Genomic DNA, 72,089 nt, shown 5'->3' with positions numbered 1-72,089 from the left:
CGATGATCCCGCTTCAAAAGCTTAGCAATTTCCAAACTGCTGCACCCCTCTGAAACACTTCTGAAAATTTTTGACTTTTCAGAGTCTGTCAAATCTCTTTTCTGACCCATTTTGCCAAAGGAAAGGAAGTTGCCTAATAATTAAGCACACCTTTTGTAGGGTGTTGATGTCGTTTGGCCACACCCCTTCTCATTACAGAGATGCACATCACCTGATTTACTTCATTGGTAGTTGGCTTTCAAGCCTATACAGCATGGAGTAGGACAAAGTGTATAAAATGGAGGATGTGGTCAAAATACTCATTTGCCTAATAATTCTGCACACAGTGTATGTAACAAGTCCTCTGCTGAGTCTGCTGAGTGAAGTGAACAAAGGGGAACATAAACTGCAGTCACACCGAGACTCAAGTGTAAGCTTTAAGACATCAGAAAGGGAGGTGCGGCTGTGGTGACCTTTGACCCCTGACCTCCCAGTGGTGCAATAACCTTTGAACCCTGCAAGAAGGAAACTGCAGAGAGCTGCAGATGTGACAACAGAGCTCCATTCTGCTGTCCAACAACTTCACACCGCACCGTGTGTTTGTGTGTGTGTTAGCCTCCTCCTCATTAATACAGTTAGCTTTGTCAGATCTGGGACAAAACAGAACAATAGAGCTGAAACACCAACAACACACACACACTGTTCTGTATATTTTACTGTTTAGTGTAGGAAAATAAAAAAAGATCCTGTTTCCTGTCCTGTTTCTCTCAGATCCAACCAGAATATGTGTTTCTGCTCCTCTCCTGCTGCAGCACGGGACCGTTATTAATAACAAAAGTTGGACAAATGTAAGCATAAGTCTAATTTGAGATCATGCAGGAACAGATTTATACACTTTATGAATATATTTACAGCAAAGAGGTTTAGAAAATGTTCCGCTGGCCTCCCTAAAAGGTGAAAAAACTGCAGTCAGATCTCAAAGACTTGAAGACAAGACCATGTATGTGTTAAACACTGCAGGCAGAAAGATCCAGAATGAAGTTTAGTAGGCAATGATGGAGAGAATGCAGATTCTTTACTTGTAGCAGAGGTCGTACTTAAAGGAACAGTGTGTAGCATTCAGGGGGATATATTGGCAGAAATGGAATAGGTCATTCATAGGTTGGTTTTCGTTATATATAATCACCTGAAAATAAGTATCGTTTGGTTTTCATAACTTAGAATGAGCCGTTGATGTCTGGCGCACAGAGCAGGCCTCTACCTCCATGTTTCTACAGTAGCCCTGAGTGGACAAACCAAACACTGCTCTAGATAGCTACATTTCTGCGTATTCCCGTCAGCCACCGCAGTTTTCTTGCATGCTTGGCACTCGGGAGTAGTTTAAGTTGGGTGCACCTGCAGCCTCACCGCTAGATGACGCCAACTCCTACACACTAGACCTTGAAGTAAAAGTAAAAAAGAATTGTCACGGAAATATACTTAAAGGAACAGTGTGTAGGATTGATGGGGATTTATTGGCAAAAAAAGAATATAATGTCCATAACCATGTTTTAATTAGTGTATAATGACTTGAAACTAAGGATACCTGTACACCAACAGCTGCACCTCCAGTCACCAGTCCGTCAAGCTCCTGAAGTTCGCGGGTGACACCACCCTCATTGGACTCATCTCTGGTGGGGATGAGTCCGTCTACAGGTGGGAGACTGACCATCTGGTGACCTGGTGCAGTCTGAACAACCTAGAGCTCAACGCTCTAAAGACAGTGGAGATGGTTGTGGATTTCCAGAAGAACGTAGCCCCATCAGCCCCTATCACCCTGTGTGACTCCCCCTATCACCCTGTGTGACTCCCCCGTTGACGCGGTGAAGTCGTTCCGCTTCCTGGGCTCCAACATAACCCAGGACCTCAAGTGGGAGCTGAACATGTTTTTTTTTGGACCGATTAAGTGAAATTGGACATTTTCCCACAGCACATCTGACGATCTCTCACGGCACACCAGTAGTTGAAAATCACTGCTTTAAAGTACCAGCAATCCTTGAATCATATTCTACAAACTCTTCATATGTTCTGTATGAAAAATATAAATGCTCAAAGTGACAAGTAAGTCAGTAAAAGTGCATTGAACCTTACATTATGTATGCGTTATTTTACCCACAGCATAAACTTACTTCTCAACTGCTAAATATTACAGAATAAAACAATTCAGGGTCCTGCTTTTTCTCTGCTCATTGTGTGAATGTGCAGTGTGTGTGTGTGTGTGTGTGTTTGTGAGAGTGTGTGTGTGTGTATGTGTGTGTGTGTAACTGTGGCTAGACAATCAAACAACCCCCCCAGTCTCTCCCACGGTCACCATGAGAACTGTGGACAGGAAGGACGAATTTAAACGTTAATTAGACATGGTATTCATACACAAACACAAACAATGTGTACGTCCTGATTCATATTTCACATCATGACTTCATCACTCAGCTGATTCAGTGGAACTAGTTTAGCCAGAAGTGCGTATTGATACGTTCCTACAGGCGGCGAGGAAGTCTTATCTCTCTGCACGAGAACTATTTGTAATACGTTTCAGTCCATGTTTCAGCTGTGAATATTTGAGCTCAGTTATTATGAGGGTCTTGCTTATTTTCTGGCTGCCTTTTTCCCTAAATGTTTTGTTTTTAAGTATTTCTTTCATTATTTTCTTTACACATTTGTTTTGTGATCCTACAGATCCTACAATATGTATGTGCTTATTTTATGCTTTAATTAATAATCATGTAAAGCACCTTGTAACGTGTGTCTTTAAAGTACCATAAAAAGTGAGCTCAATATTTGTATGATTTTGAAAATAAAATCATATTATCATTATTGTTCCTCTCCAGGTGCAGTCACACCTGACCAGACCTGATCCATCTCTGATTGGCCCATTTGAAACCCGGTAGTCCAATCACAGAACCCCACACATAGAAGAACAGGTCGGCTTCAGCAAGCGGAGCTTCTCTGTCAGTGTGTGTTTGTGTTTCTCTGTCTGAACTCTGCATTTGTGTCTCATCAAGTAGTGAAAATCAAACTTCAGCCAGAGCTCTGAATGTCAGTAGGTTTCCTCTCTTAAACCCGAGGCCAAGGCCTTTGACTTTGGCCCCTGCTTGAAAATGACATGCCCACATTGAATTGAGTCTATCACTGGAACTTTCAAGGTCTAGTTGAATAATCTTGGTATCATAATAAAGCTAACACATCTTTTTCTGCATAGGTGTAAGCATCGTTTATATGTTGCTGGGTATCTGTAAATGAAGATGAAACCCAGCATAAACTGTTTTAGAGTGAGTGTCCTTAGGGATGCTGCAGCTGCAAACCATATTACAGCATGAGAACATTTCCTTTTTTCAAAAACTGATGCTAATAAAGTGAAGCAGAGCAAAGTTTGAGAGGTTTCAATAGAGGCATGTTTAGGCGGAATCTTCTAATTGGCAAATTACTCATTCATTTATTAATGTGCAATAGCAGTATCAATATCAATGTGTATGAGCAATATAAATAATCTGTGCAATATAAACACTATATTTCCTACCTCATATGTGCAATAATGTGTATCCAACCACTCAATCTGATTATTTTGTATTTTTAGCTTTTGTTGTTTTTTACGATTTACTTATTTATTATACCTTTACTGTTTGATATATATATATATATATATATATATATATATATATATATATATATATATATATATATATATATATATATATTGTACTTGTTTTTTTGTGTTGATTTAGTTTTGTCTCTTGTTGCACTTTCCACTTTGTTGCTGTAATCCTGCAAATGTCCCCGCTGTGGCACTAATAAAGGATTATCTCTTGTCTTATATTAACTTATCTTATCTTACACATTTTCTCAGGTAAACTCATTCAATTCAATGAATTTTTTTCAAATCCATCTTAATACGGCTGTGTTTGGCTTTGTTTGGAAAAATCAATCGATCAGGCTCGCTCCACATGTTTCCATTCAAAGGAAACCGTAATGGTCTATTTGACAAGCTCATATCTGTATTGAAGGCCGTTGTCTTTAGGATAAGTGCAGTATCTAATTTCCACCTACTCCCATGGGAAATTCCTGTCTATTCAGCAGCTAAACGCTCCGAACATCTTCACCAGCTGGCTGACTGCTGCTACTGAAAACAAGGTTCATAAGAGCATTGAGCGTAAAGTTGGGTGACAGAAAACCAAAACAATCGACTGAAAGCTGCCAGGAAGCTCTGAGGGCAACTGCAGAATCAGGTGATAATACGCTGTTAGGTTCATCACTATTCAATATATTTTATTTAATCCATGGTGCAGAATCCGCTTCATTTGCCAAAAATGTGTGCACATAGAAGGAATTTGACTCTGATCTAAGATGCTCTCAATACTTTCACACAAAACATTTACAAGTAATGTTATCTGCCAATTTTAAATACTGATGATAGCTGCTTTTATAAATGTGTGCTTACTCAGCTGGACTAAGATGACCCGCCTGACCTGAGACTAAGCAGTGTTGTGGTGTTCTGTGTACTGCAGTGTCTGCATCGGTATACAATGGGAACTTGGAGGAGGTCAACAAGGGCCTCGCTTTCAGCCGCCACGTTACCTCAAGAGACTGTCGCTCGCTCTTTTTCTAGGTCTCTCGCCCCTGGTCAGAACAGCTGTTTTACTCCAGAGGCATTTTGGGTCTGTGTTGCTGTGGCAACGCCTCCAGTTACGCCAGCTGCTGTTGATGTCAACATCGCTACTGGCTACCACGATGAAAACAACATCCCTTTCATCATCACAGTCTCTGAAACGGTCCGGAGTAAAACCTTCATTTGCATAGATGCAGGATATTGTGTGTGTGTGTGTGTGTGTGTGTGTGTGTGTGTGTGTGTGTGTGTGTGTGTGTGTGTGTGTGTGTGTGTGTGTTGCTTCCGTCATCACAAACCAAAATGTCTCTTTGTCTCCTCCACTTGCTGCTGCGTTCACACACTGAAGACGTTTTTGTTCTGAAGAGAAAACAGCTGCAGCTTTTTCTCAGTTTCCCTCCGATGGCGTTTAGCTGACAGGAAGTGACCTCACTGCTGCTCTAGTCTCTGATTGGCTGGAGGTCATTGCTGCGGCTCTCTGCTTACAGGATGTCCCATTCCTGCCATTCTGTCTCACTTCCTGTTTGTTTATTTTAACCAGGAAAATAAACATCTGAATGGGAAATTCTGGAAACTGATTACGATAGAGATTGATTCCACACACCCGCGCACACACAGGCACACACACACACACACACACACACACACCTGTGTGCAGCTATCAGATGGTTGAAAAGACTCCCTCATTGTTTGTTTGGGAGAGATTTGATATGAAAGGACTGTAGAGATGTTGTCAGGAAAACATTCAGCAGATATCATGTTAAAATATTCGAGATGATCCGCTCTGATCTGTGAGGTTTTAAACAATAACACACTTAAATTGAGTAAATGTTTAGCCACATGTATGTTGTGGTTCAAGAGTGTGGCATTTTTCTATATAAATAATACTTTTTAAATGAAATGAAAAATGCCTTTTTGTGTGTGTGTGTGTGTGTGTGTGTGTGTGTGTGTGTGTGTGCGTGCGTGCGTGCGTGCGTGCGTGCGTGCGTGCGTGCGTGCGTGTGTGTGTGTGTGTGTGTGGATTCGTAGTCATGCAAAGGATTTTATTCAAATCCTTCTTGTAACTGTACGCCACTCAAATACTCTGTTTCACGGGGGCATACGTCACAGTAAAGAGGCTAAAGATGCTCTAACTTCCGTTTCACTGGGACTTTAAGTAGTCTTCTTTTTTAAGCCCTTCCAAAACTACAACAGCAAAAGTGTGAGGAACGGATGCGTCGATGTGTTTTTCATCGGCTCTGAGATGTAAGCTGCAAACATTAGCATGTCAGGCTAATTAGCTAACTACATGCAATAGTATCAGTGTTACTTCCATGGCCAAAGAGCATCTCATTAGCTAAGAATCAAGAATAGTCCAACATATATCCCCCGTTATAAAACCATAAGTTGCTGCTTTTAAATGTTTGTGTTAAGATTAAGATCAAACAGATGACAATACATGCTTCATGCTGCATGTTAGAGACCAAAGGTTCCCGCAGGTACTATTCCTGGGAAATGCCTGGTTCTCAATTATCTATATTCAGACCAGAGGACAAGTGCAGCCAACCATTAACAAAACATCTCATATATCCAGGAGAATCTTGAGTTTTATTTTTAGTTATTGAGGACTTTCCGTTATCCAATCAGGAGGAAGCAGAGGCGGGGCTTCCCTCAGCAACCACTGCTTTAAAGCGGGTAGACGGAGAAACAGTTGGTGGCTGTATAAGAAAGATTGAGCAACGCAGGAAGAGAGAGCAGTGTGTGTGTGTGTGTGTGTGTGTGTGTGTGTGTGTGTGTGTGTGTGTGTGTGTGTGCGTGTGTGTGCGTGTGTGTGTGTGTGTGTGTGTGTCCAGGATGTTATTTTTTTCTCTGACAGGGGTGAAGGACCTAAACTCTTATTTTGACAGAAGGTCAGTGTTCAGGGCTTTTATTTTGACGTCCTTTAAACAGGAGAGGCCTTGACAGAGGGGAACTTCCTGTTACGACAGGAAGAGGGAGCAACGGAAACGCAGGATGAGCCAACATCTGTTGCCGGGGGCAACGGGTGCCAAAACCTCCCCAGCAACGCCCAATCCAAACTAGAGAGCATGTTGCTATGGTCACCAAAGTATTTACAGGCAAAACCAGCTGTAAGGAAGTGGCATGCATTGTGGTGACCTTTGACCTATCTGACACATACAATGTTTCCAACCACTGACAGATTCACTCAAACTTTCTTAGAAAAGCTTCTCCAAGTTCAAATCCAAAGTTCAACTACTTTCTTGCAGCTTTCCAATCACAGCGTGAAGTGGATGTTAATGTCAGATTGTCTGTTTTGGAAAGTTACCAACATTAACATCTTTAAGGTGCTGGCTGACATCAGCTCTGTGGGTGTATAGTGGCCCTTTAATGTCTTCATCCAGGCTAACAGCTCTATGAGGCTGTAATAAGACTCTCAGGCTCATGACGAGGCTAAGTAATGCTGATGTCTAGCAGGTACAACATTTACATGTTTTTGTTTTGTTTGTTGTTTTTTTACAACATATTAGCTCATCTTATGCTGTCTTCAAATGGCCCCCTCTTGTGGTATTCGCAACCTCCTCAGTGGAAATCTTCTGAAAGCTCAGAGTTCATGAGTTGTGACGTGTTTGCTGACGTTGAGTTTTTTGGTGGATGGAAAGTTAATGTACTGTACTTTTAGTCGTATAAACGTTTTCTTCGTAATTCCATCATATTCCTGAAGAAAATGTTGATTTTCCCAACAGCCTCATCTTTTTCCTCTGTCATTATGCCTTTGCATTTCCTGCATTACATACATCCCTCACATCCACTCGCTAGCTTGCTAAATTATTAGCAAAAAAAGAACATGAGGAGTCTTTTGGCGTCCATGTTGTCGTTGCATAGCAGCAGTGTTTTCATGACTTAACCACTTGAAGGGTAAGCATATTGTGTACACACTTCCCACGTCTTAACCACGTGCTCACCGGTCCGTTGAAGGCAGCATATGTTTAACATGTTAGCATGCTAAGATTAGCTAATTAGCACTAAGCACAAAGTACAGCTGAGCTTATTTGGTGTATTGGAATACAATTTTGAATAAAATTTGAACCTAATGATGGCGCTAGATGCAAAGTCAGAGGATCAACAATGATTATTAGAATTTATCAAGAGGTGGATGTAAATGTCTGAACCACACGTCATGGCAGTCCAGGAGAGAGTCCTCTGGAGAGCACGAATGTGATCGGCAAATTTCATGACATCTTAATCAGTAGACGCTCTGGACTGAAGTGTTTTGACGCACTGTCATCACCATCCTGAGGCTATTCGTGTGTGTGTGCGTGTGTGTGTGTGTGTGTGTGTGTGTGTGTGTGTGTGTGTGTGTGTGTGCACGCGCCATGTGAGCGACTTGCATTCAGGTCACCATGTGATTCTGTGATTCCAGAAGGACCAACAGGAGAAAGAGGTCATTTCGCTGATGAAATACGGTCTGTCTTCAGTCATGGGTTGAACGTCCTGGAGATATGTAGGGTCACATGACAGGAAGTCATGTAAGAATGAAACCACACACAAACACATCAACAATCTGTCTGATCTCTGTATACTGATTTAGACGTCAAGATTATCAAAACAAAGTGACTTACGCTATTTCATGCCGTCTTACATGCATGATAGTAAGAAGCAACTGTCCTGCTGACGGGCATCAGATGAGAAAACGCTCCTTTGTGTCGATCTGCAGGGCATTTAGTTACAAAGAGGTATTTTGTCATTTTAATTTGGAGGACTTGTAAAGGTTTTGAGCTTCATAGCACAAACAAACCCACAACGGTTCAAAGGTGAGCTCATGTGGCCAGAGGCCTGGACTGGACCGTGGTGTCACCCACCAGGGACACACCAGTTATGTCACTTCCTTTTGTGTAGATCGGTTTTCATGATGAACTACATCTGCATGCGTCCGATGACGCCCTGTGTCAAAGCATAACGAGACACATTTTAGAGGACCGACATAAGAAAACAGCCGTAACACAAAGCGTCCCGTCAGGAGAAAAAAGACTTTGCTTCCGACAGCCTGTTAATGAATCATTAACAGTTGGAAACCATGAGAGCTGTGGGAGACAACACAGCTGCTAAAGGGAGTGTGTGTGTGTTTTGCAGTTAAAGACACTGCAGTCTCTGTGTTAATGCTGACATCATCATTTTCCATACCAAATAAGGGTTTAGGATGACTGAATAGAAGAAGCTCCCAGTAGATGAAGGGAACCTCCGATTCATCAAAGTGAAGGTCAGATTTGTCTTAATTGCTCCTTCATAGTTTTTCACAGTGTGTCATTTCATGCACGTTCGTTCCGCTCTTCACTTCACTGAACTACATACTGTGTAATGATGCTGACAGTGCACTATTCTGTCACTTTAATTAACTTCCTGTACTGCTCTGTGTTACCAGATTGTACAAGATGTCGATCAAACTGTGATCCTCGTAAACCGCAGGTCTAGAAGGTTCTGCATACAAAGTCAATGGACAATTCCAATGGGCACAAAAAGACCTAAATTCAAGTTGAAGGAAGGAAGAATGATTAAATGATTGTGGGTATGACCTAAGTGTTGATGGTATAGAACAGAAGGTCAGAGGTTCAAACCCCAATCCGGCAGATTAAATCTGGGTGGCGAAAGTGAGAGAGTAGTAGTAGTTTTATGTAATATCGTATGTTCCTTATACAGCCCTGATGCTATTCGATGGTCGTAGATCAAACTTCATTGCTGATGACCAGAGACCAAGTGTCCTTCATATTAAACTAAAAGTATGTTGTTTGTCCATACCATCTAGAACACACTAGTGTTTTCGGTAACCCTTCATAACACACTATAATATATATTATAATGTAAGTACAGAGAAGGAAAATAAGACTGCATTTGAGTTACAGTACTGGGAAACAAAACAGCTAGCTTACTGTACCCCCCACAGTTTTTTATTGGTAATCGGTGTTGGCACCATTTTCCCCGATGCTCAGTTGTGTTTCTCATTACTGTACTTTGTGAGTAACCAGTATTTACAAAAATTCTGGTACCATTTATTTCTCCTCCCCTACAAAGTGCCCAGTTTCTCCCTTGATCCCCATAGTCTTGATTTTAAAGGAGCAGTGTATTAAATGGCATCTTGCAGTGAGGTTGCACATTGTAACCAACTGAATACCTAAGCGTGTAGAGACCCTTCGGTCTTTGGTTTGTCCATTCTGGGCTACTGCAGAAAGATTGCAGTGCAACATGGTGGACTCCATGAAAGAGGACCTGGTCCCTATAGATATGAAAGGCTCATTTTACAGTAATGACAACACAACAAGCGTTAGTTTCAGGAGATTAGACACCAATTTAAACATAGTTGTGAATACTATATTCCTTTCTGCCAATAGATCCCCCTGAATACTACACACTGGCCTTTTAAGTACTTTATTGATACCTGATTCATACAACAACATTACACTGTAAATCTCAGGATGTCTGATAGTCTAATCATTAGGATGATTGTGTCACTTGAACGTAAATCGTCTTGTGGCATCGCCTGAAATAACTGACGCTGTTGGTTTTCTATGGAGGACAGTCTGAGACAACTATAGTCTTACTTCTAAACTGTTGAATTTCTAATCTGCTGTAATCTTCATCAAAATGCTAGTCTCCTCTTCTGATCAGAGAATAATAAACATCGAACTGGTTTATAATGTTTTCTAGCTTTGATGCTTTAAAATGTGCATTCGTCAACACAAACCTGACTTTGTTCCACTTAAATGGACGATGTCCTCCATCTGCCTGTCTCTCTCTGAGCTCATGCTGACACACACACATGCACACACACACACACACACACACACACACACACACACACACACAGGAGCTTCATTAGATATTAGTGTGAGCCCGATAGCTTCCTTCCCCCCAACACACCCACACAGCGACCACAGGAGGTCACAGATATGAGGCAAACAGCTGGATCCAACACACACACACACACACAGATCCTTTCCTGTCTGGCAGGAGACCAGAGTGGGACAAGGTCTAGAATATGTGTGTGTGTGTAGTTGTCAGAGATAAGCATGTCATGGCCACAGAGACACAAAATTCACGATGAAGCCCCCCTCCACACACACACACACACACACACACACACACACACACACACTGTCTCTAACTGCCGTTTGAGCCAATCAGATTGTCTCTCACCCGTCAGCTCGTTAACAGACTATCAGTTTCCCCCCAGGGGAGATTTTAACTGCAGCTCATTAGCATAATTAATTGGTGCTCGTTAGCTTAATGAAGCTGCAGGTTAACAGACAGAACAAAGTCCTCAGTGTTCATGAAAGAGTCTGATGCAGCAGAAGATTTCACACCAGCTCTATGAATAACTAAACAAACGTGTAAACAATCAGTGACAAATTAACTCTCATTAGCAGTGTGTTCAAGACCATTTAACAACAGGAACTGACAGCATATCAGTCATGTGAGCGACATCGCCTGTGACTGTGGAAAAATCCAACAAAACCTCAATGATACAATACATGACAAATATAAAGTACACACTAAACTATGGAGAAGGTTTTCATCAATGGTGGAATGACAATGAGTACATTTACTCAAGTATTGTACAAATTTGATTTACTTTATACTATATGTCTTTTCATGGTACTCGCTACTTCAACTCCACTTAATATTTATTCTGCTTTTTACTTATTATTATTTCACAGCTTGAGTTAGCTACGAGTTCATTTGCAAATTAAGTACAGCTGAAACAATTAGCCAATTGACATAAGTTGATTTGGCCAATATGATAATTGCTTTATGGCATTTTTGATGTTTCCTGCTTTACAAGCTGTTTTTCCTTTTTAATTGTTGAAGGGGTCACCACAGGCTCTGGGTAATTGTGATGGCATTTCTACTTTTAGAATTTCCACAAACCAAACAATCAATCGATTTAATGATGACAATAATCAGCAGAGTAACCCGTAACGTATATGTAAAAGAATCATTAGTTGCAGTACTTGCAGTATATTTAGCTGATTATGCTTACATACTTCTGCTTAACTAACAATGTCAGTGCAGGACTTTCACTCGTAAAAGAGTATTTTAGCATTGTGGTATGATCGGAGCACTGTTTTTCATTGAACTGATTTGACCCGTATTGACTAATAATAGTCTGGGGATTGTTTTGTCTATTAGACAGCGAGCGATGGCCGCCTCTCCCTCCATTGTTTCTGATGTAAACACGACGGCAGCGGCGAGGTGAGAGAGGACGGCCGCCGCTATTTATTGGCTCTGCCTGAGTAAACGACAATTGAAGTTTTTTAACCTTTTCCAGAAATATATCAATGAGAAGAAGATGGTCTTGGAGCAACGTAAGCTTCAAATTCTGATTATCTTGGACAACGAACAACTTCTGATATTAGTTAACTAAATTTGGCTGTATAAACCACGTTTTGTGATGTGTCACATAATGCTAAACATTTCCTCTGGTTTAACACAACAACACGCTGACTCTGTGGTAACACGATGAGGTTAGAGTCCGTGGATATCACCAACTTGCATTGTGTGGTAAAGGTCCTTAATAGGATCGGATGTAGCAGGTAGCCACAGCGGTTGCAGCCTGTTCTCAACACCGACGCTTTGTCACGTCCCTCAAGCAAAAACAAATGCTTTTGCGTCTTTACTCAATGAGATTTTCAATGAGGTTTTCAAGTACCTCCAATGTCAGTCCATCCACAACATTATTAGACGCTCCTGGAGTGTTATGACGTAGTATACTGAACCAAAGAAGCCAGGCGTTGGAGCCGAAGTTAAATGACGGTCTTTCTTTAGTCTTTAAGTCTTTAATAAGGGTATAAAGATGAACTGATACATACAGGATTTGGAGATACGCCGCATCGATCACAACCACAGATACGAAGCAACTGCTGTGTGAAATGTGTCAAAGTCTAAACAGCTGTCAAACCCACTTGCTTTGTCAGTAAGTGAAAAAACGTACCAGCCACTAAAAAAGCTGGGCAACATGGGAGGTGTGAACCGCATCGTCACTAACTTAACGTGTTCGGACCGTATCGTGGATCATGTTACATGTTCATGGAAGAAGAGAGGCACGCCTCTTAATGACCTGTGCTGGTGTGAACATACAGTTAAAAATGCTGTCAGTGTCCCGGTGACGGATCGTCATAATGACTCTTCCTGTTGAACAGCAGTTATCGGCGTCAGACCACACTGACTGACCCTCGGCGGGAAGAACGAACCGTCCGCGGGAAGCTCCCTTCCTGGCGAGCACAATGGCTGTTGTTCCAGACGGGATGTGACATCATCGTGAAGGACTCAGGGACAGGAAGGAGCTCTCGTGGGTGGAACTCGGCGTCTCCTACTGTTTAAGTGGAGCACGGAGCGTTGTGTCTCTCCACGCATCTTCTGATCAACTTCCACATCATCGGGTCGTGTTGTGTATTCAAACTAATCCTGTCGACATTCTTTCATCCTCTGTGTGGATAAGAGGAACGACCACAATAAGAGAGGAAGGTTTATAGAAATAGTCTAGTTATGGGGCCAAAATGGCCAACTCTAAATAAATAAATGACATTCAGAAATAAAGAACCATGAATGCATTTAAAATAGATATAGATAATCAAAAACTGTACATTCATTTCATAAATTACCAAAACAAATCTCAGTATTATTAGATGTTCTCACCTTTTATTGTCTTTATAATGCAGAGAATTTTGGAATTTATTACTTGAGGATTTTGTTGCATTTTCCATTTTTGTAAGTTATTCAGTTTTGGTCAAAATGAAATACCATTTATTTTTTTGGACTGCTCTGTGGGCCTCACAGTCTAATCATTCAATATCAGGAATATGGAGCAGAAAGCACTAGCAGCTGACCAATCACAGCCCTCCTGCTCTCCGTGGGGCGTCACTGCAGCGCTGAGGTGTTGTTTCAGGTTTGAGCTGTCTCCACACCAGTCTGACACGGGAGGATAAATCCAGCTGTGTTTGCTTCAAAGTGTGAAGGCTCAGGCATCACTCTGTGCTCGTCCTAACCATCAAAGCCTGAATACAAACGTGAACACACCAGACCCGAGCTCTTCAGACTGAGAAAAGACAAAATAGTCAATATGTCAGATAAAAAAAATGACCTGCTCATCTTTACGCTTATGTGATGATACTTTTAAATGTGGGTCTCATGTTCTCTCTTACATAAAAGCCATGACTCAAATCTCAAGCCGTCTGCAGACGAGGAACACGTAACATGGATTCATCTATCCTTCAATGTGATGGCTTCTTGTCATCCAGGCAAAGGAGACTTTGATGTTACTGTTCCTTTCGGCTTCATTTAGACATGACAGCACATTTATAGAAAGAGCTCAAGCAATATTTGGCACCTGGTGCATGAGATGGATCAGAGAGAGAGAGAGAGAGAGCAAAGCAGCGTGGGTTGAAAATGTTATGCATCAATGTCAGCATGTAGTGTTATTAGCAGGCCTATGCAGCCTGTCTTATAATACACATATTTGTACTCCTGCTGATAGGGGCATCGGATTAGATGTTTATTTTGTTGAGAACTTTTTAACTCTCGGCTGTTGTTACCGATCCTTCTTGTGCTCCGGGTGCCAAATAATGTGCCTCTTTCTGTAAATGTCCTGTGGTGTCTGGATAACATTTACGAAAAGCCAACACTTTAGATGTGTTTAGATGAACAATGTTACAGATTCCAGGTCTGTAAATGTGCTTTAGTCTGGAGCATCATTAGTTGAACTCCTCAGATGTTCCTCTTGTTGCAAGAAGCACTATTTCTCTTCTAAACTAAGACGAGCTTGTTGGTTGACTTGAATAAACACAAACATGCTGTTATTATTCAGTAGCTAAATCTTTTTTACATTTCTTTCCCCAGGACATGAAGGAGGACAGTGTTTAGAAAAGAAAGAGCTTCTAAAGAGTCTCACTGTGTGTAGTAGAGCCATTTCCTCAGTTACTGTGTGTGTGTGTGTGTGTGTGTGTGTGTGTGTGTGTGTGTGTGTGTGTGTGTGTGTGTGTGTGTGTGTGTGTGTGTGTGTGTGTGTGTGTCCGAAGGCATCTTCTTCAGTAACAGCTTGTGTTGCCTGTGGGACAACACACACACAGAGAGTCTAACTGCTGCAGGCCTATAGCTCATTACTGATTCAACATATGGCCACACACACACACACACACACACACACACACACACACACACACCCACACACACACAGTAAACAGTCTCTTTCCTATAATTTTGGCATTCATTACTGTTGTATTTGAAATAAGACAGACTGACAATATGAACTCTGACCCAGTTCACTGGGGGGAGTTTATTTATGTTGAGTTGCACGGTCGGGACTCCTGCATCGTTCTGTGATCAGTTTTCTGTCTTCAGTAAACAGTCGCTTTTTTTAATTGGTCTTGCTCAACTCATAGAAAACCTAAAATCATTGAGTCCAAAGGCAGCTGGGTCTGAAGATGTTTCTTTTCTCATCTGAGAGGCTTCCCTGGTTCTCCTGACTGGTTAGAAGTCACCTACCCTTGTTTTTTTTATTCTGTCTATTTCTGGCATGTTTTCCGGTCATTCTGTAACATCCAGTCCTCTCACACTGCAGCCCTTGTCTCCCTCTGAAGGCCCTGATACACTCCAAACGGCTCTGTTTATGCTGCCGCACAGGCACACATGTGCTGTCGGTTTGTACGGTCGTAAAGTTTGCGAACATCCAGACCTGGGCAGATGACAGAATTTATCATGTGGAGCCTCACTGCTCTGCGCTTTTTTTCTTTCTCTGCTGAGAGTTAGATGAGAAGATTGGTACCACACTCTTAATTGACTGTTAAATATGAAGCAACAGCCAGTAGCCTGTTAGCTTAGCTTGGTACAAACACTGGTCGGATTATTTCTTGGTGTAGGATCAGTGACGTTGTCTCCACTGGCTGTCCGCATGAAAGCAAATAACCACATATCCCAAAATGTTGAACCACTCCTTTAACTCAACCGTTGTTCTGAGGCTGCAGACAGATCTGTTCCACCTCTGTGATGCACGTCACCAGTAGTGGAAAGAAAGTACATTCAAGTACTTTACTCAAGTCCGGTTTTGTTGTGCTTGTGCTTTATTTGAGTTTTTAGAATTTCTGCTATACTTCTATGAAAATATTGTACTTTTTACTTTCCATTAATTTGACAACTTTAGTTGCGAGGTACTTTGCAGTTTCCGATTAATAATACTTAATATATATTATGATGCAATATTTCAAATTAAGCTACCTAGCATTATTTATTATTACAAGGGGATTCTGCAGGTTCTCCCTCTGGAAAAGTTGACCCACACCCTCCATGACAATGTCAAGGGATTTGTCAAGATATGGAAACCGGTCTTAGACAAGGTGGACCTCTCCGGGCTGGACTTTGCCAGATTAAAAACACTGGTACCGATGCTGACTTGACCTGATGATAAAACCAAGATGTACTTATGTCAGACTGGTGATGTGCAAATGTGTTATTATTTGCTGTGGTTGTCTTTTTTTATTTTGTTTATATATTATTTAATTTGTTGTTGTTCTCTCCCTTTTTCTTTCTCCTTTCCCTCTGTATTGTATCCTTAACGTTCTGGAGCTCTGTCTTGTTAAGCTGTAAAATTAAAATAAATATATTTTAAAAAAAAATAGGCCATCTGAATAATGAGTAGTTTAGTTTTTTACTTGGGTAAAACTTTGAATGACTTTTACTTGTCACGTGTATTTCTCAACTGTGGTATTCTACTTAAGTAAAAGATCAGAGTACTTCTTCCACTATTGGTGTACTCTAGGTCGGTGCCACTACCTGGAATTCAACCCCTTGATCTCTGGGGAATAGTTTTGCCTTGTTTTTTTTAACTTCTTCTGCGTCTTTAACAAGTTGATCTCACCTGAGAGTTGGTGAGGTCACATGACCGAGTTCTCCAAGACAAAACGAATCAAGATGAATCGGTGTGAAACCACCTGTGAAGGATGTCGGGCCACGGTGTCACTCTCTCGTCCCTCCACCTCCGCTACTTCAGCTGCATGTTGTTCTTATCTTTTGCTCCAAAGTGGTGCCCGACTCTTTCTGCCACGGAGCTTTGGAAGGAAACGAAAAAACTGGCTTAAAACGTACACTTGCAGGCAGTTTGTAATAGTTACTGTGAGATAGTAACTATACCATTGACCACAGAGCTCACACACACACACACACACACACACACACACACACACACACACACACACTCTGAGGCCTGATGGAACCAATTAGCCGACGTTATCATGGCCTGGAGACGTCACAAGCTGTTCAGACACCCCCTGCCTCCCCTCCCTCCCCCCGGGGGGTCTGTGCATGTGTGCATGTGTGTGTGTGTGTGTGTCACTGCACATACATCACTGCTAAAATATTTACAGTCCTCTGTGTTTTACACTTTATATTACTGACCTACATTCATCACTGTGTGTGTGTGTGTGTGTGTGTGTGTGATGTCATGGCTCACTGTCAGTGACCTCAGCTACAGGAACATCTCCATATAAGGCTGCGGACACAGAGCTTCACAGTGCTGTGTGTGTGTGTCCTCATGTTTTAAATCAGACATTTTTTGTCTCTCTGTTCCGATCTGTGTGTCTGTTTACTGCTGTTGCTGGGAGACAACATTGCCATCAATTTGGACATTAGAACTGATTGTGAACTGATTGTGAACAATCCTCCGGGTTACACAAACTTACTTTGAAGAATAGACGAAGTTGAACAGTAAAACTTTGACCCAAACTGTCATCACAGTTCACAGTCCCACTTCCTGTTTAAACTTTGACAGTTGGATGACGGACTAAAGGCCTTAAAGTAAAATAAGACCAACGTTGTAGTAACCAAAATGAATTATTATGTCTTTGGTTTTCCCTGCTCATAATGAAAGAATGACACTGATGAGTGATATTTGGACAGCAAACAAGAGTAAAGTTCACCTGGTTCTGGTGGATTTGGTCCAGACCTGGGTTTAGAAATAAGTTCATGCCGAGTGAGGAGTTCAACTGTGGTGAACGTTGATAGGTGAATTATATTTTTAAAGGAATGGTTTGCGGACATATTTGCAACGTTGAAAGACAGGAGTTAGCAAACAAGCTGCCTTGGAGAACTACTCTGACTGACTAAAGCTCGCATGCATTCATCGCATTCCGGCTGGCTAGTGTGTTAGCAGTCGCCTGCTGCAGTAGTTCACCAAGTAGCGCTTTGAACGTTCACTATACCGGCCAATCAGAAACAAGTATTTACTGTCACAGTAGCACAGTGCAGAAAAGGTTTAATTCAACGAAACATGAAGGGACATTTTAAAAGGTTTGTATCTGATGTGGTCAGTGTGTGTGTGTGTGTGTGTGTGTGTGTGTGTGTGTGTGTGTGTGTTTGAGTGTGTAATAAACAGTCATTTCCTCCCATTTTCAGTAATGTCAGCAGCCACGCCCACCTCCTCCATGCCTCTCCAGACCTGTACATCCTCACACACACACACACACACACACACACACACACACACACACACACCCTACTCTGAGATCAAAGTCCTCTATCTGATCAGGCTGATCTGTGATCAGTAGATGTGAACACAGCAGGGATCAGCTGTCTTTTAACATAGCACAGATAACTCATGAAGTGAGTTTAATCTGTGAATATGTTTGCTATCTTGTGGAGCTCCATCAGCAGAGAAGACAAACAAACGTTACAGACCTCTAATCTGTTGTTTATTCATTGCTGCCTCAAATGTATCTGCTTCTTGTCACTTGCTTTTACAGAATTATTTCTACATTTGTGGTTTAATTTGTTCCATTTATTTTATTGTTTAGTAGGGATGATTTGTTTCCACATCAAAATAAACCAAAGATCTAAATTGAAACTTGAAAACTAAAGTAATCTAATCTAAAAACATCTCAACAAAAGTAACTTAACTTCTTAAACTCTATTGAAGAACTAAACTAAATTAAATGAACTTAAAAAATAAAATAAATACAAGATAAAGTTTCCATTAATTCCTTCCTGCTTCTAAAAGTATTTAACTCAATGGGTTGAACATGGATTGTGAAATCATTCCTGTTGTTTCTCTAGATTTTAGTCACACAGATGTTGTCGTTGACAAACTGTGTTTATGTTTCCGTTGTCATGACGACTGCACCGACATTGTGAAATGGTTTCATAGAAGTTAACAACTGCTAGAATACTGTATATTGAGAAACTTGTTTTCTGGGTGTCGCTAGGGTCACTCCTCTACTTCTAACAACGGTGACACATCTGTGTTTTAGGAAACTGTAAAACTGTAAAGCTGACTCTTTTTGTACTCTCTTAGTAACAATAGTTTCAGGTTTTATTCTCTCTCGTCTGAATAAAGACTGACTGATCAAATGCCTCGCCTCCAGTCAAAGACCAGCTGACAGGATGCACTTACACAGTTAGGTACACCTAAACCGATGCAGCCCACTAGTACAGTCAATTTTATTAATAGCCGAATGTCACAAATTTACCTCAACAGTCCTGCAATTCCTCCCTTCATTAAAATGTGCAGTGCTTTTTAAACTGTATTGTCATTTTGGAGCATGTAGTTTGTTGTGAACTGAATTGTGTTTTACCGACAGGTGTTTCAATTACTTTGCTCACCTCCATTCATATCAATGAAACACCTCTGAGTCGTCCAGCTCATCCAGAAGACAGTTGTCGTTTACACATGTTTTACAGTAGAACGAGGATGAAATAGTATTTATTACTGAGTAGTAATTGTTACTCATAACCAGCAGTCAATGCGGGCTGATGCACTGTGGTGACAAATATCATCTGAATTCAGGTAAATGACAGCAGCTGTGGTGTGTATTTGGCTATAATGACATTTAAAATCCCTAACTCTCAACCCTCATTGGAACCCTCTTTGTTTTGGAGAAGCCCAGTTTTTACCCTGAACACACTGAAAATCCAAGCCAGAGGTTTAAGATCTATACACTGTCGAAATGGTTCAAAAAGTTCAGTCTTGGTGGGAGGAAATGTTGTTTCAGTCGGGACGTATAGGCCTGAAACTGAGATCAAATGTCTTTGGGACTGTGAGAAAAGAAAAAGAGTGAAGGAAATGAAACAGAACAGGGGAAGTGCTGAAGCTGTTTGCTGAATCTGAAACAAACAGCCACTCATATAGCACATGATGACTGCACAAACTGCTTTATATGCACCTAATTGTTTATTCTGGTTATAATAACTGGTCTTACTGGCAGTGCGCTTTCAATCCTTTCAGAGTGGAAAAGGACAGAAACAGGAATGAGAGTTCACATGTTTTTATCTGCTTCACATCTTCTGTCCTCCCGTCCCTTGACTGTCTGCCGTGACCTCTGACCTCCCGATTGCTGGCTGAGCGGAGGTTCACAGTGACCTCAGTGGAACCTGCTCACGGCTAAAGGGATGCAATCAGCGCTGGCAGGAACACTTAAGGCAGCCAGTATGTGTCTATACAGCACAGCTACAGCTGATAAAGTCTACTGACAACAGTTCTCATCTCAGCAAAAACCTACCTTTGGTTTTATTTCAAGTTTTAAGAGTTGGTGTGTGAGGAACACGTTTTTGTTTATTTCTTAGATAAGTGAGTATGAGTATAAAAGAAAACATTTTATAATGCCTGAGCTGTCATGTTTGATCGGTCTTCGAATGCGCCATCACCAGTGCCTCAGACTCTGTTAGCAGTGAACTGAGTCAGTCTGTATGCATGTTTGTCCACTCGCTTTTCTCGACAACCGTTCACCTGATCGACTTCACACATGGCAGGTGTATTGCTGAGGACCTAGGGGAGAGCAGTGTTGACTGTGAAGGTGCTTGGATGAGAGGTTCTCAAGAAAGCTGCAAGCAGCAACACCCAGCATTCGGCCAAACGGGCACTGCTGACAACAAACACCCTTCAAAACATGGAGGAAACGTTTTTTCCGCTTTCCCGTTTTTTAACATAAGGGGCCTCAGAGTGGGGGAGGCTGGGAACAGTAGCTGGTCAGATTCCAGCATAATAACTGCAGGGTCATTAACAGGAAATACCAACAAACACACTGAGTGGATGTGTATATGTGTGTGTTTGTGTTGGAGTTCCTGTCCGCCATTCACGCAAACAGTCTGCTCCACAACTGTCTTTCTGTCTGGGGCTATTTATATACATCTTTTGCACTGATGACTCCCCGTGAAAAGTCGTAGAGATACTGTAAATAAACTTGGAATAGTTTGAACGTTTGAAAAACGCTCTCCCTCTTGTATTTTCTTTGTGTCCCTCGATCTGGTTTATTTATTGATGGCCGGTTGTGGTTGGAGGCCTGGAATGAATCACAGAGCTGTTAGAGTTCATCAGTGACTGTTTCAGGACAAATACTTCATCTGAACACAGTTAACACCAGCTGCTCACCGCTTTAAACTACTTACAAAGTCATTGTTTACTCCAGTCCAGTAACACTGGAATAAAACTGTTTGGATCACACAAAGTAGTTCTGTGTAAATATTCCCTAAAAATAAATTCTACAGAATAACAGCGGGATCAGTCGACTACCTGACTAACTGCCGACACAGAAGAACTGATGTGATAGATATAGGATGTATTCACCACTGGACTACTTTTTCTTCTTTTGTTATATCATTATGTCTCCTCTTCTTTTACTTCTGACGTTTTTTAGAAGTTTTTTGTAACAGACAAACGAGCAAGACTAGCAGTCCACAGACATGCTAGCAGCTCTGTGAGGCTGTACAGATGAGGCTGTATGTGGGCACAGTGGTTCTTAGAGCTAAATGCTAACTCTAGCATTCTAACACATTGGCAATGCTTTGTAGTAGATATAATGTTAAACATGTTCACCATCTTTGTTTGCTGTGAAACCTACGGACGTTCATGATCCCCAGAGGAACTTGACTTTTCTTCTACACTCAGGTCAAAATGTGTTCTATGAAATATCATAATATCCAATCGATGGTTTGACATCATATTTTCTACATATACAGTACATATACAGGACTGTCTCAGAAAATTAGAATATTGTGATAATCCCCATACGTGTGATTTAGTTTACTGAACCAAGCTGAGTGTTTTTCAAGGCTCAGGAAACCCAGGTGTTTCGAGTTAATTAGACGATTCAAGTGATTAGTTGAATACCCTACTAGTATACTTTTTCATGATATTCTAATATTTAGAGATAGGATATTTGAGTTTTCTTAAGCTGTAAGCCATAATCAGCAATATTAAAAGAATAAAAGGCTTGCAATATTTCAGTTGATTTGTAATGAATCCAGAATGCATGACATTTTTGTTTTTTTAATTGCATTACACAAAATAAAGAACTTTATCACAATATTCTAATTTTCTGAGACAGTCCTGTACATGGTTCACATGATGATGTGTCCTAATGACTCGATTGGTCCTCTGACTTTTCAAGAGGAGCCATCATGAGCTTGATATCTGTGGTTCAGAGGGACATGTGTCCACAACTATTAGATGCCGTGAAGTTAAGGTACAGACATTCTTGTTCCCCAGAGGATGAATCCTTATGACTCTGATGATCTAGCGATTTGCCTTACTTTGGTTTATAACTAAATACTGCAAAACTAGTGACATTCCCATCATTCTTAGCTGCAGCCTACTTTGTGTTGTTATGCTCATTAGCCAATGTAAAGACTAACATGGTCAACATGGTAAATACTGTGAGCATGTTAGCACACTGACATTAGCATTGCTGTGTCTTAGTAGGCCTACAGCCTCACAGAGCTGCTAGTTATAATCACTCCCTATTTACTAAATGTGTATATATTTATTTGATTTGAGTGTGAAAATTCCATGTGGAATAAAAAAGAGTCAGTGTTGATGCAAAAAGATGAGGATGTATGAGCTTACATACCTTGTTAAACAGTGAATGTTTGTTTTTTACACACAGCCCTCTGCATCAGGACCCCCGCTGTTTTACGCAATGCTAATGTTGCACTGAACACCGAGATAATTACATGTTGCACTACAAGGAGCGTCACTTCAACTGAGCAGGATTACAGACCACATGACAGCCGTGACGTCACAGTGAATCAACTTTAAGTACGCTTTTAAAAACGGTTTAGTGTCCTCCTGCTCAGATCTTTTACGAGAATATGTTTGGTAAAAGTAGCAACATTGTGGACATGCTTTGTCAGAAGTTAGAAGTCCTGCATTCAACATTTCACAAAGTAAAAGTGTGAGCCTCAAAAAGTACAGTAATAGTAATAGACAGTAATAGAAGGGTACTTTTTTGTGCCTATTTTAGGATCGTATATATATTACATTACTGGGGGATATTATTGAGCCAAATGTAAGGATGACAAAAGAAGTGAAATCACTATTAAACAATAAACAGTAGTGTCCAACAGAAACAAAAACACAAGTCACAAATACACACCACAAAAACCAGAATCAAAACCACACAAGCTACGTTATTTATATGTTGCAGCTGGAGAAGGTGGGGCTGATTTAGTAGCTTAACCTATAATAATATATCATGATTTATCAGTTGATTATTCTTATTTATCTGAGACTGCAAAGTCACTTATCAACTACCTGTAGTGTAGTAAAGAGTAGGCTAACATATTTCCCTCCCAAATGCGAGTAGAGCTATGGCAAAACATGGAAATGATATGCAGCCTACAATAGGCATTCCACCACTGTGTTCTATTGTCACATCTGTAACATCTGCACAAGCTCTGACCAACATATTCCGATTGATATTCATGACGTCATTTGTTTGCTTAATTGTTGTTTCTAAAGTTGTATCTTTGAGGAGGTTATTCTGTGTTTCAGCGTTCAGACAGTATAAATCAGATTAGAGCCACGCTGACTGCATTCACACTGTAGTGATAACTGAAGAGGAAACACCCCGAACACACACACACAGCCGCGTGCACACCCTCGCGCGCTTAAACGGACATTGCGCGGGTGGAGAGGAAACACCGTTACACACACGCACAGACACGCACACACAATACACTCGCGCGCACAGAGGGACGGAGGGAGGGTCTCCGCGCGCTCACTTCTCAGTTTCATTGACTTCATCTAAAACTCAAATAAACTCTAGTTTGGGGTTTTCCTCTTCAGCTTTCTTCCACCCAGCTTCACTTGTTTCTGTCTTGTCACACAATCCCAGAGCCTCGTGCGCTCCTCCAGCCCGGTTTCACGCACGAGACGGTTAACGGACCGAGGAGCAACAGGAGGTTTCCACGAGCGTGTCACGCCGGGAATCGAGCAGGATTTAACGGAGACTTTTTGGAACACGTTGCGGCTTTAACTGTGGTTTAACATCTGCCGCCCGGAGGTGGCCCACTGATTCAACATCTGCCCGGTAGCCCACCGGACCCACAGTCTGACCCGGGATATCTGCTAACGGTACAGTAAACTCCCCGTTAGTTACACGAGACGATGACCGGTAGTCGGTTAATCAATTAGTGCTCGGGCAGAACATTATAGTGACTGACAGAGTTGATGAAGAAAAGTTTTCAGCCATAAAAACAAACATTCTCTCCTTTTAAAACCATTTATTCTAAATGTTGTATTTATGGACTGTTGGTCAGATTAAGAAAGGGGTTTAAACATTTACTGTTTCTTTATAGACATTTTAGATACAGAACTGTCATTGATTAATCAATATGAATCTGTAAATATAGCCTTATAATAAGAGTAAGGAAGGACATGTTTGCTCAGTAAGAGAACCACAGCTCAGTTTCACGTCCTGATATCAAACTTTTATTAATTACAAATATATTTAAGAAGATTTCCGTTGACACGGCCGGACCAAGAAGTTCGGGGGACCTCTGCCAAAATGTGTTCCTCCAACTGATTCTGTCTGATAACATTTTTTTACTCTGGTTTTGTAGAATAAACTATTTTCCCATGTTTTGTGTCTAAGTGATTAATGTGGACGCCAATTTTTGAAATGGGTCCAGAATTGAGGGCCAATAATCGGGCTGCAATGTAACCGCTCAAGGCAACTCCTCAAAGTCAATGTGCTTCCACTAAAAGTGCTTGTTGTCAGATTGTTATTATAAATGCCTGGCAACATTATAGAAAGCACCCAACAGAGAAATCATACGTTTTTATTTACCTTTCGCTTGTTATTGTGTCTAAACAAGTCGAATCAGCTCAAAATTCAGCCATGACAATGAAAATCTGTTCGACGGCACTAAGCTACGCTTTTTGTACTACAACACAATGAACTTCCCGACACTGCTCTCTCCAACCCTCACTCGTGTTTCCACCTTTGTCTTCTGGCTACACGTCACATGACACAACAACAAACAGCCAAAAAGTCGCCATTTAATTAGTGCGCTTTAGAGGTGCTGATAGGTAGATTGTGTTACTTTTGGACAGAGCCACGCTAGCTTTCAGTGTTTATGCTAAGCTAGGTTAACCATCTACTGAAGCTACAGGATGTCTACACTGAGGGAAATATTAAAACACAAGACTTTGCAACGTTCCATCAGATAGATATTTTATTTTATTTTAGGATATTTAGTCTGACATATTTGGTACCTTTAATATCATCACTAACATTTAAATAAAGTTATGTGAGTTTAAACAGATTATATGAGTTTGTAAAGATGGAGACGTAAAGACCCGACGTTTCTTCTGATCTCATGTGTATTGATTACTGATTTGTGTCTCTGGTGTCCCTGCAGTCTGTCGTCCATCATGCCTCCCTCAGTGGGCAGCATGTGTGTCTGCTGCAGCCTGGTCCTGGTTCAGGTCCTGGTGCTGGTCCTGGTCCATCCTGCAGCAGGGTACAGTCTGGATCAGGACCACAGTCTGGAGTTCAGCGGCCCCTCCTCATCCATGTTTGGATACTCAGTCCTGCTGCATCACCATGGAGCCCATAGCTGGTATTGATCTACCCGTGAACTTATTTTGATCTACTATTGATCCTTTGTTCATCTATTCATAGTTTGCTAATCCTCTATTGGTCTTCTGTTGATCCTCTGTTGATCTGCTAGAGATCAGTACATTTAGATCCATTTGATTATGTTAATGATGCTCTATTAGCTGCCATCACAGAAGGGCTGTGTCTGCGTGTGTTGGTGTGTGCATGCTAATTAGCCAGTCCTTGCCAATGAGAGACGCTCTTTGATGCTTCACACACAGATGCCATTCAGACACTGAGCAGACACAAAGACAGATCCTGTCTCACTGTCTCTCTGTCTGTGTCTCTGTCTCTCAGGTTGGTGGTTGGAGCCCCGGTGGCAAACTCATCCTCCAGCCCGTCGGTTCGATCTCCAGGAGCCGTTTACCGCTGCAACATCACCGCTGAGTCCCGCCGCTGCCACCCCATGCACGCTGGTGTGTTTCCGTCTGTGTGTGTGTGCTGTTGAGTCTTTTCTCCTGCATTTGAAACTCTAGCCTGTTCCTCGCACAATAGAGCAAAAGATGAGGAGCATTATCTGAAGCATTTCCTATCTCACAAAGCAAAATTAGGTAAAATAATTCTCGGATCATACAGTAGTGCAAAGCAACACACACACACACACACACACACACACACTAAGAACCGGTCTGAACATGACTAAACACAGTATAGGACTCAGATGTCTACCATGTTAACACTATCAGCTGGTCAGATGTGGCCTCTAACAGTGAAACACCAATTAATCACCGGTGAAGGCTGCATGTGTGAAACTGTTGAATTAATTTGTGTGTGTGTGTGTGTGTTTGCAGACGTTCTGCAATGTGGGAAGACGTGTGATGCAGAGAGTGATCACCAGTGGCTGGGAGTCAGTCTGTCCAGACAACCTGGAGTCAACGGAGGACATATCCTGGTAACACCTTCTTTCCCGAATGCCTTGCCTCAAATTCTCCTGAGACAAAGAATATTTGTGAAACACTCAGAGCCTCGAGGCTTGGACGCAGTTTCCACAAACGTGTCCTAAATGATTTTATAAAAACAGAAAATGATGCACATTAATGGCGGTATCAGTATAGTTTGCCTTCCACAAAAAAGAAATAGGATTCATCGCTGTTCTCCAGCAGTGACATAGCAGAGCTGTAGCTCTACCACCGTCCTGTCAAGTGTGAATAAAGCCATCATGGAACATTTACACAACACAAAGCTCTGTTTGAAAACCTCCTCTCAGGCTATTTGTGAGAGAGGCTTTACATTTAGACAGTGACTGAAAGATTAACGGCTTCCCTTCAGGTTTAAAATAGGCTGATGAACGGGCTGATAATGGTCGATACACACACACACACACATACACACTCAAACATCTCTCACAATGACGTGGGTCATGAGAATAACTACACTCAACTGCTAACTTGTGATTGTGTTATTGTCAGTAATGAGTTTGTGTCACATGGCGTTTGTATGCTCTGTGTGTGTGTGTGTGCAGGCATGTGCTCACCGCTGGAAGAACGTCTTCTACTCAAAGAAAGACGGCCAGAACCACAAGCTGCCTAACGGAGTCTGTTATCGCTATGGAAACGACCTGAGGCACGCCCAGCCCATCATTCCCTGCTACAGAGGTACACGAGCACTTAACAGTGTTTGGTGTTATAACAATGATTATTGACACTTTTCAAATGCATTGTGACTAACAGAGACCCCTCTGCAGTGTGTGTGTGTGTGTGTGAACGCAGCAGCTGTTCAGCTGCAGAAGGAAAACATTTGGGTTTTATCTCCTTGTTTATTTGTTCACCTTCACCCCTCAACATCTCTGTGTGTCTCTTACAGACCACCAGAGGAAGTTTGGTGAGGATTATGGGTCGTGTCAGGCCGGCATTTCCAACTTCCTGACAGAGGTCAGTAAGCTCCTTTAAAGTCCTCTTTGTTTTCACAGTTTCCACTGAATGTGATTCATCTTCTGTAAAACTTCAGACATACATGATGTTGTCTTTTAATCTGTAAGCTATGTGCTCTCTCATTGTTCTTCCTCATTCTCTTGAAATGTAGCAGTTTTTTTCAAGAGAACAAAGACTATCAGCTTCCTGTTACAAAAGATGAAATGTCACAACTCCCATTCTTAAGCAACAGATGTTACAGATGTTTAAAGAAATGCGTGTATTACAGAGATTTGATGGAGCTTTTTTTAAGAGAAGCACGTCACATTATATCATGCCTGTGTCTTTCTCAGGATCTGATCATCATGGGGGCCCCGGGGACGTCTTACTGGACGGGTTCAGTTCTGGTCTTTAACACGTCCAGCGGGGGGATGTCGGTGTACCTGGACGACGACGCTGGAGCCGTCAGCTTTGGAAGCTACCTAGGTAACAGATACACCTGCTACTGTACACCTCTGTACCTGCTGTAGTCACTGCTACAGTACCACAGCCGCAGAACTATGCTACTGCTGGTGCTGTTGTTCCTACCCGGCAGATACCTTCTACCTTCTTTCTTTCTTTTTATCCCCAAAAAGGTGAAACGTATCAGTCCGTTGCAGCTACTAAAGCACAGAACTCTGACTCCCAGTCTAAACAGGATGAGTTTTATTTAGTTTTTAACAAGTCCATCTCATATGATTGAATTGATACTACACAGAATATCTACACAGGCTTTTTAGTCTTGTCTATTGTGTCTATGTCTATTTTCTCCACACTCAGGCACATAACTAAAGTGATTGTGTACTCGGGTCTGAATGCTGCCAAAACGCCACTGAGCCCACAGCAGTCGTGTAGCTGAAAGCCTTCTGTGTGCTGACAACAGTACTCACAGAGGACTCTGATGATGCGCTGCCTGTAGACTGCGCGATAGCGTTCAGCTGCATAAAACCTAGTTGCATGAGACAGTTTCTATTCAGTTAGTATTCAGATATTTGGCACCTGGCGCATGAGAGGAAGCAACGTTACTGCTGGAAAGGTTTAAGGGTATCACAGAAGGAAGAGTGTTTTCTGTCCTCCCACATTTTAAATCCTTCGATAGTTGAATAGTATGCGGAGACTTTATCATGCAGTGCTGATGTCGGTCAAAAAATGACCTTAAGTTACATCTTATACAAACCAAATATTTATTTCTACTTCACATTCAAAGTGTTCACCGGCGAACCGCTGGGAGGCTTTTGTTGTGAATCACTGTAAGAAAGGCAGGTATTTATCATCAGGGTCAAGCGGGTCTCTGATAGCGGTGCTGTTGTTTGGTTAAAAAGTGATCTGCTACACAAGATAAGCATGTGTTCTGCACCATCTGGTCGGTAGAGCCGTTTTAAACATTGCAGGAAGGAATAATTGAAGAAGAAGCAGCCACACTGGGCTTCCTAAATGAAGGTATCATGACGGTAAACAGCTTACACCATGCCGCGTTGTCCTGTGCTAAAGGTGCTAGGAAGCTCTAGTGTCAAGTCTACATTTTAATCCAAACTTAAATTAATTCATCATTTTCAATTGGTTAATCCCTTCAGCCTTTTTCTGCTGCTAATCCAGGTACAGATCACTTTCATTTAATTAATTATACCATAAGAAAATTATTTTTATATACCGCTAGGAAGTACTAAAAAAAAGTATATGTTAATAAATAATTGGTCCCATATTGCCAGGTAAAACCTGTATTAAATTGCATTCTCTGTGTTATTAAAAAGGTCTTAAAAAACCTTACATTTAACTTGGTGAACCCTGCGAAACCTTGTTCACTCAACAGGAAGCTGAACAGAAAGGTGTGATGTTCTTCAGATGAGGCGTTTCTTCTCACCGTGTCAGAAAAGACTGATGTTAATAATAAGACTGATGAGTGTGTGTTGTCTTCAGTTAGGAGTGTGTGTGTGTGTGTGTGTGTGCACAGCAGTTGAACTCGCTGATCAGCACAAATAAACAGGAAGTAGCGGTTTACACCAAAGACGGAAGCTCAGTGGCTGTGGTTATTACATGTTCTCTTTGTGTTTGGTATAATCTTGGTTTCACATTTTCAGTCTGATATACTAATAATAAAGATTAAGTGTAGATGATTTACATTTTGATAAGGGCCACCAACCCAAAAGTTTGGGAATCAAGTAGTATACTCTTTAAATGAACTTGGGTACTTTCCACCACTGCAAACGTCTCAACATGTGACACTGTGTCCTGCTGTGGTTCAGGTTACGCTGTCGGAGCCGGACCCTTTTTGAGTCCTGGTACTGTGGAGGTGGTGGGTGGAGCTCCGCAATACAACCAGAAGGGCAAGGTGAGACCTTATATACAGTCCATGGGGGAGACCCACTGTACCTGTGTACCCATCTACCCGTTTACTGACTGCACTGAAAGTCTGAATGTCAGTTGTGTGTGCAACTTCAAGACAGTCGGTCTCGTTCCCGTCTCCTCTTGATGTTGTTGTGAAGTTGAGTTGCTATTGAGTTTTTGTTGGTATTGTGTAGTGTTATGTACGTGTGATGGTTGAGGTCAGTGTGTGTCTTTGTGCTGTGCAGGTCTTCATCTTCACTGTTGACAGCAACATGCTGCGAGTCGTCTCCGAGGTCTCCGGAAAAGAGGTGAGAAGCCACTTAGCGTTAGCGTCCTCCATTCAAAACAATGGTATACTTAGCACTTGGCTTGTGTGCGTTTGTTTTTCGCAGCTGGGATCTTACTTCGGCTCCAGCGTGTGTGCCGTGGATCTGAACGCTGATGGTTTGTCAGATCTGCTGGTCGGCGCTCCCATGGCAACAGGCGTCACTAGGGAGGAGGGAAGAGTCCATGTGTACATCAACCAGGGCGATGTGAGCACACACTTCAACACAAATACTACTTTAGTATTTATCTGACCCCTGACATCGGGCTCAGGTTCTTGTGTTACATGCTTCATAGTAATCTATTACTTTTGTTAAATAGACCTTTTGTGTCGTCTGTTTCCTCACAAACTGACTCTGTCTCAGGCGAAGCTGTTGGAGGCGGAGTTTCAGCTGACTGGCAGCGATGCCTACGCCGCCCGGTTTGGAGAGACCATCGCCGACCTGGGAGACTTGGACGACGACGGTTACCGCGGTAATGAGCACACCTGCACAGCCTGACCTGTCTGCTTTTATTTTGGTGGAACCATTTCAAGTATACACCACAGTACTAATACTACTGCTGCTAATACCATTACAAATACTAAAACTATTGTCACTGTTACAGTACTGCAATGTACTACATCTTCTACGATGTCTGATACTATTAATACTGCTTCTACTACCACAGCAACTACTTCTGCTACTGCAGATACTACTTACAACTTCTGGACTACTGCTATACAACTAAATGCTATTACTACTATAATTGCTGCTAATACCACAGCAAACACCATAACTATAGTACTGATAATAGTACTCCAACACTGCTTCTACTACTGACACTACTAATAAATACTGCTACTACTGTTGCCATATACTTATATTAAATATATTTATTTTAGTGCAAATACTACTATAACTACTGCTGCAACTGCAAATTCTACTGCTGTTTTTAGTACTACTAATACTACTCCTACTGTTGGTTATGCCACTGCAATGGCTCTATGATTCTACTTATAAGTATTACTATAAATACTACTTCTCTTTCCGATACTGCTAATAACTGCTAGTACTACAAACTATTACAAATACGTTACTTATTTTGATACTGCTAAAAGTTACTCTGTGCTACTACTGAAAATACTCCTCTTTCTGTTGTTACTACTACATAATACTACTGTTGTTACTATTAGTACTAGGCTACTCCTGCTAACACTACTGCAAACATACATGTTACTAATAGTACTCCAAAACTGCTTACTATTATTTCTGATACCACTACTAGCATTACTTTAAAAGCTTGTACTACTAACACTTCAGCTGCTTCAGTAGTAGCAGTAGTACTATCTTCAGTTGTCCACTAAGTATTTCCACTGGAGCAGGTGGGAGTCCACATTGCTGCTCAAGGGCACCTCAACAATGATTAGGGAGCTGCTCTTTGATTTTCTGCCCAGTTCTGCTGCCTCACAAATTATCCTACAATACTACTAATACTACTACAATACTTTGATGACTGCTACCGCACTGAACAACCAAAAACACATACTGTTGCATATTTAACGATTCTTACCAAGGGTACAAATCCACCCACCAAAAACCGTAGCTGCCACTTCCTGATAACTAACATCACTGACTTCAACACAACGCCCTCACACGTACACACACACACACACACAGAGACCCCCACCATCTGTGTGTGAAGGTTGGAGTGTGTTATTACGTTCATTAAAACTGTAATGACAAACTGTTGCCGCTCTGTAACTGAACCAGCCTTCTAATCTGCCACAGCTAGATAAGTTGTGTGTGTGTGTGTGTGTGTGTGTGTGTGTGTGTGTGTGTGTGTGTGTGTGTGTGTGTGTGTGTGTGTGTGTGTGTGTATGCTTGCGCATGGTCCAGAAAAAAAATACAGAAACTGTTTGACTTTCAGACCCTCACATCTTCAAAGGACTCAGGTTAAATATTAAAGGACCATGCTGCTGTTTTCTCACGTTTATGTACTAATCCTGGATACTTTCATCCTGCTGAACATTTTACAACAGGGCCTTGGCCACACACTGCTTTTACCAGTGACAGGCCGTGTGTTTTATACCGGGGCCTTCAGTGCTGTCCTACTACAGTTGAACCACCTCCTAATAACCTCATTATGACGCCAGCATGACGGGATGCTTCGTCATTAACGGACAATGCATATAGTCAAAATCAACATAATTAACACAATGACAAGAACAAACTCACAAGAACCAGTCACATATATTTATATGACAACAAAGCAGGTTGAATAACATAAAACCCAAATAAAACGATTCAACAGGCCTCTGCACATTGCAGCAAAACTGTGGCGCTAAAACACGCATTCCACCGCACACTCAAGGGCACCATTCAAACATTATTCACATCTCACAAACCCACCTCAGAACATTTAGACCTGACCTCCCACAGGATCAATTAACCACTTATTGACTGACAATCTGCAGCAGGTTTCAAGTCTCTGAACGTTTTGTAGATAAAGCAACATGAAGCAATGGCTACCTGGAAGGAAAGAAATCAATTTGTAGGTTTAAGTTTGAGGTAACGCTGGGGCCTATGGAGAAAATCAAATATGGTATTGTTTTGATATCACGATATTAATATAATCAATATACCGCCCAGCCCTAGATTGAGGTTAGGCTGATGGGTTAGCTAATGGAGATAGCAATAGTCCTCACAAATGCAGTAATATGAACTCCTGTGTGTGTGTAGATGTGGCGGTTGGAGCCCCACAGGAAGACGAGCTAAAAGGAGCCGTTTACATTTACAACGGCAGGGAGGAAGGCATCTCACCAACTCCATCTCAGGTACAAATAATATGCTAATAATAACAATGCTAACAAACAAATGAATACGTCAATGAATAAATAAATAGAATTATAATGGATTTTATGATTTGATTTTAGCCTTTTTTCAAGATACTTAATAGACAATTGCTGTTTATTACAACTTGGCTAATAGCTTCATTCCTATCAGTTGTATGATGGGAAACTTGTGTGTTTTGTATGAATTATAAAATTATTAGATACCTCTGTGTAGTCAAATGAAAGGATAAAGGGAATAAATAGAATAGTTTGATTCAATAAAAAGAAATCAGTCTTATTCTCAGAGCAAAGTATTGTAGATGTAGAGGTTTAGGACACAAGCGTAACCCATCGTTGCTCATTCACCTTCTGTCTACAAACTGAGTGACAAGTTTGATGTCATTAAAGATTATGCAAGGCAGGCAGTAACACTATCCTCTCACTTGAGTCTCATGATGAAGAATATTAAATGTAACCAGGATTCACTTTGCGGAGTCCGAAGATGCAATTTGAATGAACTTGTTCTGTTCTGTGTGTGTGTGTTTTCAGAGGATTACTGGATCCACTCTGGGTCGTAACCTCAGGATGTTCGGCCAGTCGCTGAGCTCTGGCATTGACATTGACGATAACGGCTACCAAGGTAACCTAAACAACCATTTCCTATGTCACAACATCCGTTATGTTGTGCAGTTAAACCAGATTAAACTCTCCGTCTCTGCAGATGTGGCGGTTGGTGCTTTCCTCTCAGACTCTGCCGTGGTTCTCAGGTAAAATCTGACTGTTCTTTTCAAACAGAACCTAGAAAAGCTCCAATTTCTGTTCTGTCTCCTTTCATACAGGTGTACAGGAAGGAAGCTTCCTTATTTTAGCTGATTTGGAAGGAAATTACACTGCAGGGGAAGCAGGACATCCTGTTTATCCAAAAACTTCCCAACATATTGTGGAAAGAAATCTTTGCTTTAAATAACAAAATTTTGTCGAAGCAGATTCCTGATTGTAAATAATAAGATCCATACTGTTTTCAAACGACTGCATTTCAGTCACTATGCTGTAATAATTTCTCTGAATGTGTCCTGTAGGACCCGTCCGGTGATTCAGGTGAAGGCATCTCTGATTCTGCCCGAGCAGATTGACCAGCGGGTGGCGCTGTGCCAAGAACACAAGACTCCAACTGTCTGCTTCAATGTTACCGTCTGCTTCAGTGTCAAGTCCAGACAGTTCAGAGGAGTTATAGGTACTGTAAACACACACACAACCCTCCAAAGTATTTAAATGCTTAGAGTATCCCTCTTATTACAGCAACATCATTGGCTGCTGGGCCTACTTACAGTTGCTAAGCTATGATTGTCCGGTTGCTGTTTGGGGGTGGGGTTCAGGAAATGGTCAATTATATTGTACATAAGTGTGTATGACTTACCTACTGACATTGAAGAGTTTCCCTCTCTCTTCAGATCTTCAATACAATTTGACCTCTGACCTCCTCCATAAACCATCTTTCCCTCATCGTTTCTATTTCCATGGCAACGGGTCAGCCAATAGCACAAGGGGGAGTGTGAGAGCCCGACATGGACAGCTCACTTGTACAACACACGTGGCTTACCAAAGGGTAAAACATCACATAATCACTTGGGCAAAAAACATATAGCTAATACTTCTAATTTGGGCGTAATACCATGATTGGATTAGTTGTGGGAATGCTAATTTTGTTTATTCCTCCTCTGTTCCTGTTTGTTTCTCCTACAGAAAGATGTGAAGGACATTTTTACTCCGATCAAGTTTGAAGTTTCTTACAGTCGCAGAGATACAAACACCCACAGAGCCTCTTCCAAAACCTTCCCTCCATTAAAACCCATTCTGCAGCAGAGTGCAGGACACCAGAATACTATCACCAACCAGGTAGCGACCAGTGCTAACTCCAGCTAGTTACAGCTTGTGCTAACACCAACGTAGTGCAGGCTAATGCTAACACCAGCTAGTTACAGCTTGTGCTAACACCAACGTAGTACAGGCTAATGCTATCTCCAGCTAGTTACAGTTTGTGCTAACACCAACGTAGCACAGGCTAATGCTAACTCCAGCTAGTTAGTTTGTGCTAACACCAACGTAGCACAGGCTAATGCTAACTCCAGCTAGTTACAGCTTGTGCTAACATCAACGTAGTACAGGCTAATGCTAACACCAGCTAGTGGCAGCTATTGCTAACTTTAACCAGGTGCAGGCTAATGCTATCACCAGTAATTTAGCCACTTATCAAAAGGAGCTTAGTGTCCCGATGTAGCGTTAATTCATTATTGGCAAAGAGCAATTTTGTCTTTCTTTTTCAAAGACGATCAGGTTACATTAACTTTTTTTCAGCAAGCCTAGAAAGTAGATCTCACAATTAATTATTTCATCTATTGATGGCTTCTCAGTTTGGTCTCAAGGTGATTATGATTTGTCATTGTAGATACATTCAGGAAACGCTCCATATTTATTTGTCACAGGAAAAAGTTAGACAAATTAGACTTTTTAAACTCCTATCTCTTTGTAATAACTGCTCAGAGTATTCATTCTTTGAATTAGCCTACATCTTTGTTACACCAACTAACTAGAAATGAATACTAGCCTACAGTTAACTTTTAGGTTGACTTATATTTACTCATATGTGCTACTGCTACTACTGTGTGCATTGTGCTGTCACTAAATTAAGAATAATATGTAAAAAAGAATAATGATAACTAAGCCATCAGTTTCGTGTTGGAACAGCTTCCGTGTCAGATTGTTCTATCCTTCACCAAACTGATCTGTGTTAAAGGGCAGGAAACAGCTAATCTGATTTCCGCTCCACCACACACACACACACGCACACACACACACGCGCATAACTGAAAATGACTTCCTGCTAATCCAGATGTGTTTACAGCTGCAGCTCATTAACCAACATCAGTCAACTCATCCTGAGTCCACACTATGTCCCACTGACTCATAAAAACTGAGCAGGGCGGGTTAACATGTAGGAATTTGCAGCTGGAGTTATTCATCAGCACATTAGTCATCATCTGTCAGGCTGGGCTCAGAGGTTGTAATGTCGTGAATGAGGAAAATTATGACATGCATTATTATTATCATTGACGTCATCAATAAACTCACGGCTTCTTTTTCTCTGCCAGACTTGGTTTGCTCGTTCCTGTTCGCTGGTGAACTGCTCGACCAACATGCAGCTGTCTGCTCAACTAGTGCTGCCACAGTAAGAAGAGTCACACACACATACATACACAGACACATACACACACAGACACACACAGACATAGACACACACACACACACACACACACACACACACACACACACACACACACACAGCAGGAAGTTGTGTGTGAATTATAAAGAAAGTGACGGAAAGATGAACAGATTAAAACGACAGCAGTATTATATTTTATGAGTCCAGTTAAAACACATAAATATCAGCCAGGAGGTTATTCTGCTCACATAAGCTAACACATGATGCTAATTAGCTGCTGGCTAATTCAGAGGATTCATTTAGCAGCAGCAGGGATTTTATTTTATTTCTAGCTGTACCATTCTGTTTTTTTATGTGTTTGTCAGGTTAATGTACCATTTTTGTGTGAAATATGCTCATTGACTTTTCTTCTCGGTCAGGATGTGGCTTACCTAGCTTAGCATAAACACTGAAGTGGCTCTTACTTAAGATAAAAAAAATATATAACTACCAAAACAGCAAACAGTGATTTTTTTGTCTGTCCGTGTGTGATATAACATGTTGATTGGTGAGCTGTAAAGATTCTGGTAGGTATATATTCAAACTACTGCCAGGCTAGCTGTTTCCCCTTCATGCTAAGCTAAGCTAACCGGCTCCTGACTGCAGTTTCATATTTAACGTGTGCAGATGTGAGAGTGCTTACCGATCTTCTCATCAAACTCTTATTTCAAAATGTTAACCTATTTCTTAATCAATATTTTTGTTGAAAATACTCCAGGTATTTTTGTTAGCAATGTTAGCCTTTGTCTCTGTGATGTGATTGGTTGTTACATTGTCAAGAAATGTAACAACAATATATCGAAGTTTATAATTTCCTTATCGTCAAAATGATTCTATAAGGGCAAACGTTACAATCATTACTTTTGCATAATCCTAGTGTTTGTTGTCATGAGTCAGTAGCTTTACTTTGATGTCGGTCGGACTGGAACATCGGTGTTGTTGTTTATCTCGTTGTTGTTTGTTGTTAGTCAGCAGCAGTACTTCGCCCTCGGCTCTGGACAGACGATCATGTTGAAAACCTCGCTGCTGAACTCTGGAGACGACGCCTTCCTGCCGAGACTGACGCTGCGTTTCCCCGACAACATCCACTACATTAAAGTCCTGCAGAACGTGAGTTCAAGTAAAAATCCTGAGGATTCAAATCCTGGTTGATTTGGCGACACCTGTGGTTACCGCTGGTAACTGCAGGTGTAGTTTGATAACCAAACACTCCACAGAGGAGCAGCTGGTAAATCTGTTCACAATGCAGCCAAACAAACTCACAGCGTTTTAATAAAGAAGTCAGACAATCATTTGCCATTTCCCATCATGCAATGAGACACCTTGATCTGATTTCATGCTGCAAGTTTTCGACACAATGGTTTATATTTTTACTGGTAATTACTGAATTAATTAATGGCTGTTGCTGAAAAAAAATCCAACGATAAATAAAATCTAAAACATGAAATCTAAAGAATTATAACTTGCTCACAACACAAACTCATTGCTCACAACTCATTAAACAAAGTGCACAAACTGTGTGTGTGTGTGTGTGTGTGTGTGTGTGTGTGTGTGTGTGTGTGTGTGCAGCAGGACAATGTGGTCAGTTGTGATGTCACACAGGAAGTCAACAGTACAACGGCAGGTGTTGACTGTAGCGTCACCAGCCTCCTCCTCTCAGCCAACGCCCAGGTAAACCTCAACCAATCACACACACCTGGATTGAAATTGTTTAGTTTAGGTTAGTGTGGTAGCATGCTAACATTAGCACAAAATGAATGGATGTCTGAACCACATTTCATGGCGATCCATTCAATGGTTGTTGAGACTTTTCACTCCAAAGCACAAATGTGAACCTCGTGGGGTTCACCAAAATCATCAGCATTAGCAGTCTGCGAACAGTGAATGTCATAAATGAATACATTTGTGACTGGGACAGACGGACATTGCCATCTTTAGAGCTACACGGTTCGCTAAAATGATCCTCAGCCCCGTCCAACTCAAAACTGCCTGTAGATCAAAGGTCAGATCCAGCGTGTCCGTACTTTTTGTTCCCCAGCGTTTTTCTGGTCAGCAGATATTTGCTGTATTTCTTGTGTCGCAATTGTTTCTGAGAGTAAATGTTGTGAAAGACGCTGTTGAAATATCTGAGTTCCCCCCAGAGATAGACTGAGCAGCTGTTTTAAGGTGGATGTGAAACGTTTAAACTTAGAGACGAAGATGAAAAAGGAGATAATACACCAGATTAGAGTCCACAGTACAGGAAGGTAAACGTGTATTGATCATCCTGCAGCTGTCCACTTGAAATCACTGACGCATTTCCTGTTTCCTGCAGTTGAACATCAACTTCCTATTGGACGTCAACCAGAACAGCACACCTGGTGACGTCACCATTCACGTCAACATTAGCAGGTAAGGACGCTTCCACAGGTGAAGAAAGTCCTCAACGGGAGTAAAAGTATAAAATCATCCACAGTAAAATAAAGTTATTAAAATGTCTTAAATCTGTTTTCTCCTCAGTGATAACTACGAGAGGGAAGAGTATCTCCATGACAACTCCGTCAGCCTCTTCCTTCCTCTCAAATATGGAGTCGACATTAACATCCACGGGTGAGTTCATTACTATTATTCCCTTTAGAATAATATCAGTAATAATCTACAGCATAGTGCACTTTTCAAATCTCAAGTGTTTCACACAAGGCAGATAATTAGAGTCAAGTTTCATTTTATGATGAAAACAAATTACACCAATTCCAGTGCTGTAAGACAGATATTTTAATAAAACATAAATGAGAGACCATTTTGCGATTGGAATCACTTCGGCCACAAAGCCGAATTGGGCCAGGGGCCTAAACTGTGGGGGCCAATGGCCTCTCCCCTACTTCCCTTGCTTGGGCCGCACACATCTTCAGACTCTGCCTTCATTTTGATCTCAACTTCACACCTGTAATGTTTCCTGACTGCATCATGCACACTATGACTGCATCATACCCACATCATACACACAACAGACTCACACGGTGGAAACAATACCAGCGTCGCTGTCGTGGCTGTCGTCTCATTTTATAGCAAAATGCAATTCAACTAAAAAGAAAAACTCAAATACACAAAGAATATGCTCTCAAATAAAAGCATGTTTAATGAAGACAGTGGACACTGGAGATACAACTATTTTTAAATGAGCAATTAAGCATTTTAATATTACTTCAAATATGCAACATGAAATTAACCATAAAAATGAGTCTCCATTGTATTCTCTGTCCTCGTGTGCACAGTCCCAGCCAACACACACTAATCACCTGCTTCCTCTTGATCTGATCTCCATCTACAGTAAAGAAACAAACTATGAGACTCACACAAGAGGAGATCACCTCAATAACTGAGGCTCATTGCTGAGAAATATAGCAACTGTATTCCACTTATTTAAGAAATAAAGTATTAAAGTAGCAACAGGAAGGGGAGGCGTGGTAGTATTGGCTCTAACTTTTACATCTAGTACTAGTACCGCTACAACATTAGCCTTTAGCTTCAGCTTTTATTCATTCTTTATCATTTATTTACAGAAGACAATTACAAATACTTAACAACAAAATGCTTCAAGGAAACAAACTAAATAAAATAAAACTAGATCTAAAAAACAAATGAAATTATCAGATTAATCATCAAGACAGACCTTTCTATCACCTGAGGGGGTCGTTTGCATGTTGTCATTGCTGTAGCTTTAACATGAGCATTAAACAGAAAATCTGAATATTACAGCCAAGTCAAGAAAATATATTTGTATTCTGGAATGAATGTACATTCAGCATTTAGTTTGTTTTTAATTTAACTAAACGTTTCTAGTTTTAAAAAGACAGACAGACAGTTGGATGCTGAGCCGTTGGATTGAGTGTTGCTGTGTGTTGAGCACAGAGCTCTACAGCTGGAGCCCGTGCTGTAGAGCAGCAAGGCTGAGAACACTGTTAGTGCGTGACCCCCTCACTGACCGTCTGGCGTCTGTCCTGCAGTTTTGTGACTCCCACCTCATTTGTGTTTGGAGATGAAGACACGACTCCGATTGACTGCTACGCTGAACGATTCAACTACACGTACAAGGTAGCTAATGAGCTAACGAGCAACTATTTAATACTACTTTACATTTCTACTCTATGATTCAGAGGGGAAACATCTTAGATTTCACTTCCCTTTTTGCATTTTGTTGATCTCTTGCGGTATATCGTCTGCAGGTGTTAAACTCTGGTCCCAGCAGGTCTGTAGATACTGTGGTTGACATCGCGCTCCCGAAGATCCTCACACCGAACCTACACAGACTGCTGCAGGTGGTGGACTGGCAGGTACGTCCAGCTCAAGCAGCAGCAGCAGCACAAGCAGCAGTGGCAGAAGTAGAAGTAGAGTCAGTATAAGAACTGTTTGCAGTGGATTCGAGCTCCCTCGCAGGCTTTCTGAAGACACGTTTCAACTGCCGACGTTTGAGTTCACAATTTGCTGCCATCTTTGTCGGTTACTGGAGCCAGAGAAACTGAGGTAGAGCTGGATCGTTCTGGAACGTTTCGACGCCGTGTCAGCCATTGTCGTAGCTTCCTCTTGGAGCTTACGCTCTGGTCCCGAGGTTTTTATAAAGGTCTTGAGCAGAGTAAAATAAGAAAATGTAACCAGAGGGCAGGGACTCCTGCAGATACAGAGGATTTAGAGGGTTTGTATCTACTCATCGTGCCTGGAACAAAAGAAGCAAGCAGCTGAATAAGAACTTTGCCTTAATGAAATAGTTTTAAACTGGAAAATAAATATTTAAATCAGGAAACATCTTTTCAAAGAGTAAATCAACAAGACTAAGAATCCGTCTGGACATTTAATGACAACTGTCAGAACACTCAGCCATGGTGGTCGCTGATTGGGTAGAAGTAGTTGAAGTAGTATTAGTAGTACAGTAGTAGTTGTCATGGTCACGGTAAATGAATTGGTGGATATATAGTATTAATATGAACATTTTCTCTCCCTGCAGTCGTCTCACGGTGTGTGTTCGATCAGTGACACGACTGTTTCAGTCCTGGAGGACTGTGATGTGCCTCAAGCTTCCTTCATCAAAGAGCTCGTCTTCTTCTTCTCCTCCACCTCCACCCGCAGAATGGTACACACACACCGCTAGCATGGCCAGCCGTTTGTGGCCGAGATATTGAGATGGAGTCAACGGTCACCACCCCACTGGTCTATAGTGTATGAACTTCAGTCTTTTTCTGTGTCTGTGTGTGTGTGTGTGTGTGTGTGTGTGTGTGTGTGTGTGTGTGTGTGTGTGTGTGTGTGTGTGCGCAGTTCTGTGGCCGTCGCGATGAGCTGTGTGAGCGGTTAGTGTGTCGTCTCGGTAACCTGGAGGCGGGGAGAGATGCCATCATCCAACTGGAGATCAGACTGAACCCTGCTGTACTACTCCAAGCTCCGGTAACACACACACACACCCCCACACACACACACACACACACACACAGATTACTGTTTTCACTCAAACTGTATCAGCTCATGTGTAACTACAGTGGTTGTGTGGTTGTGTTTGTGTGACTCTAACTGATGCCAAAATGCAGGTATCCTACACTCAGTACTGAGCCTGAAGGCATCCCTTGTGGATACAGACCAACAAAGCGTCTGCACTGCTAACATGCTGCTTTCACTGATCCAAACTCACCTCAGCTGATCTATGCTCAGTGACTGCAACTCAGCGCTGAAGCAGCAAAAACAAATTCAGTTTCTTTAGTGGGAAGTGTTATATTAAGGGAAGTTACTGGAAGTGTTGAGTTTCAGTTCAACAACCAATGTACTCGTCCCTCAAGGCGTAACTCACAAACAATTCACTCACACAAAGAAAACACTCAAAATCAAGAAAAGAAGTTTAAGTTCAAGAAATGAAAAGCTCCCGATATCTCCGTCTCAGGGTCGTCACGGTGTCATGAGGCTGGAGAGCATGGCGATGCTGTCTAATCCCAGAGAAGGTCCTCACACCACCCTCATCACCGAACAACCTGCAGCGCAGGTAAAACACCTCGACACCAGTCAAGACCCAACACCACTGTAGAGTCGAGCAAGAGCTCATCTAGGTCTTCAACCTGGAAATGTGTCTCCATTTCTGTACGTCTATCTATATTCTAGCTGTCCCCAGTAATCACATACTCTGTGCTACATTTACAGGTGGTGGTAGAAGCTCTTTTTACCCAGAAACCCACAACAACAGTGAAAGTCTTCATCATCGTGGTCAGTTTAGTTTTGGGTCTGATGATCCTGGCTGCTCTCATCTGGTGTCTGTGGAAGGTAAATTATATACGCTATATGTTTTTTACAATAAAGTATATTTTAATATAACGTACTGGTAAATTCCAGTCTATCGCAATATAATGGTACTGAATGGTCCACCTGTGTGCCTCTCAGGCTGGTTTCTTCAAGAGGGAGTTCCAGAAGAAAGAGGAGGAGGAGTTCAAGAGAGACAGCTGGGACTACGTCCCTAAAAACGACAAAAGAGAGAGCACTTCATAACGCCGGCTGCCTCCTCTGGCCACGACCTCTGACCTCTGACTGTAGGATGAAGGTGTTCACATTGTGACTGTGCAACAGTTCCAATGAGACATGTGTGCTGACGGATGGATGGAGTGCTGCTTATGAAAATATGGCAAGCCAGTTTGTCTAAAACATTAGAACAATACTGCTGCTGAGCGTCATCGGCCAATGAAATCCGTCCATTACGAGTCAGCTGATCTGACTCACAACAAGTCAGGTGGTTTCATCACAGACCTGACAGTGAACGTGTGATGGGTGACAACATGTCTCCAGTGAACACACCTGAACCTGAACCTGAACCTGACCTTTCAAAACTATTTTTGCCAGATGTGCCTCCACAAATACAGATGATAAAGACTTAAAGAGACGGCAGTGATGGACGGAGGATGAAATAAAAAAGGGAAGTGAACCTGAAACCACCTGTTAGAAGGCCTCCAAGCTTCCTGGAACCCATCGAGGACAGCTATCCATGACATTTTGACTCTTTTAAGAGGAAACTAATCAAAGGAAGTGACTCTCTGATGACCTTTGATCTCGGGCGATGGAAACCTGGCCTCTGATTGGCTCATAGCTCTCTGGAAAACCCTCCCTTTTGTCTGTGTACATTATTGTTTACCTGCTGACTAACGCTTCATGCACTGCTAACACACACACACACACACACACAGAGCCGTCCAGACAGAAGTAGAAGTGATGGCTGCTGGGATGTGCTGGTACCGGGTGTTTTAATGGACGCCAAACATCCTCACAGTGTCACTTCAGCCTGTTTTTACCTTATTATTTTGAGTTTTTGTCATTCTCAAGGCCCGGTCAGTGAGATTTCGTGGCACTATCACTTCAAATCAATGGAGGCAACTTTAGTGAACCGCCTGTAGGTGTCACGAAGACTTCTCTTCCACTTTCCTATCATGTGACATAAAGTTAGGCTTCAATAGTTTCTGCTTGTTTGGAGATACATTTAACTTATGCGCTTTTTGAGATGCTTAAAGATGCTTCACGTGAAAAATGTAATCCTGTAAGAACGCATATGTACCACAGTCTCACTGGAACTGATCTTGGACCACTTGGTTCAGGTTAATCCAGATCAGGCGGCAACCTTCGGTTTTGCCGAGTGAAGCCGATGCGGAAGTGTCTTAAAACGTGCTTTCTCTCTAAAGACCAGCAGGGGGCGACTTCTCTGGTTGCAAAAAGAAATCAGGATTGTATGGAAGTCTATGAGAAAATGAGTCCATACAGCAGGGTATGATTTAGGGCGGGGCTACCTTGTGATTGACAGGTCGCTGCCGCTACCAGAGCTGTCACTCCTCCACAGTCCGAATATGGTAACGTATGTTCATCGGCTGCAAAAAAGCCAAGATGGCGACGGTATAATCGCCGAACTCGAGGCTTCAGAACGTCGGTCCACAAACCAAAGAGTGACGTCACGATGACTACGTCCACTTCTTAGACACAGTCTGTGATCCAGATATACTTCCTTGTAAAAAGCTTCAATGTCACCAACTTCTGTGATGAAGCGCTTCTGGATCCGGACTAAACCATCGGTGTGAAGTCACAGTAACAGAAGCAGCGCATCGGCTCACAGCCACAGGGTTGAATGTTCTAAAGCCGCTTTAACTGTCTGTATTTTGTGAATGCAGACAGTTAAAACTGCTGCCACCCTCCATTCTGTTCCATCTATTTAGTACAAATGCACATCACACAGAGATGTTTTTAATATTGTTTTATTTTTATGTGAAGTTGTTCTGCACTGGAGAGTCTCACTGCTTTTATCAACACTTTTCTATTAAAATGAAGGGTTTTCTATTTAAACAACTTTTTCTTGTGTTTTTTAATCATCATGATTGCAGCTGTTACACTAAAGAACTGCGTTATCTGACTTTAAAAAGAGTTTCTAATACACAAACTAACAGCTCTGTTCATACAGTCTGCTCGACTATCACCAACAAACATTATTATTATTTCATCACAGTTTTGGATTATATGAACTATTTTTAGCTCACACGTTTATAGTTTCAACTACAGCTGATTCTTTGCTCTCTGCAGCGGAAACAGAAATTGTTCATGAAAAAACAAAATGAAAAATGTAATAAAAAAAAGATCACAATAATATGAATAGAAGCGCTGGTGATTAAAATGTAAACATGAATGTTCATCCTCAGGTCAGGTCTAGAGGTGTGAACCCTGTGAAGCAGGTCAAAGGTCAAAGGTCAAAGCTGCAGTAATCAATCAGAAAGCTGCAATGCTCTGTCGCTACTTTGACGTGTTTTTGCTACTTTTAATCAAACTTCTACGTAAGTTCACATCGCCATGGAAACAGTAATGACCTAGAGAGGGCACTGCTCAGTCAGTGTGGTTACCATGGCGATGTGTCTCCGTCCTCCGCCGGCCTCAGATGCAGCTGCAGGAGACGGTCGACTCGGCCTCGTTCACCTCCTCCCCGTACAGAGTGATGAGCTGCGGGTGGACCCTGAACGCACCACGTAAACACACACACACACACACACACACACACACACGATTTAATGAATGTATAACTGGTATAGATTAGCAGCCGTGGCTCTGACGCTGGTGTTGTGTTGAGTCTGTGAGAGTCACCAAACCTCACAGGTCTGTAGCTGAGATCTAAATGAAGGTTGAGTTCAAGATCGCTGTGGTCCGAGCGAGGGCGTAGGAAGTAGGGGGCATGGAACGAGGAAAGGACCCCGGCCCCACACCCCGAATATACACCATCGACTCCATCACATGATGGTCGATGTCTCTAGTTACGTTTTAGTTTAGCTTCAATTGACAGACAGAAATGTGAACACGTCACTATGGATATTTTTGGGGAAATCGTGAAACTTTTCCCTTTTTTCTGACCAAACAAATAATCAATTAATTAATATGATTGTTGGCAGGTCAATTAGTATTCAAATGAATAATTCGCTGCGCCCCTGTTTCACTCAGCATAATAAATCATAATAATATGATAATAAATTATATTTATGACGCATACCTGATGAGCACTTCGTTAGCAATCTCCACCAGCTCTCCATCGATGTTCCAGGGGAAGACGGCGCCCTCTGATTGGATGATGGGCGAGGTTTTGGACTCGCCCTCTTCCTCACTCTCCTCCTCTGACCAGCCAATCAGAGAGCGGGGGCAAATCCTCACCGCTGACACGACTTGCGTCTCCACGAATGAGAAGCTGAACTGCAGACAGACAATCAGACACAGAGAGTGTGTGTGTGTGTGTGTGTGTGTGTATGTGTGTGTGTGTGTGTGTGTGTGTGTGTGTGTCTTCACAGGTCAAAGGTCAGCTAAAGAGGATAGAAAGCTGGTTAAAAAGCTTGATTATCTGGAGGAGTGACTGGGTTTGTTTCCTATCCGCTGTCCTTTAGGTCTCTGGTGTAACACCATGAAGCTCCAACAGGGGGCAGCAAAGACCAGCAGACAGACAGACAGCAGGCTGTCGCCCTTTGTCCTGTCTCCGGTCTTCTCCTCAGGTTTGCTCTTTGTTTATTAAAATAAAGCTGATAGTTTTTAAAGTCTGTTTTTTTGTGGTGGAATGTCAGTAACTTCATTTACTACAGTACTTAAGTACAAATTTGAGGTTATATATACTTTATATTTCCATTTTGTGGCACCTTATACTTCTATTCCACTATATTTCTCAGCGAAATGTTCTTTAGACTCCACTATGTTAGTTTGATAAAACATGAAGAACTTTTCAAATGTGATATTTGCTGTGTATATGCTATGGTGTCTAGCTTAAATGAGTGATTAATTATTCAGTGACAATTTTTCATGCAAAAACGCGAAGCACCTCATGGTTTTAGCTTCTTAATTATGATCATTTGCAGCTTTTTTTTAATTTAAATTAGAATAAACTAAATCATTTTGAGGTTTGTACTGTAGGTCAGACTCGACAACGGTAAAGGTCTCATTAATCAGCTCTTGGTAATAACGGCGGACAGTTCTCACTCTTTCAATCCGTAATCCAGATAATAATTAGTTGCAGCCTGATATAAAATAAAATGAGCTCCACCTCAACAGACTACGGCAGTAAAATGCTGCGTAACGGCCGTCTTGTTGTGTTTGACTGTGAGCTGTCCGTCTCTTCACCTGGATGGAGGCGAACAGGATGTAGGTCAGCGAGTAAACAGCCTGTTTACTCCGGAGGACGGGGAATGCCACGCTCTCAGTATATTTAGTAAGTGGGTTAGTGTGCGATCGCACAGGCCAGGCCAGGCCGAACCAGGCTAATCCACTCACCAATAACTAGTTTGTTTATTTTTATCTCTTTGAGAGGTGGAGGCTTAAGGACGGCGATGTCAGGAGTGACACAACACAGCCCGCATTAGGGATGAGTTCAGACAGCTGGCTCCATTTTGGATCCGCTTCCCGGGCGGCAAAATACCTGGAATTGTCAAACCAGGTAGCGGCATCTAATTTTAGCCGACTGTTGCTAGTTTAAAGTAAAGAGCTTGTCTAGTTAATGAGGTGGTCTCTACAGGTGGTGTCTACAACACCAAACACTGTACAACCACGAGTGGATGGTGTTTTATTTATTTTAAAGTGTTTAAACCAACAGAGTGTTGATCTCTAGAGAATTGATCCGCTGATCACCTCACAGCAGTTTGAACCGGCAATAACTGACTGACAGTTGAACTTGTCACCAAATAGTTGCTTACAGATCAGGCTGTTATAGAGAAACATTACCACTCATTTAGAGTCGCGTGGTGTCGTAGTACTCGAGATCAGCTTTGGTCTCTTTGAGAGTACAGACTGAGAGGATGTTGATTGACAGCTGCTCTCACCTGTCCACTAGAGCTGCTGTATCTCTTCAGATGTTTGATGAACTCTGACCTGGAAGTGTTTCCCACTGCGATCAATGCCGCGCTGCCATTTGCCACACTGTCACAAACAGGGAGTGGAAAAGTACGTTCAGGAGCAGAAACACGGTGACATAAACCTGCGGTGCGTTCGAGGTCACAACACGGCTAACTTTAACGATCCCGGAAGGATTAACTGCTCGTCAGGTACCTGGTGTTGGGAGCCAGTCCTCGGGGTGCGTGTGGACTCAGACAGGGGATGGACATGATGCTGATGCTTAGATACAGGCCCTGATTAGTGGTCCAAGACTCCTCCCCTTCTGTACCGACCAATCACAGAAAGAAAATCTGTACATTTAAACTGGGTCGATGGAGCGGGAAATCTGAACCAGCTGTTTTTTAATCTCCTGTCCTGATTGGTCTCACCTGACTCTGGGTCCTGGTCCTGGTCTCTGAGAAAAGAGATCTAATTTAGTTTTGAACATCAAAGACAGCTTTGTTTAAAGAGTGTGTGTGTGTGTGTGTGTGTGTGTGTGTGTGTGTGTGTTTCTCACCTGTTTGACTTCTTCGCTGGTAGAAAAGACAGTTGACAGTCTTCTGGTCTGAGGGAGACAGAAGAGAAAACAAGGAATGAGGAACCAGAGTAAGAGCTGTGTGAGGGTTTAGACACAGTGGTGCTAAAAGCTAGCATCAGCATGCTAACAATGATGAGGCAAACATGTTTACCATGTTCTCCATCTTGGTTTAGCCTGTTAGCATGCTAACATTTAAAGAGGACATAAATGTCTGGCAAAAATGTCTTGGCCATTTGTATCCAATACCAAATCCAATACGCCGCTAGCATGGCTGAAGTGTCCTTTTTAATATTTTAAATTGTGGTGACATTTTATTCAAATCTGAATTCAAGTCAGTGACAATTATAATATCCAAAATCACCATTTTGTTGTAGTGGTCTTAACGTGTGTGTGTGTGTATGTGTGTGAGTGACCTCAGCCTCGCCAGCGTCTTCACGAGAGCGTACTCTCGCCTCCGTGACGACGGCATCCACCTCTTCTTCTCCGCCCGCGCTAAGCTCCGCCCACCGAAGCCGAACATGGCGGAGAACCCGAAACACACCAACTGACCGAGAGACGAGAAGCTGCACATGTCCACCTGCTGCAGGTGACCTGCACACCGACAGAGGGGGAAGAAACACAGATGAAAGATTATTTTTAAATTATTAATACGTATTAGGAAAATTTAGGACCCTCCACACACACACATACACACACACACAGCCTGTAAGAAGGCCAAGTGGTCGTATGGTGAGAAGCTCATTAATATTCATGAGAAGCAGCACAGAAAGAGGTCAGGAGTGTGTGTGTAATATCTATAAACCTCAGAGGAATCACATTGCAGTAGAGTGACCAGTCTCTGGTTGTTATTGCTCCAGTTTGACCAACCTGGCTTCATATCTTTATATTAGTCCAGTCTCTGAGGCAGCACAATGCAAAGGACATTTACAGCAGATTTAGGACAGATGTGTCTCAGTGAAAGAGATTAAAAGACAATCTGTTCCTTTTAAAGGGCACTTATCATGAAAAACTCCGGTTCCGGTTCTTGATCACATACATCTGGGTATCTAGAGTGCTGACCAACCCTCAAACTGTGCAGAAAGACAACCCAGTCATGTTTGTGTGGGCTGTGGATCAGAAAACATGTGATTCAACACACCGTTCAGATGTGGCTCCCCTTCCTCTGCCTCATGCATCATGGTCCAGTTAGAGTCAAATAGACCATAACGCAGAGTATGCTTTAGGGCGGGCTTACTGTGATTGACAGGACGTTGCCTCTACCTGAGCAGTATTCAGTGTCTCTGCGTCACTCCTCCACATTCCACATATGGTAACTTTTGTTCTTTGGTTGTGAAAAAAACAACATGGCAGCGGCCATAATCCAAGAACGCAACGGCGAAATGGCGGAACTCAAGGCTTCATAACCACAGACCAATGGTGACGTCACGATGACTACGTCCACTTCTTATACAGTCTGTGGTTCAGACAGACAGGAGGAGAAAAATAATATGTTTTTTAAACATTACAGCATGTGAACATGTTCCAGTAGAAACCCAAAATACAAGTTTAAACCTGGAAATGAGCATGTTATGTCCCCTTTTAATGTTTTCCAAAGCAGGAAGATGTTTCTGACTTGAAATCTTGAAATTCTCTTTTAAAAGGAATAATCCCTCAACAACAACAGACGGTATTTTTTAGCGTCTGACACAAAGCAGCGGACAGTGTGTTGTTACATCGCTGTGTTTTTATGTGGCACCTTCCCGCAGGTTTGTGAGGAAATATGGATGTTTATATGTGCTTTAGAAAGTGACCACCTTCAGACAATCAAAAAATAACATTTTATTCTTCTTTGTTCTCTCTAACGCCAGACCCTCTCTCCATTCCCTCTCTTCATTCCCTCTCTCCAGTCACTCTCTCCCTCTCTTGTTGAGCCGGAGAACAGCAACCCTTTAAATGCTATAAGAACAGAAACATCATGAAACCTGAGCTGATGAAGGCCAAGATTTGACTGAAAACTAAATTCAGCAAGTTGACATATTACTATGATTTGTTCACTGTTTATTTACACACAGCCTTTTAGGTGTTGTACTAAAATATAATTTACTTCATTGACCTTATTTCACCATTAAGACCATTCAGTAAGATGCTCTACAGTCCACACACACACACACACACACACACACACACACACACACACACACACACACACACACACACACACACACACACACACACACACACACACACACACACACACACACCATCTGGCCACATACCTGCTGTAACCTACTGAACTGCTCTCTGCCCACCTGTCTGTCTGCCTGAATGCCTGTCTGTCTCTCAGGATAGCATTTGATTTCCTCTCCATATGGCATGTTGTCTGTGTGTGTGTGTGTGTGTGTGTGTGTCTGTGTGTGTGTGTGACGGTCAGTCTCACAGTCAGTGTGTCAGTGAGATCAAACCTGCAGCGCTCCTGCAGAGCTGTAACCAATGTTCATTTTGGCCAGCAAGTAAAAAATATACTGGAGAGTTTGATTTACAAAAAACATGACTGATCTTAATTGAATACTTTGGCCTGCTCTGTTTTGTATGGGCTTCCTTTTTGGTTTACCCAATGAAGTGACTTCATGGATGGCACATAACCAACTGTAAAATGGTGAATTGTCATATTAGAAATGTGACATTTTTTGACATGTTAATTACTGCGCGTTAGAGGTGCTGGTAGGTGGATTACATTACATTTGGAGAGAGCCAGGCTAGCTGCTTCCCCCTGTTTCCAGTCTTTATGTTAAGCTACGCTAACTGGCTGCTGGCTGTAGCTTCATTCGCACCGTACAGACAGGAGAGGCACGCTGCGATGTGCTGCCAGTTACAGCTCAGGTATGTTGTGTCGTGAACACACCTGAACCCCTACGTGTCTGTGGGAACAGCTTCCTGCCTGGGAACTTCAACTGTTTTCTATTGTTCAGGAGTTAGTCTCATTTGTGCCACTGAATACTCCCATCTGTCACACACACTCACAAGACCTAACGAGCCGCCAGTCATTCAAACACAGCAGCTTGTCCCGCTGCCAGCTGATTAGTCGGCAGGTTTACCTGAGAGGTGAAGGGGGCGGGGCTACAGTGAGCAGCGCAAACCTGTGATTTAGAGTTAAACTGATCTTTGCTGTTAGACATCTGTCTGTGTGCCGTCTCCACAGTCCAGCCACACAGTCTGTGCGTCTGTTTGTTCTCAAACAATCTGAGTGACCATCAGCCAATCACGGCAAAGCTAAGCAAGAACACAAGCTCCTGATTGGCCCCCTGTGAGTTGTTTGAAGTAATGTAAATCGTAACCATGATGGGGAGGAGACTTTAGACCTAGAACAGGTAGACTCACACCAGGATAACATGAGTATAGATCTATAACAGGCAGAAACTATGAAGGACGATAGATCTGTAATAGGTAGAACGCACCCAGAACAATGTCCAAAGAAGCAAAACCCATCAGGGATTATTAGTAGATCATTCTAGAACAGGTAGACCCCACTGAGTAACAGCGACTATAGATCTAAACTAAAGTAGACCTGACAGGGAATGGTGTGACAATAGATATAGAACAAGTTGAACCCAGTCAATACGATGTGTCTACAGATCTAGAACAGGTAGAACCCACAAAGGACGATGTGATGGTAGATTTAGAAAAGGTAGAAGCCACCCAGTACAATACAAACAGACTCACAACAGACAGAACCGACCCAGAATGTGACTGTAAATCTATTACAGGTAGAACCCACCAACCCGGCTATAAAGCTAGAAGAGGTATATGCCACCCAGGAGAACACAACGTTTGATGTAGAAAAGGTACAATCCACCTAGGAAGAACCAAAAGAGCCAGCAGGCAGAGTCCAACCAAGACGACAAAAGTCTAAACATAGAACAGGTAGAACCTACCCTGGAACCCATGGCTATAGATGTAGAACAGGTAAACCCAACAGGTAAACGTAACAGACACACAACAGGTAGAACTTACCAAGACCAATGTGATTATAGATCTAGAACAAGTAGAACCCACCGTAGCTAATGTGACCATAGACCTAGGATGTTGTACCTACAGAAGTAGAATCGGTAGAACCTACCCAGGACGATGTGCAGGGCTGCAGTGACTGGATCTCTGACTCCGTGAACAGAACAAGAAACCACGTCTGTAGAACCTGTAACGATGGACAAACAGACAGTTTTTTAAACACCCCGTCTGGCAGGTTCTGACGTGGATAGATGTGTTTCTGCCCAATGTTGGTCTACAGTGTTTGGATCTATATGAGGACGTGTCCTCTCTCTCACCAGCAGGAATGATTCCAAGTGGCAGCACTGATTTCACTGGTTTCTCTGGAGAATCAGCATCCAGCTGAGCTCTGAGGACCAGAGCGTGACACACCTCCGCCACCGACCCGTCCCCACCAACACACACCACCCTGACAGACAGGTGGAGTCAAACAAATGGTTTGTGTCTCTGTAGAGCTGTCTCACTCATCCATTAGATCCAAATAAAACAATGGAATATTATTGTGTATTTGAAGACATTTTTTAACTTTGGATGGCGAACAGTTAATCCATAGACAGTGAACGCTATATGTTTGGTATCCTCAAGCTCATGTTCATCCAGAAGGGGGCATGGCTTCTCCATAGGACCATTAATGAATATTTCCTAACTGACAATAGAACTCAATAGGGCTGGGTATCAATACTCTTTTAGTACCGACCAAAATGTGTCTGTAGTTCCAAGGATCCAAAGCTGTTCAGTACGTAATGCTGGAGCTGTTTTTCACATTCGTAATCTTTTTTACTTGAACATCCCAATCTAAATACAAATTAGACTATTTTTTATTTAGACAAAAACACATTTAGCATTTGAAAATGTTGGCTTCTTTTGAATATATATATATATATATATATCAGATTAAGTTATCAATAAAGTGAAGTGTAGTTAAGGCATACGTGCTAAAACTTAGGTATGGAACACAATAAAAGTCTAGTGGATTGTTGTACTTTGAGACAGTCCAAAACATAGACAGGAAGTACAAAACTCATTCAACTTAAATAATTATAGAAGGCTACTTTTTTATATTTCAAGTCTTTAACCAGAATTGAAAAAATTGCACTCGCAGTGAAAATCAGATTGAAATATATCAAAACAAACTGAAATATTTACAGGTCTGGTCAAAGTGAACACGATGAGTTTCAATTTGAAAGGCATCAATAACTGTTGGGTGTGTATACACTTGATGCCATGTCCTCTGATGTTTCGTCTCGGAATTTACCTTTGTATATGTATATATATATATATATATATATATCATATTATTACATCAAATATTTAATTGTAATAATAATAATTATTATTATCATTAGTAGTGGTAGAGGTGGTAGAGGTAAGAGACAATAATGATCATCATTTCATCATCGTTTTGACAGATTCGTCCATGTTTTCAGGAGCTCATTAAAAAGCGAGAAGGCTCATCTTCAGAGTTCGTGTTTCCAGTAAATGTGAAGTAAACAGACTCCGCCTCCTCCTCCTGTGTGTGGGATTACCTGAAGCTCCGGTCGCCACGGTGACAGCCAGCCTAATTGGCAAATGTAGGTTTCAACCAAATCCTCACCAGAGCAGCCACACACACACACACAGCAGCAGCTAGCTTAGCAACGCCGAGCTAATCTACTCTAAGCACATTAAGCTTTGAGGGCTGAGCACAAAAGCTGCTTACACACACACACACACACACACACACATAGAAGGACCATCAAAGATAGTGATGATGAGAGTTTGATCAGTGTTTTTGTGCTTTTAGTTATTGTCTTGTGTTATCTTTCTCAGTAACAAACATCTAAATATTATTTAGATGTTTCATTTTGATTTCATTAGTGAGGTTAGCTGAGTTAGCAGTTGCAGTTTGACCTCACCTGTGTGTGTGTGTGTGTGTGTGTGTGTGTGTGTGTGTGTATGTGTGTGTGTGTGTGTGTGTGTGTGTGTGAGCATCACGATCTAACTTGGTGGAAGAATAACATCAGAATGTCAGAATAAATACCCATTCATGCAAACTTCACCACAACAAATTGAATTAATAAAATCTGGCATATTCACAGCCAAGTAATCAATTTAAAATCACAGGAGAGAGACAAGGGACAACTAACCCATCATATTCATCCAGCTTGCATTCCTTCATCACTGACAGAGCATGACCTTTCCGTTCTGTCACTGGAGAGAGAGAGACAGACAGAGAGACAGACAGACAGAGAGAGAGACAGACAGAGAGACAGACAGACAGAGAGACAGAGAGACAGGAGGAGAGAGGGGGAAACAGATGGAGAGACATTGAGATGGACAGAGATGTGTTCATATATGTGTGTGGTCACAAGGACACACGCATGTGTTCGATGGCTGCCAAAAAAAAAAGTGGGACAACGGATATCACACCATCTGCTTAGAGGAGTGGAGAAGATATGAGGAGGAGGAGAGGAGAGCGGTGGAGAGGAAACCAGGATGAAAAGAGGAGAGGAGAAGAAGGTGGAGGAGGAAAAAAGGAGAAAAGATGAGATAAAGGGAGGAAACAACAAGAGGAGAGGAGTAGAGGAAAGGAAAAGAGGAGAAAAGAAGTGGAGATAAAACAAGAAAAGAAGAGGATAAGGAAAGGAGACAAGGAGAGGGAACAAGAGAGGAGATAAGAAAAAACAAAGAGAAAAGAGGAGACAAGGATGGAAACAAGATAGGAGAGGAGACAAGGAAAGGAGAGAAAGTAAGAGAGGAGAGAAGAGGAGAAGGAGAGGAGAGAAGAGGAGGCAAGGAGAGGAGAGGAGCAGGTTGTCTCCCTGTCACAACAGATGGGCTAGGCTCCACCCCCTGTATCAGGTTACCTAGCGACCAGAGACTGCCATTAACTCTGACCTTTGGACCTCCTCCACACACACACACAAACACACACTCACACGCACACGCACACACACACACTTCACATCATCTTCTCTAATATCAATAAAGAAGGAGGGATTGTTACAAGTATTAAAACTACTGCGACAGCTCTGCTGCACGTACACATTATTGTATGACAATGCAAATGAGGTGTGACATCATCCAATAATCAGGTATTAATAACAATAATAATCACTATTTTTCTTCATAAAAGATGATCAGCAGATAAATAAAGTGGGTGGACTGACCAGTGATGTCAGTGCGGACGTCGGCCATCTTGAAGAGCGGAGCCACATGTTCTCTGTAGATGTGAACGGCCTCCTTCTTGTGGCTGCTGGGGTTGATGAACACCTTTAGATACCTGGGACGACTGCTGGACTCTGCGCACACGCGCACACGCGCACACACACACACACACACACACACACACACACACACGTAACGTTGTACGGTTTTCAGCCTTGCCAGTGGTCCGTCCACCACTTGGGTTCAGAATGAAAAATCTCAACGATTGCAGTGGGAGTCACCAGAGGCCCCACAATACGATGTTATCACGATATTTAAGAGGTTAAGTAACGATACAATATTATTGCTATTTTAAACATTCTGCAATAATGCTTAGTATTGCGATATCAAATTTTGCGATTAATTACCTTTTTGCAAATTAGGCAGTTCATCAACATCAGTTTTATCTAATAATTCAAATGATTAGGAAGTAAATGATTGTATCTGTATTGGTAAAAAAATCTTGGTATTCTTGGTCATTTAAATAATGTATTATTATTATTATTGCTACTTAGAGCTATTGTTAGAAAGTTAAACCTCTCCAATATCTATTAATGTCGCTTTGAAAACATCTCCTTAAAAAGACGGGATTTATTCAAGTTTCTCACCAGAACTACATTTTACAAGATTATATTTGAACACATCATGATAACTTTATAATGCTCATTTTTACCAAATCAAGCTTGAACGCGCCACAATATAACTTTACGGCCTTGCTCCGTTGTTAATAACAACAGTTATTGCTGTCAACATTACCAGCATTACCAGCATTACCAGCTCTCCTCCTGAAGATTTCAACACGCATTTGTTGTTCACAATCTATAGAAAGCATTAATACCAATTTCGAGATTGCATATTTTTACTCAAACTAAGCCGATGAAGTGCAACTTTTTCACACTAAGATGTTTCAACTTTGTATTTAATCCGTGGTTCACATGACTTCCTGGTAATTTTCTATCCAAAATGCTCCCACATTGCTGATTTATGCCAAGTTATGGCCAAATTGGTTAATCCCCACATTCCTAATTGCAATATTAAAAGTTTGTATCATAAAAGATGGATACTTGCTGAACTGAGATGGTGAATGTCGTATTCCTGCTAAACATCACTATGCTAGCATTATCAGTGTTAGCATGCTGACGTTAGCATTTAGCTCAAAGCGCAGGCGTATCTAAATACAGCCTCATAGCGCCATTAGCACGGCTAGCCTCCTCGGATGTGTCTGGGACATTTAAAAAAGGAGTGAAAGATGTTCCTTCTCAATTTGCCAGAATTTCTAGCTTCTCAATTGTGAAGATGTGTTGCTTTTCATTATTTTATACCAATGTAAACTTAATATCTTGAGGTTTTGGACGGTTGCTTTGTCCCTCTAGTCATGTAAATCCAAAAGCTAAACTAGCAAAAGTCTGGATGATGAGTTGTAGATTGTGCTACTGTGATACCGTTCTAACGCTGCAGAGGTCTGTTTGATGCAAAATATTCAGCATATCGTTTTCATCCCCAACACTAGTAGACAGTGTGAGCGTGAGTGTGTGCGGTTACATGGTATCGTCTCCAAACTACAGTCACAAACACACACACCCCTGACCCCCTGTACAGCTCATCATTAGGCAGATTTAGAGGCCACATTATAAATCCCCATAGACCCGCACAGATCAATACACACACACACACACACACACACACACACACACACACACACACACACACACACACACACACACACACACACACACACACACACACACACACACACACACACACACACACACACACAGGCTCCATTATCCAGATCATTACTATAATCTGTTCCCAGAAGGCTGTGACCTCGCCCTGTTAATGACCCACACTTGCATGCACACAGTGCACACCTCCTGCCATCACTCATACCCCACGGCTCTGACCAGGTTTCTCAGGAGTTCCCGTGAGGAGTTACTCAACACCCCCCCACCCACCCCCACCTCTCGCTCTCTCTTCTCTCTACTGGACCCCCACCATTAACAGAAGTTCCACCCCTTTGGTGCCCCTCCCCCCAAAAATGTAGACCCGACCCCACCATTAACCAACACGATTCCACTACAGCATTTATAGAACTTCCATTCCTACCCTGGTTTATGAGTGTCACCTCGTTGAGAATGATGATAATAGGAGCCAAGGTGGCAATGGCCCTTGGGACTCTAACAACCCAACTTGGACGGGGTCCCGAGGCAGCACTAGGAGCCAGGGTGTCACTAGGACCCAATTAGCCCTTCATGACCAACCTGTTCCGTGCACTATGAAACCAGAGTCTCTTATCTCCTGAACTAAAAGTCCCTTTTGTACATTGCTGTTTGCATTTCCTCCGCATCTGAAGAGCCATGACGATTATGCAAATAGGGCCGAGGACTGATATAGTGTTGATCTTTGTATTTACTCTTTACTGTGACCCTGTTGTTTGAGCGGATGTTATGAATGAATGTAAACTAGAGATGGAAAGGAGACTGAAAGCAGCTGTCTCCATGGTGGACGATCTGGTAAGCTCTATCGACCCTCCCTCTTTGTCTCTCTACATAACATTGTTTCCACATTGTTTCCATATTGTTTCTAAAATGAATTAGTCCAGAAATCCCATCAGAATATCATGAAAAAAAAGATGCTTCTTCAGAATCAAAGTAATCTAGTGATACTTGTCTGAACCTCCATGAGTAATTTGCACAAACACGAACAGCTAATAGCTAATTCGGCATACATTTAATGGTGCCAATTTGGCCAAATGTGAACCAATACAGACTTTTTACAGGAAGTATAATGTTTGTATAAGCAGATTAATAACCATGGCGTCGATGACAAAAATATAAAAATTATGTCACTAAAGAAAATAAGGATTCAGACGCCGGAACTGGGTCTCTCTGTCTCTCTCTCTCTCTCTCTAAGTGATTGATGCACTCGCTCTCACTCACACACACACACTCACACATAGTCTCATAGGAAATGAGGTCATTCCATTTGTTGATTTGTTTCTAAGAAGAAAGGCAGACAGAAAGGTACATGTGAAGAGATCAAGTATCCATCAGATCATCTCCTAACCTCGGCCAGCGGCAGGTTGCCATGGCGCTGCTACAACGTTACCATGGTAAACAATCCCAGTGTTGAGGACTGAAGAGTGAAGCTGCTGCTTGTTGTTGACAAAAACAGATTATATCTTGATGCAGACTCCACCGAAGGTCAGCGGACAGAAGTAATCAAATACATGTAAACAACGTTTACTCAGAGGATTACAGTGAAAAGATGTTTTATAGACACAAGACTTAAAGCTAGGGGGAGTAATGTATTTGTTGTATTTTTAGAAAATAATCATTACGTGCTGACAGCAATTAAAAAAATCAAAGGCTGTGACAAAAAAAATGAAAAGAATCTGGTATCCGTGGCTGTCACAGAACTGTAATAAGCTGGGCCAAACATCAACCGGATGGTTTGTTACTCAGAACCATCAGAGAGGTTGATGGTTCTGAGTAACAAACCATCCGGTCGGTCAGGTTAGTTTTATGCGCAAATTACAAAAAAGGCGCATAAAACTGAGAGGAACAGGTGGATGGAACAGGTATTTTTATATTATTGTAATCCAAAGTATTGGACAAATTCTGACCTGATGGTATGAGATGTTCAGGGATCACCAACGTTATTTTTTATAATTCACCCTGAAGGGGACATGAATGTCTGTACCAAATTTTTCTGGCAATCCATCCAATAGTCCAAGACATTTCACCGCAAATTATAAACATTAACCTGCTACTGGATGAGGAAAAGACAGGGGATCACCAAAGATGGTTGGATTCATCCTCTGGGTACCATGAATGTTTGAACAGAATGTCAAGCCTATTAGAGGTTGAGATATTTCTGTCTGGACCAAAGCCGTAGACTGACTGACTGTTTGAGTTGCCAGGTTGCATCAAAAGCAGTGTGCAAAGGAAAGGGGGTATCAAAGGGTTGGACATCTGATACCCTCTGCATATTGATTGGGTGGGTTACTCTATGAGTGTGTGCTGCTGTGCAATAAAGTTTGTGTCCTGACAAACTAATAAAGCCTTCAACCTGAATATGAAGGAGGCATTAAAGAGAGAGACCGGTTTCTCTCCTCGTGTCACTATGGAGACACTCGCTGACTTCTCGGAGGCACCAGTTAATATGTAACAGAGACACACACGGCCATAAAGCAGTTCATACAGTCCTCCTCTTCATGTTAAAAGAGACAAACTAGAAGAAGACAGCAATCATTGGATGTGCTCGCTGTGTCTTCGGTAGTAAAACCCGCAGTTAAATCAATTACTGTGATTCTGTGTTTTTTACAAGGAGAAGTCTAAATTAGAACTGAAATGATTAGTCGATTGGCAGCTGTTTTAATAATCAAACAGTTGTTTGTCATTGTTCAAGAAAAATAATTATATAGTTCCAGCTTCTCCATTGTGAGCAATTGTTGCTTTTCTCAGTTTTGTATCATTGTAAACTGAGTAACTTTGGGTTTCGGACTGTTGGTCAGACAAAGCAAGACATTTGAAGAAGGCTTACGGGAAATTGTGATTCATTTTCTATTTTCTATTTTTTTATAGACCAATAGATTAATCAAGGAAAAAAAACACAATAATATCATGATGTCAAACCAAAAATGAAAAACTCGTATTATAAAGTTGTATTTTTTCTTTGCGTCTGTTGGGTGTTGATGTTTACTGGCCACTAGGAAGTAGTTCAGATCGCCGAGTTCCCTTTTGGATCTGGTTCATTATGGAGTTCTTCTATCGACGGAACAGGCTTCTGATTTTTAGCCCACTGTGCCTGTTGCTCATCACGTTGCATTGTGGGTAATGTATAACAGCAGCAGCAGTCTCAACACAATTACAACAAAAACTGTGTTTCTGCCTTCTAGGCCAAGAAGGTGGTTAGAACTCTTAGAGTTGGAGATATTTTAGCTTTTAGTTGACATTATTGAAATATATACTGTATATAGATACCGATATAAGAGAAATGAAGAGATTTGGATTTGATGAAATGCTACTGACCCACATCCCTACTGGCCACACAGTGTGTTGATGGCGTCACTTTGACCTTAAGACACCTTACAGTACCCCCAGCTCGACCAGCGCCACCTCCCTCTGATTTCACTTTGTCACGCTGAACTCAAACTAACAGCTCTGTAAGCGAGCGGAAAACTGACGTTGGATTGACAAGACAATTGATCTGGGAGGAGTCGCTACGGCCGCTGGTGGCCCGGGCCAGCTCCGTCTGGCCATCCTGTGAGCTCCGCCGCTGGCCTGTCAGTCTGTTGTGCTGTTTAAACAACTGCAGTCAATCCATCCCGCCATCCTGACTGCATGTATGGAGGCAGACTCTATACAGCAACGCTGCCGGCCTTTTGTCACTCTGACTGCCATTCACTCTCCGCGCGGCGTTCTGCAGCTGCTTCACACAGCAAACGACGCTCTGGAAACAGAGAAGTGTCTCGTTCTCCGCTCACCATTGTGCTGCTGAATGTTTTCGGACCTGAGGGTTAAGAAGTGGCGGAGGTGTCGGTGTCAGTGGAGGGACTGCCCGCTCCGCGACGCCACGATTTCGCACAACAATGCGCTTTTCACACTGACCCCTGGCTGGAAAATAGGCTTAATGTCCGCACCGCAGCAGAGCGGCCGACTGTTTACCTTCCTCACACACACACACAGACACGCACACACACAGGGTCCTGTAAAGTCACAAAAGCCGTCACAGCTTGATGTGCGGTGTGACCACGCGAGCTGACACGCGACCTGTGAGCCATTCATGTGTGTGTGAGTGAGCGCGCGAGTGTGAGGCCAAAGACGACACACTTAAAAAGAAGTTGCGGCTTGGCTGCAGGGCCTCATGGGTAATCCGGTTTGACGAACGGGCAGACGGGGCAGACAGACAGGTGACCAGCAATAACGTGTCACACCGATGCCATGGTGACGAGACGACGGTCGCGCCAAATTTATGGATGGCTTGTAACGTCTCTGTTGCAGTGGACATAGGAAAAAAAAACGGAATGTAAAGCGTGTTTTGTGTGAGTTAAATCCATACACACAGCACTCTAACATTTCTATTGTGTGTTCAGTGTCAGCCGGGCGACGCCCACTGCGGTGCACCTGGGAAACCACCGCCTGGGAACTTTGGTAGCAGCAACGTCCAGAACTTGATTTAACTGTCAGGAGGTGGTTGACGCACAAGTTGCCTGAATTCATGCAACCCATGTTGCTTAGTTTAGCTTACTTTCAGCTGAGAGAAAAATCACATTTTTAAAACGCACAAGCTGTAAAAACAACACTGACTTATTATCACCTTTTAAAGTTGTTAGCAAGAAGCGGCCTATTTGCACCTATTTCTTCCAGAAGAGACACGGAGCCACATTAGCATTCAATTGAAATCATGTTTGTATCCACCTGATGAATTAAAGTCCAATATTCACGTTCTTTTTAAAAACTAGCTCATCAGCTGGTGAACGCTCCACTTTCTTCGCTCTGTCTGTCTGACATGTGGTGCTGAGCAGGTAGTGTGGCGTGGTTGTTGTTACAGAGAAAGAGAGAGTGATGAGAGTGAAACAAAACAGGAAAGTTTCAGGCCGAAAAACAAAAAAACAGAAAGATCCTTGAATGCTCAGAACGGGAACTGCATAGCGGTGATAATGCGCTGTGGGTTTGTTTCTATGAGTGGAGTGATGTCTTTCACATGACATAAAGGCACAAGAAGATGTCAGAAGGTGTCATCGTGTGATAGTTTACTAAATGTCAATCTATAATGTTACCTTTAGCGAGCAAACAAAGATGCTTTTGTATTGATTGAAGATCCTCCAGTTGGTTTTTTTATGTTGTAACTCAGTAGATCTCATGTCTGTAGTTTTTCCCACTTTGATGTAGAAAAACCTGGATTTAAGGTTCTGACGTCAAAACCATCCAACAGCTTTGGGATGAACTAGAACACCGACTGTGAGCCAGACCTCATCAGAGTAGGACCTCATTAGTGCTCTTGTGGCTGACTGGGAGCAAATCCCTGCTGGCGGAAAGTCTGACACCAGTAGTTTAAAAGCAGATTAATGGCCACGTTTTTTTGGAATGACACGTTCAGCTCATCACACACACAGGTGCCATATTTGAACGTCCACATACGTTTGGCCTTCTGATGTACGTTAGCGGAGGTTTTCGTCATGAGCTAAAGTGAATGGGACACGCGTACGTGTTTAGCTAATCTCTCTTTCAGACAACATGATTCAATTGCTGACAGAACGATACTGAGTACTGCAGAACGTATGTGTGTGTGTGTGTGTGTGTGTGTGTGTGTGTGTGTGTGTGTGTGTGTGTGTGTGTGTGTGTGTGTGTGTGTGTGTGTGTAATCAGAGTCTATTTGTTCTGGTGGATTAGCAGATTGGCTCAACTGTCTGATGGAACTGTGACCCGCCTCATTTAACTGAGTGACAAACGGGCTGATAGAAAACAAGTGAAATTATAATCCGAGCAGCTCGCACCACGACTAATGTAAACCTGGTTTATACAGTTTGAAAGTTTGTCTTTCCTTTCATGACACTGGAGGCCGTCTGTAGAGATGAAGGTGACTTTGATTTATATCCCCGGGCATCACAGGTGCCTCTTTTCCACTGCTGTCCATTGGAAAAGAAAACAGGTCCGGACTGGCTAGCTAGCCGGATGCTAACCAGAGTTGATGTTAATCACATGCTAAACTGCACACTACGATGTCAGCTCCGCTTCACTTGAACAGGATGGTCTGCAGTCCTCTGAGGGGCACTTGAAGGACCGTACCACATTTCATGGCAATCCGTCCAACAGCGGTCAAGATATTTTACTAAAAACCCAAAATGTCAACGTCGCGGCGGCACTCGCATTAAAATTCATCATCTGGGAATAAAGACTGCACAAAGTTTGATTGCAATCGATCCATCCAGCAGCTGTTGCACAGTTACAAATCTGATATGATTCAATATTAAATAGATTTAACCACAGTGCATTGATTGTCACGAATATATCGGTATCGTTTCAATATCACATCATTAGACTGGGTATCTATGTGAATACTTAACTCTGTCCGTCTACAGGGACAAAGACAGGTAGTGTTTATTATAACAGTCTTATTCCTCAGCAGTGTGTGTAATCATCTTACAGTATGACGCTCATAGAAGTGCTGAGTCATGTTTCCAGTGTATCTCAGCTCTTATGTAACACAGAAAAGCTGACGATCTCACAGTCGGCCTGGATTTGTTTTTCTCAATGAGTCCATCACGTTGACAGAGACTCCGTGGGGGGCCAAGGAGGCTCTGTTAAACGGATGTAGACCACATCAAGGGCTTAAAGAGGGTTCACTTTTCTCATCTGTTGAAAATGAATACGCTTGTGACCATCTGAACTTGTGTGTGTTACCTGTGAGCAGCTCCTTCAGGGTGTTGTACCAGGTTTGTGTGTGTTCTGCGGAGGCATTGTGGAGGTGCAGCGTCTCCTCCTCTAGCCTCCTCCCCCTCCTCCGGCAGCAGAAGAGGGCCACGCCGAGCACGGGGCCCCCCGACTGCTGGCCCGCCGCTCGCCGCCGCTTCACCTTCACCGCGAACACGTCGCGCAGCAGCAGCACGCCAGGCTGCAGCACGCACGCCTCAGCTGCAGGGAGAGAGAGGTGGGGTCAACACGCAGCACCTGAACACAACACGCGAATAACTTCACTAATAATACCAAAAGTAAACAGCGCCGACTTAATGTGATGTCTGTGAACACCCATATTATTAGTAATAATACAAAATAAATCATTACTTAAGAGTGGATAACATCTGTTTACTGCAAAGAGGAGGTGTTCACATTATTTTCGTACTGGTTCCTCTGTGTTCACATAACATAATATCATTAACCTTATTAATCACTAATCCAATGATCAGCAGAACCTACAGTACAGCAGCACCTGTCAATCAGTCAGCGTGACCAGGGAGAAATGCTGAAATCTGATTGGTCCGTGTCAGATTAATCATCCGATCCTGTGAGGATAATGTCAGAGGAGCTCAGACAGTATACTCAGAGTTACATAACTAACACACACACACACACACACACACACACACACACGTATATCCATGAGACAGTGTCACAGTGTACTGTTGCCAGTTTGCCCCAGTGGTCGACGGTGGTACTGCAACTAATAGCTTCTGTAACTCAATGCAACTCAACTACAAGCGTTGCTGGTACTCATGTCATCGTGATTTGGTTTCATGAATCCATAAAAATCTTCCACTTTTCTGTCGTAATCTCTGCTGTAAACGTCTTCTTTTCCTGAATTTGAACATCTGAAGCGAGCCACACAACATACTGCTGAGGCTCTGGTACGACAATATAATCTTGTTTCAAAACATTTACTTTTCTGTTCTTCTTTTCTCTTTTCTAACATTGTAAACTGAATACATTTGAGTTTTCGATGGTCTGACAAAGTGAGACATAATCACATCAGTTTGGACACTTTTCACTATTTTCTGATATATTATTAATAAATGATTAGTCAAGAAAGTAAGCGCCAGATTGCTTGATGATGGCAATAATCATAAATTAGTTGCACCACTGCACCATTGAAGATCTAAAGAGCTTCACAGCAGGTGGACAAACATCTGTACATGAAAAAACAAACTCCTTAACGAGACATTAATCCACTTTAATCATCAGAAATATTCAAATCCCTCCAGATTTTTGGGGGAATTATTTATTATCTGTCCAGATTTAAACCTCTTATATTTGACCTCCCCGCTATAGAGCCGTCACTTTATATTTTAAATTACTGCTATAGTTCAAATGAATTCATGTGACCATTGTATGACCATTCAATGAACAGCTATGGAGGCATTTTATTTGTTATTATATTTAATGATTTTTAAATCTATCCATTCTATTGTAATCTAAACTATTGTTCAACACCTTCTTTATTTGGATTTTGCTGTAATTATGGGTCAAGGCAGTAGTTTAAAAACGACCTCATTAAGCATTTTCTTGTGTCAAAAATTAACAATTGATTGTTAACACGTACAACAATAAAAAATGTGCACCCCTACAACAAACATGTAGTCAAAAAAACACACATCACCTTTAAATATACAACAGCGCTGAGTACAAACAAGTTGCTCTTAAGACGGTGACAAATCCTTCACTTCCTCTACAGAACATATGATGAACTGAGACAATAATAAAATAAAACCAAACAAACAATCCAACACCTGCAACAGTATGAAATACACAGCAAACAGCTTATACGCACTCAGAGAGGACAGATCCATCAGAGACAGATTATATATGATGATAGCTGATTAACTCCCCCTCTCTGTGATATATCCTCCTGCTGTTACCAAATACCAAAAAGCCCAAACCACCCGCAGAGGCCAGCGTCCATATGTCAGGGTCACAGTGTGTATGGCCGTGGTCTGTCTGCTGTTTGCTGCTGAGCAGGTAGTCCACAAACGGCTTCTCAGAGCTTGTTTAGTATTGTATAATATTGGGTATCTGGCCACTCCGAGTCCTGTCTGATACTACATTCACTTCAATTATTGAATATGAATTTGACACATTTAAATAACAGTCAAACTGACGTGAGGCGATCCAGAGAGCAGAAGTATCACACTGCAGCAGGAACGCTTGGCCACTCGGATTGTGCCGTGTTGTTACAGAGTGAAGCGCCTTCCCTCACAAAAGATCTTTGGCTGAGTGCAGACACACAAGCTTCATTCTGGCCTGCTATAAAGTTTATTTTATTTTCAATTTATTTGTAAAGCCCCAAATCACAAATTTGCCTCAAAGGGCTTTACAATTTGTACAGAATATGACATCCTATGTCCTTAGACCCTCGCATTGGAAAAGGAAAAATGAAATGAAACCTTTGGTAAGGAACAGAATTAACAGGAGAAGATGCTCCTACCGCTCTCTGCTAATGGTGACCAGAGTTACACACTCTCATAGTGAAATGCTTCACTGCAGCGCCTGGCCTTATTCAGAGCAGCGCTACAACATTGGCAGGTTGAGGTGAACAAAACACAGAAAGAGTTCAGTATAGAAAGAGTGGATTTTGATCTATTCAGTATTTTAGCTGACCCATTAAAATAAAACCACATCAGTCTCTAATCCGTTGTTTTCTGAAATGTACGTCGCTGTTCATCTCAATAAAGAAAATAGAAGTAAAAGAAAATAAATTGAAAGAGAGAGAGAGAGAGACAGATTTTCCATCCACCCCAATAGAGATGACACTGATCTGGGTTGATGGAACCCACTGAGTTTGTGCTCTCTCTCACACACACACACACACACACACACACAATTGCCTGTCACAGGTAGCGTGTTGGTTGGTACCAGATGGAGATGAGTTTCCCATCATGCCCTCACCGACCCACTGTGCAAACACAATGACATTCAAACACACACACTTATATATATATATATATATATATATATATATATATATATATATATATATATATATATATATATGTACACACTAATAATAACTGGATAAATATGTACAATTGGGATGTCCCCACAACACACACACACACACACATGCACACACAGTGGCAGTCCAGTGTCATGGTGACCAGGCCATGTGGCTCACTGTGGGGAGTTATGGATCATACATAGTTCACACACACACACACACACACACACACACACACACACAGACACACACACACTGAGACTGAGGCTGCAGCGCTGCAGCACTCCTCCAGTGTTGCTGTAACATTGATCATGTAAACTGCTCTAGCGCTCTGATATTGTAAATTGATTGTAAAGTGATCAGTTTGTTCACACTTCTTAGTAACCCTCCAGAGATACTTCACTGCCTGTAGGAATTCTCAGTTTTCAACCCAGAGAGTCTCCCAATTCCAAACTAATGCTTAATCTGGGTGTTTCTTAATGTGTAGAGAAATTGTGAAGTGGTTAAGTTTAATAAATACATAAAAAATGCAGCTGTTTTTTTAATGTGCTGTTGATGGACATGATTGTCCCACAATGCACTGCACAAAGGAGACTGGGGTGCTTAAAACAAATTGCAGATGATGGTTTGAGATTGGTTTGTGATTTAAGTACATGTTTATTGACAATGGCAAGTGTGGCATTCCCCTAAGTAACATCATCAATGTTCAATATCCTCAACATAGAAATACAGGACATTCCTGGATAACGGAACGATCACAGGTTTATGTTCTGACCACCAGTTCAAATGATTTCATTTACCCAAATTTCTCCTCCCACTTCAAAACTTTGTTGAAATCCATCTGCAAGTATATTCCATTCATTCATGATAATACAAAACAGTAACGTACTTTGATTCATCAATACCTGAGTCTGTGTGTCTGTCTGTCTGTCTGTCTGTCTGTGTGTCTGTGTATCTGTCTGTCTGTCTGTGTGTCTGTCTGTCTGTCTGTCTGTCTGTCTGTCTGTCTGTCTGTCTGTCTGTGTGTCTGTGTGTCTGTCTGTCTGTCTGTCTGTCTGTCTGTCTGTCTGTCTGTCTGTGTGTCTGTCTGTCTGTCTGTCTGTCTGTCTGTCTGTCTGTCTGTCTGTCTGTCTGTGTGTCTGTGTGTCTGTCTGTCTGTCTGTGTGTCTGTCTGTCTGTGTGTCTGTCTGTCTGTCTGTGTGTCTGTCTGTCTGTGTGTCTGTGTGTCTGTCTGTCTGTCTGTGTGTCTGTCAGGGAGACCTGAGCAGTCAGTCAGTCAGACAGACAGGCTGCTGCTGGCTGCTGGGGGAAATGGGATGAATTCATGTGTACAAATAAACAACAGCAGCTGATCCATTTATATAGAAATATCTAATCAACACACACACAGCATGCTGACAGGCTGACTGTGTGCGTGTGTGTGTGAGAGTGTGTGTGTTAATCTCCTCACACTGAGAGACTCTAATAACCCCCCACGGGCTGAACCAACTGCTCTATACTACTGCCAACACACACACACACACACACACATACACATACAGTGTTGGCTTAATGACATTAGCTTGGATAAAATACAGCAAAACAGATTGGCTTCAACCACACACACACACACACACTGTATTTACACCTTCATCCTCCTCCACTAAGGAGTTCTGTCTGAATGGATTTAAACTACAAACAATCACAAAATATATTGCCAAAATTATCAAAACAATACCACAATATACCACAATGACACCAAAATATTACCGAAATATCAGCACAACGTGACTACACCAGAGACTGTGTTAGGGCCGGGCAATTGATCAAGGTCATATTGATATTCTGAAGTGACACTAGGAATCATCTTACATGTTGGGTATCGTAATATGACATAAGTGTTGTCTTTTCCTGCATTTCAGTACCGTGATGTCATGAACACACCAGACTGCTCTGGCTCTTGCTTTCACCCACTTAGTCACTGTAGCCACATTACTGAAGATTATCTCATGTATATATTTCGTGAAAGCACCAATAGTCTGCACTACAATATCGTGACATTTACATTTTCTCCATATGGTCCAGCCCTGGACTGTGTCATCCTAAAGAGGATCAGCCCTAGTCTTAGTTGTGTTCAGTTTTAGCAAGCTGGAGATGTAGCTAGCTTGCTATCGAGCTTCTGCCACTATCCTGCTCACAGGAGAAGGGATCTTCTGATGCTGCGATCAGAGCTGTGTGAGACCAGCGTGGCTGAGGTGAGTGGATGATGGGGTGTGGTGGTCCTGTACCTGCAGTCAGTCCAGGTAGAAGCTGAGATAGACTAAATAAAGAAGAGACTCATGTAACAATGCATTCTTCTCTGAGCTGATTCTGAATCGGTTCACAGATTCCTAAAAATCAATTTTTCTGTAGCTTGATAATGACATTATGTTATCAGTCATTCACTGCTCCTCATAGTGACTTTTTGTGTTTCAGCAGGTAGAAAGTGCTCCGACTTCATTCCTTTTGTCTTTTAACATCACTGTCTGAACTGGAAGATGTGCAGATTAATTGTTATTTACATAGTGGTACATCAGTTCTATCAGAGCTCAGTTCTGGGATCAGCTGGTCATATTACTGTTACAATAACCGTGGTTTAGAATGTGTTTTAATACAATAAGTGCTGTCCATTCAAAACGCATGTCTTCACACAATATGTCTCGTTTGGTCTCATTACACCGTTACTCACAGCCCAGTGTTCCATGACACCGGCTCATTCATGTGTAACTGATCAGTACAAACTTCATAATTAACAAAAGAAATGATTCATTAAATAGTTGAATGCATTGTGGATTGTATGAATTGTAATTCAAGTTGAGCTTCTAGACCAACAAAACAAAAATCAGCTGGTAAAGTGAAGAAAATAATGTTCATAACTAAACAACCTGCAGCATCGTACTGATTTGTTTCACGTTTTTTTAATGTACACCATTGGATTGTGTAAAGGGGGGCTTTTACTTGCAACACAACCTGAGCACCTTGTAAGCTAGTTAGCGCTGTGGGTAACTTTATGCCAAAGATGGTATTTTTATTCTAATGTCTGTGCCGGTGCCAGGTCACAGATGTGATTAAATATAAATAAATAAAAGTATGCTAGGCTGTGTGAACCAATCAGGACTGCCACTTTCCCCTTTGACTACTTTACAATAGTTAACTCTATAGTGAGCAAAGAAAGTGAAAGTTCAGCCTCAGATCACATTTTGCACCATCACTGATGGGTGTAGTGTTGCATCTCTCAGCGACGCATTGCATTGTGGGATCATGGCATACATTTAACACTCAACTAAAATAACCCAAATCAAATGGTGGACGGTAAATATTGTGCACTATACAACAGATATGGATTGATTTCTGACAAAGTCTGAGACGTCATCTTTAAGGATTGGATATTAAAAATTAAATAGCTTAATAAAAAACAAAAAAAGGTCAAGTCTATTGTGAATCACCCAGACACTCAGTTCAGCCGGTGAAGCACAGAACTCCAGAACACAGAGATCATGAAATGTTCAGAAGTAGCTGTTTGAGTGATTTGACGTCACACAGCTAAGTTTAAAACAGCCAGAAAGTCACCAAAGTCACCAAAACTGAAGGATGTAACACCAACAACCTCATAACCCAAGTAATACTGTGTGTGTGTGTGTGTGTGTGTGTGTGTGTGTGTGTGTGTGTGTGTGTGTGTGTGTGTGTGTGTGTGTGTGTGTGTGTGTGTGTGTTAGTATGTCCAGATGTCCTGTTTCAGGTGGTCTCAACATGACAGAACTTCTCCATTACAGCACCAGCTGCCTCGACACACACACACACACACACACACACACACACACACACACACACACACACACACACAGTCTGCCTGTCTGTCTGACATCAACAGGACTACTGTGACCACCACGACAGCTCTGTCACCGTGGTAACTGACCTGTGGGGGTCTCCGGGATGATGGGGATCCACGTCAGCCTGGTTCTGGTGAGCAGGACGTCGTGACTCTTCTTCCCCAGTTTGAAGATCCCACGCAGCACGACACTGATGCACACACAAAACACAAGTACAAGTACAGTTTATGTGAAACAGTCAGAGTCTGGATATTTAGTCGTTTACACATATTTATGAACGAGTCAATTCAATATTCTGAAAGGATCCATTGTTTTAGATTTACTTTGGTAACGTTTTGACTGTGGGGCTTTTACTTTCAAAGAGTTGTGTGATGGTTGACTTTAACTGATTTAAGCGTTTCTTTCGTTTGACTCATCAGTTTGTTGTGTGAACCAATCAGAGAGCTCTCTGCTCTGTGTAGGAACCCTGAATCTGAAGGAACCCTCAGAACAAACACTCACCTGTTCTCATCTTCCTCCTCCTCCTCTTCCTCCTCCACCTGCTCGTCCTCCCGCTTCTCCTCTTCCTTCTTCTTCTCCTCCTCCTCCTCCTTCTCCTCCTCCTCCTTCTTCTTCTTCTTCTTCGCGCTTCGTTTCTCTTTCTTCTTCTTCTTCGTGCTGTCTCTCTGCTCTCCCTGGAGCTCCTCCTCAGGCTCTGACATGTTTACCGGTTTAACCGAAGAACAAACAAACAAACTCGCTTGTGATTTAGTTCCTCCTTGGTAAACACGCGGTGAGCTTATCGCCACTGACGGGTTGTGTTGTATTTCCGGGGTGTCGTCGCTATGGAGACGCGGGGAGCAGCTTTACCGGACTACCTCGGGCACGCGGGAGATCCACCGGTGTCTAAAAGGCACGCGCGCGCTCCCGCGTTCATCCAAGCGGGAGTGCGCACACTGTAAGTAGTCACTATAGCACGAACGAGGCACTTCTCCATAACTGATTAGGTGTTCGCAGCTGTGGGCTCAGCAAGTACATTAAATAGGTTTACTTGTAGGTCTATTTTACTTCAGCATTTCCAATGTATGCTACTTTAAAGACTGCTTTTACTACACATTTTAATATATGCATTTATCATCAGTGGAAGGGGTATTCAGATCTTTTACTCAAGTAAAAGTACCAATACCACAGTGTAAAAATTGGCTAATCTAGTACAAGTACACTGCATTCAAAATGTAAGTAACAGTAGTATCAGAAAAATATGGTCTTTTTAATACGCTACAAATGTAAAAGTAGCCTACTCGTAATGCAGAATGACCCTTTTAGAATAAGAAATATTTTTAAAATGTAATTATTGATAGATAAATGTAGGCTACATATATTTAAGGGGCTGATAAAGGACGGGCTGCTACAGCTTCTGGTCTTTGAATCAGTAAGTTGCCAGGTTGGATTGAGGGTTGCCAGTTTGAGTGTGACTGTTGCTGCTTTCTGTCTGAGGTCACGTTCAATCAGTTTTATTTCACGAAAGACAAAAACGTTCTAGTCAGCTGTTCCTCTGCGGGGAGCCAGCAGGATTTTAGCCGGCTTTACAAAA

At 42.1% G+C, this 72,089-nt stretch overlaps 2 protein-coding genes across 3 annotated transcripts; one reads left to right on the top strand and one right to left on the bottom strand.

Annotated features, from left to right (window-relative positions):
- Positions 1–23,736: 23,736 nt before the first annotated feature.
- On the top strand, positions 23,737–44,531 carry itga4 (integrin alpha 4). Of its 2 annotated transcripts, none has more exons than XM_079170551.1 (29): positions 23,737–23,981; positions 25,271–25,471; positions 25,807–25,925; positions 26,301–26,401; positions 26,972–27,104; positions 27,313–27,380; positions 27,713–27,845; positions 29,642–29,727; positions 29,969–30,031; positions 30,116–30,256; positions 30,413–30,521; positions 32,768–32,862; positions 33,409–33,499; positions 33,581–33,626; positions 33,939–34,093; positions 34,311–34,465; positions 34,603–34,755; positions 36,009–36,085; positions 37,087–37,228; positions 37,691–37,789; positions 38,433–38,509; positions 38,618–38,707; positions 40,105–40,192; positions 40,324–40,431; positions 41,100–41,225; positions 41,408–41,533; positions 42,021–42,119; positions 42,275–42,394; positions 42,512–44,531. In XM_079170551.1, the coding sequence occupies exons 2-29, from the start codon at positions 25,284–25,286 to the stop codon at positions 42,614–42,616; spliced, it is 3,093 nt and encodes a 1,030-aa protein (XP_079026677.1). In that variant the 5' UTR covers positions 23,737–23,981; positions 25,271–25,283; the 3' UTR covers positions 42,617–44,531. The 2 variants fall into 2 exon arrangements, with proteins under 2 accessions (XP_079026677.1, XP_079026676.1); XM_079170550.1 differs by having other exon boundaries at positions 37,688–37,789.
- Positions 44,532–45,025: 494 nt separating this feature from the next.
- On the bottom strand, positions 45,026–71,217 carry cerkl (CERK like autophagy regulator; the record flags this gene model as incomplete). The annotated part of the gene is made up of 14 exons (XM_079169761.1): positions 45,026–45,104; positions 45,633–45,829; positions 47,437–47,533; positions 47,663–47,771; positions 47,878–47,903; positions 48,006–48,053; positions 48,440–48,617; positions 52,123–52,197; positions 52,328–52,458; positions 54,176–54,239; positions 55,199–55,330; positions 63,644–63,874; positions 70,603–70,706; positions 71,018–71,217. The coding sequence occupies 14 exons, from the start codon at positions 71,215–71,217 to the stop codon at positions 45,026–45,028; spliced, it is 1,671 nt and encodes a 556-aa protein (XP_079025887.1).
- Between the last annotated feature and the right edge of the window lie 872 nt (positions 71,218–72,089).

Source organism: Pholis gunnellus (assembly GCF_910591455.1).
Source record: "Pholis gunnellus genome assembly, chromosome: 12".
NCBI classification, from domain to species: Eukaryota; Metazoa; Chordata; class Actinopteri; order Perciformes; family Pholidae; genus Pholis; species Pholis gunnellus.
This window is presented reverse-complemented; position numbering and strand designations above follow the sequence as displayed.

Bases quoted from the DNA above. Each gene is read 5' to 3' on its own strand.
- itga4 (XM_079170550.1), top strand. From the start codon at position 25,284: ATGCCTCCCTCAGTGGGCAGCATGTGTGTCTGCTGCAGCCTGGTCCTG. The intron at 27,381-27,712 runs GTCAGTAAGCTC...TGTCTTTCTCAG, and splicing joins TTTCCAACTTCCTGACAGAG to GATCTGATCATCATGGGGGC. The intron at 34,466-34,602 runs GTAAAACATCAC...TTTCTCCTACAG, and splicing joins CACACGTGGCTTACCAAAGG to AAAGATGTGAAGGACATTTT.